This window comes from Hippoglossus hippoglossus, chromosome 3 (assembly GCF_009819705.1).
Source record: "Hippoglossus hippoglossus isolate fHipHip1 chromosome 3, fHipHip1.pri, whole genome shotgun sequence".
NCBI lineage: Eukaryota > Metazoa > Chordata > Actinopteri > Pleuronectiformes > Pleuronectidae > Hippoglossus > Hippoglossus hippoglossus.
Genome location: NC_047153.1, coordinates 1,414 through 71,064, shown reverse-complemented (window position 1 = coordinate 71,064; position 69,651 = coordinate 1,414). Strand labels below are relative to the sequence as shown.

Genomic DNA, 69,651 nt, shown 5'->3' with positions numbered 1-69,651 from the left:
GGAGACAGACGGTCACGAGAGCAGAAAGCCAAACAGGAAAGGTAAGAGCATTCACAGTGAGAAACAAACCTGTTTATTCCTCCTGGATCAACATGCTGACATTTGTAATCTGCAGATTTTTCGTTTCGTACCTTCCTGAAATTACATGTTTGTCTGGTCTTTTTTATACTTTCAGAGAAAAGGAGTTGGCCAAAGTCACCATCAAGAAAGAGGACGTAGAACTAATTGTAAGTCTTTGACTCTGGGAAGTTCTTTGCACGCCTGTTATTTGATGCGTCATAGCCAGAAGTATATGGATACTGGAACATTTCATACCAAAACTCATGGCCGTTCATCTGTTGGTAGTTTCGTGTTTCTTGTAGAACTTCCAGGGCTCCACACTGCAACTGGTGTTTTGTTTTATATCATCGTCACGTGAAATACCAGCAGTGAGTGTGTGCACCCAGTCTGAGGAGTCTGGGAGCACACACGCCTCCAACATGAAACTAATCGGTTGTGCAGATGTCAGTTTGTCGTCGAGCACTGTTTGACCTTGTCTCTCGTTCTGTGGATGTTGCAGATGTCTGAGATGGAGATTCCGAGGGCGGTGGCCGAGCGCAGTCTGAGGGAACACATGGGGAACGTGGTGGAGGCTCTGGTCGCTCTCACTAACTGAACATTTACCAAATGGACTTTCAGTGAACCTGAACTGATCCCAGTGGTTAAACTGCAAATCCTTTTTTTTCTCTTTTTTTAAATAAAAGGTTGATATTTGGCTTTCCTCCTTTACCTGAGATTGAATGTCACACAATTTCAATACGTTTCAACAGATAAAAAGTTTTTAAAATGATGAAACTTCAGATTTTATTTGCAAATAAATCAAGGGTCAAGACCTGTACTTTAACAAAAATAGAAGAAAAGAGTTTAGGAAATCTGCAACATGTTATAAACTGATATTTACATTTTCTTTGCTTTAAAACTGGAGATTTCTGTGATGTAGCTCAGAATTTGTTCTGCACATGCACAACGGAAAACTATCTGCATCTCTAAGTCGGGTTGACAAACCAATGCAGAACTAGGGTTCATTTTAAATGGTGCAGCAGAACCAGTCTGTCTGGTTTCCGTCCACAACAAAGTCCAGGGAAGAGAATCTGTCTATGACGTCACATCTAAGTCTTCCTCTTATTCACCGTGGGCCGGTCGAACACGTCCCTCACACCTGCCGCCTTCTGCTTAAAGAACTTGCTGTTCTGAGCACTCTCCTGGGCCCAGGCCGAGTCGAACGACGTGGTGTCCTGGTCCACCAGGTGGGTGTACTTGGTACGTCCAGACCGACCAAAGTTTTTGACCTTGAGGAGAAATCAAACCGGAAATTGGGTCAAATCTAGGACGCGAAAGAAATCCTTTGTTTGAAAGAGATTCCAAACATCCGACTGGTCAAGTTACCCTCAACATTAAAAAGATCGGTGATCAAACAGGAAAAAGTTTTGGTTCAAGACAGAAGAAAATCTCAAAACTTTTAAAACAGGCCTTTTGAATTTCATGTATATTTAAGTGAAGCCACAGATCACGGTGGATTCAATTCTTTAAAAAAAAAAAAAAAAAATTAAACGTGTCACTGTTGAATGTTACATGTACATAGATTTTTTTTACAGTTTTAGGAAAAGATTCAATTGTGGAAAAAGTTATTGATTATAGGGCAAGATTTAGCACATTGAGTTTAAGCGGCCAACATGGTTTTGCTGTTATAAGTATAATATTTTAAAATAGGGTTAGGGGTTAAAAACTAAGATGTTCATCCATCTCACTGTTATCAGACTCTTTCAATTTCTATCCCCCAAAAAATGTAAAATGTTCAGCAGCAAACTGACTCGTCCGCCATGTTTTCACTTCCTTTCTCATTTTAAAATTAAACCTACTTTACAACTACTGTATCGTAGTGTTCAAACCTCCAGGCCTGTTACACAAAACCAGCAGAGCGAAAGAAAGCAGCATACCTGCATGACTTTAGGTAAGATGGTTTTGTTGAAATGATCCTCCAGAGTGGGAGCGCTGAAATCTCTCTTGTACACGCCTTCCTCCTCGTCCTGCAACACACACCACATGTTAACAGTGATTACTTATTTACTGTCAGTAGAACCACATCAAACCTTAAATACTTCTGTGTTAAAAGAAGTGTTCCGAGTGGACAGCGTTACACAATGTTCATACAGATGAATGATGCAACTTCCCACCGACCACAGCGTTTGTTGCACTTTGGATAAACATTACATTGTTTGGTTACTTTTTGTGCATCAGCGGTAGCGTCACCAGTTTTCTTATGCTGAACTTATAAAGTTGGTATAATAAAAACTAATAAATGAATCATAAAATAAATAAAAAGAACTTCAGCTCGTAAGATCAGATCCGTAGTGAATCCTGACTCACCATGAAGAAGGCTCCTCTGTGATAATACTTCTGGAGAAACTTGTATTTTCCTTTAGACGCTTTGTTAGTGACGAGTTTGCCGCTGTTGCGCAGCTCGGCCCTGCGCTCCTCCTCTGTCAAGTTATGGAATCTCTCGATTTCAGCCTTCTCCTTCTCCATGCTGAAGATAAACACACACATCAACACTCAGTGACAACGAAAACACTGAGCTCATTTACATGTTCCTGTAAAACATCCGTGTTTACTCACACTTCTCTGGCCTCTCTGTCCCTCTTAATGCGTTTCAGCTCTCTGACTTTCCAGGCTTCGTATTCTTCCTCCTCGTTCTCTCCGTCAGTGTCCAGAGCGTCCAGAGCAGCCAGTGTGCGACGGTTCTCCTCAAACTCCTTCTTGGCCTCCTCCTCCACAATCTTGAGCGTGTAGCGCCGTCGGTCTTCCACCTGCTTCTTGGCCTCGACCTCCAGCTCTCTCTGCCTCAGCTCCTCTGCTTCACGCTCTGCCACTGTGATTCGGTCCTTTCTGTGGCACGAACCGACAGAATTGTTACCTCATATCCATGGTTTTAATTCTAGCAGCTAACTTACTGGATGTAAGTTGATCAGTTTGCTCAAATGTTTTAGTCTCTCCAGTTATAAGATCTATTCTCCAATCAACTCATTTTAAAGTGGGAGAACTCCAGACTGAAGGTGGGTTTCTGTGGTTTTCTGTGTCCTGATCTGGTAAAATGCTCTCTAAACAGCTGACTCAGGCCTTTTCTCCACATGATGTAGACAAAGAAAGTTGCCAGAACATTTGTGGTTTGACAGTTTCTGTTTCAGTTCATACTTGCGGATGAAGACGGGTTTGAGTCGCGGCTCTGCCTCATCCTCGCTGTCTGTGTACTCTTCATATTCAGACTCAGATTCAGACTCCTCCCCCGACTTCCCTTCCTCCTCCACCTCCATCACCTCCATCTCCTCATTCTTTCGTTCCTCTGCACGCTGCCGCATCATTGCTCGTCTCCTCTCAATTTCCTAGACAGAACGACAAACTCCAAGTTAAAAACTCCTATTAATATAATGACCTAGAAATTTGTAAAAAAATAAAAATGTTAACAGCAGAGCTAAATAACCTCGTCATCCACTTCTTCCTCTTCCTCCTCTTCCTCCTCACTACTCTCCTCGTGCTCTGGGTGCCACGTGCCTTCATCTGAGTCCTCGCTGCTCTCAGCAACAACCTCAGGCTCTGCAATCTGTCTGTGTCTTGCAAGTCTGTGGAGAAAGAAACTACATTTTTAGCAACACAAACTTCGTGCTCATATTAGTCGACTCAGACCAAATATAAAGAGCGGTGCAATACCTCTCCTCCACGTCTTCAGAAACACGGTTGAGCAGACGTTTTAGACGCGGGTCAGAGACGTCCTCTTCCTCCTGCTCCATCTCTGGCTCCATTTCTTTTCCTTTCTTCACAAACTGGAAGTCCTCGTCTTCTTCATCAGACGACTCCATCGGTGCATAGTCAGGACGTTTACCTGACACGTACCTCTTGACCTTCACCTTCTCCATGGAGAGCTCACCTGGGATATAGAGACACCAGTGATGAGTTTGGTCCTGAGGCTTCGGTCACTAACACAGAACGTTACGATGTTTCTTTGAATCCGTTTTACCTGAAATAATATTCATCTCCTTTTGGAGATGCTTCATTTCAGTTTTTGAAGCTGATGCTAACCATTAGTCAACGAATCAACCATAACAAAATCATACTTCATGATTTTATAATCAATAATTTGTCAAGTATTATATGCCAAGAAATGTACCAGGGTAAATGTAATTAAGTATTTGTATGTGTACTACACGGAAACCACTTTACATGTAGAAACGTTGTATAAACAGCTGATCTAATGATGGAGAATCAGAACAGTCAGAACACAGCTAGCTGCAGCTAGCACGCCGCTAGCCTAGCCGCTAGCCTAGCCGCTAGCCTAGCCGCTAGCCTAGCCGCTAGCCTAGCCGCTAACATCGCACCTTTCTCGTTCCGGACCGGGACGGCTCCGGCCGTGGACTGGATCGGCGGCAGCTTCATGTTGAGCGCGTCGTGGCTGGACATGTTCGCCTGGTGAGAGGAAATGAAATATAACCAAGAAACACGAAGATTAAACCTTGGTAACTTCCGGAGCTGGTCAGAGACAACAAACTACAAACTGCGAATAACGAAGACTAACTTCCGGAACTGGTCAGAGACAACCTACTACAAACTGCTAATAACGAAGACTAACTAACCTGCGGAACTGGTCAGAGTCAACAAACTAAAAAGGTTTTTCACTTCGAGACAAACAACCAGATCAAAGTCGCCTCTGAGCAGCGGAAGTGTTTCCTCGTCAACGGACAGGAAGTGGATTTGTTCCTATAGCATTCTGTCAAAGGTTCCACCCACAGGTTCCACCACAACACATCACACCACAACACAACACAACACATCACACCACAACACATCACACCACAACACATCACAACACATCACACCACAACACATCACACCACAACACATCACAACACATCACACCACAACACACCACAGACTAAAACACAACACATCACAGCACAACACATCACACCACAACACATCACACCACAACACATCACAACACATCACACCACAACACACCACAGACTAAAACACAACACATCACAGCACAACACATCACAACACAACACATCACAACACACCACAGACTAAAACACAACACATCACAGCACAACACAACACATCACAACACAACACAACACAACACATCACAACACACCACAGACTAAAACACAACACATCACACCACAACACAGACTAAAACACAACACATCACACCACAACACAACACAACACATCACACCACAACACACCACAGACTAAAACACAACACATCACACCACAACACAACACAACACACCACAGACTAAAACACAACACATCACAATACACCACAGACTAAAACACAACATATCACAGCACAACACATCACAACACACCACAACACATCACACCACAACACAACACAACACATCACACCACAACACACCACAGACTAAAACACAACACATCACAGCACAACACATCACAACACAACACATCACAACACACCACAGACTAAAACACAACACATCACAGCACAACACAACACATCACAACACATCACAACACATCACAACACATCACAACACACCACAGACTAAAACACAACACATCACACCACAACACAGACTAAAACACAACACATCACAGCACAACACATCACAACACACCACAGACTAAAACACAACACACCACAACACACCACAACACATCACAACACAACACATCACATCACAACACACCACAGACTAAAACACAACACATCACAACACACCACAACACATCACAACACAACACAACACATCACAACACACCACAGACTAAAACACAACACACCACAACACACCACAACACATCACAACACAACACATCACAACACACCACAGACTAAAACACAACACATCACAACACACCACAACACATCACAACACACCACAACACATCACAACACACCACAGACTAAAACACAACACATCACAATACACCACAACACATCACAACACATCACAACACACCACAGCACACCACAGACTAAAACACAACACATCACAACACACCACAACACATCACAACACATCACAACACATCACAACACACCACAGACTAAAACACAACACATCACAATACACCACAACACATCACAACACATCACAACACATCACAACACACCACAGACTAAAACACAACACATCACAACACACCACAGACTAAAACACAACACATCACAATACACCACAACACATCACAACACATCACAACACACCACAGCACACCACAGACTAAAACACAACACATCACAACACACCACAACACATCACAACACATCACAACACATCACAACACACCACAGACTAAAACACAACACATCACAATACACCACAACACATCACAACACATCACAACACATCACAACACACCACAGACTAAAACACAACACATCACAATACACCACAACACATCACAACACATCACAACACATCACAACACACCACAGACTAAAACACAACACATCACAACACACCACAACACATCACAACACATCACAACACACCACAACACATCACAACACATCACAACACACCACAGACTAAAACACAACACATCACAACACACCACAGCACAACACAACACATCACAACATACCACAACACATCACAACACACCACAACACATCACAACACATCACAACACACCACAGACTAAAACACAACACATCACAACACACCACAGACTAAAACACAACACATCACAACACATCACAGCACACCACAACACATCACAACACACCACAACACATCACAACACACCACAACACATCACAACACATCACAACACACCACAGACTAAAACACAACACATCACAACACACCACAACACATCACAACACATCACAACACATCACAACACACCACAACACATCACAACACATCACAACACATCACAACACACCACAACACATCACAACACACCACAACACACCACAACACATCACAACACACCACAACACACCACAGACTAAAACACAACACATCACAACACACCACAACACATCACAACACATCACAACACACCACAACACATCACAACACATCACAACACACCACAGACTAAAACACAACACATCACAACACACCACAGCACAACACAACACATCACAACATACCACAACACATCACAACACACCACAACACATCACAACACATCACAACACACCACAGACTAAAACACAACACATCACAACACACCACAGACTAAAACACAACACATCACAACACATCACAGCACACCACAACACATCACAACACACCACAACACATCACAACACACCACAACACATCACAACACATCACAACACACCACAGACTAAAACACAACACATCACAACACACCACAACACATCACAACACATCACAACACATCACAACACACCACAACACATCACAACACATCACAACACATCACAACACACCACAACACATCACAACACACCACAACACACCACAACACATCACAACACACCACAACACATCACAACACATCACAACACATCACAACACACCACAACACACCACAACACATCACAACACATCACAACACATCACAACACACCACAACACATCACAACACACCACAACACACCACAACACATCACAACACATCACAACACACCACAGACTAAAACACAACACACCACAACACATCACAACACACCACAACACATCACAACACACCACAACACACCACAACACATCACAACACACCACAACACACCACAGACTAAAACACAACACATCACAACACACCACAGACTAAAACACAACACATCACAACACATCACAACACACCACAACACACCACAGACTAAAACACAACAAAACAGAATACAACTCAATACACCAAACCAGCCAGTGGTGTGGGTGTGGATCAGTCTTATATCTATTGAGTTTAAAAACTTCTAAGATTCTTTTAGTTTTTCTAAGATAATCAAATCGTTTTATATAAAACTTGTCTTCTGAGTTGTTTTGTAGGATATCTCTAAAATCTAAATTTACTTGAATCTAAAGTTTGACTTTCTACCTCATATTTCAGACACTGTAATGTAACGTGATGAACTGTTTCCCACAGTTATGATTGTTTCTGCCTCCTTTCCTTTAAAGATGCTCTTAGTCTTTACTGAAGCTGGAGGACACATCAGTGCATCTTATTTATTAAACCCTTTGACACACAACATGGGTCAAAAGTGACCCGGCTCACTTTTTCTTTTCTATATCAATCAATCAATCAATCAGATTTTATTTGTATAGCCCATATATCTTTGCAGAAGATGAATTTCATCTTTCAGTATTTCAGGTATTCCCCAATTAACTTGTTTTTGATCATCACAAATCCTTATTAAAATTGTTCCTTTGTTATCTTTTGAATATAAATCATCTTTGTATTACTGCCCTTCTAATGCACAACATGGGTCAAAAATGACCTGTGTTCCTTTTCCTGTGTTATTTCATGCTTGACTGTTTCTTTGCTATATGTTTGAAATAAATGTATTTTATCATTTAATATTTAAGTATTCATTAAATGTCTTGTTTTTGATTACCACAAGTCATTATTATCCTTCTTCCTTTCTTACTTTATAAACAAACGTAAATTGTGTATTTCTACATCCCTTTTACACCGTGGGTCAAAATGACCAGTACACTTTGTATTCACTACGGAACACCTGCTCATTTCACACAGCTGCTTCTGCACATCTGATGCATGTGGGTCTTATTTTACATCCATTACTAGTGACAAAGACAAATATGTACAATACTAACTAGCTGTTAGCTAGCTAGCTTCTTTTCTGGCTAGCACACCATAGCTAGATCAACAAAATAAAACCTGAAATATAAGAGTACATACTTAATAGACTGATTGATATGCATTTGAAAATATGCTTTTGATTTTCTTTATCCAGTGTTAGTGTGGCTGGTCGCAGTCATTTCAGACTCATGGTTTAATGGTCATTAAGATGCTGGATGAAGAACAGGATGAGGAAGATGAGGAGGCAGTTCTTGATTCTGAGTCTGAAATCTCTGATGCTGAGGACCTACACTTTGTTTTACAGGATCAAGCTGGAGTTGTGGGTGAGTCTTGGAATCCAGCTCTGCTAACTGAAGGAAGAATAAACTATAAAAGAATATAGCAGAGAAACACCCAGCCATGATGACATAACACAGGAAATGAATACGGGTCCTTCTTTGACCCATGTTGGGCATTAGAAGGGTTTGAATAGCTTGCGTATCAAAGGGTTAATCCATTTATATTGTTATTATTTTTCACAGCCTTCTTTAGGTTTATCTGTCATTTCATTTACCTTAACACCAACACCAGTATCCATAAAGAATTACTGTCAGGCCCATCACTTGACTTCTGTATAAGGTTTGCTCTATTTCAATCAAAATGTCTGCAGGCTAATTTAATATAAAATTCTGAATTATAATTGCTACTCCTACCTTATTGAATAAATTCTGTGATGCATCTGTATAAACCTGGATATAACTGCAGTAACTGTCAATACGTACCTGTATTATATTGAAAATAGCTCTATCCTCATTTTTCATAGTGTGACATTTTAGATGGAATTTATTTATTCTAGAAATATGTTTCCTTCAACTATCTAATACTGATTCATTCGTGACGTCACTACAGCAAAGTTTAAACATAAGCTCCCGTATTTAGTGTTTAGATGAGTTTTAGTACCAAGAGATAAAAAATAAAAAGTCCCAGCAAAATAATACAACTAATAAATAAGAAATTAAGATTTATTTCCATTTTTTTAATTAATGAAGTTTGAATGTATTTGGGAGGGAATTGTTCAGTTTTCAGTCAGGTTGTTGAGACTCGTCTGTGTGTGAACAGCTCGTCCAGCTTCTCCTCCAGAACCGAGCTTGTCCCTCTCAGGCCTTTAACCACTTCTGAGGACCAATCAAAATACTCCTGCACCCGCGCCGCTGTCCAACCTACACACACGCACACGCACACACACACACACACACACACAGGGATAGGGTAACTAAGTACACTGTGAAGGACTGGTACTTTTACAGACAGTATATTTTTCAGATGTGTGAAGCTTTTTCTTCTCTTTTTGTTTTATTCACGTTACACTGAATCAATATTTTTGTCGTCATGAATTGTAGTGAAGCTCTTTAAAAACAACAGAACAGCATAGTAGCAGTGACGTGCTGACCGACAGGTGTGCAGCGGTTCAGGTCCCTCAGGTTGTACAGTTTATCAGCCAGTTTGACCAGTTTGGCCTGACGACTGCAATGAGCCGCGTGTTCCACCTGCAGACGCTTCCTCTCCTGTTTGGGTAGACTCTTGTCGTCAGTCACCTCCTGGACGATATGAGCCACGGTCGATCCAAACTTGTTCTCGAGCTCGGCGTGCGTGGTGTCAGTGTCCTCCACGGTGTCATGAAGCAGAGCAGCCTGCGGGCGGGACATGTACAGTACAGTGACTAAGGCCCTATTCACACCTGCTCTTAACATCTGTCCTGAGAGATCTGATCGTGGTCAGCGTGTTCACTTCCTGCTCTTTATGCAAATAATCTTTAATGTTTTTACAAAGTTTAGTTTACAGATGTGTCTAATGACAATGTGTGTGTGTGTGTGTGTGTGTGTCAGCAGTGGGTGAGAGAGGAATGAATGAATTCTTCTACTGAATGAATTCTTCCACATTCTTCTACTGTGTGAACAGTAGAAGAATGTGGCCACATGTTTGTCAGACACCCTCAGGACAGATGTTGTACCAGGTCTGGAGTCCGAGTAACAACATACCTGCAAAACCTCAACGTCTGTGATGCCTCCTTCATGGCTCAGGATTCTTGCTACTCCTTAAAGTACACACACACACACAGTATAGTAAAGTCATCACTACAAACACAGTCTGAATCAAACTCATATTAAAGGTTAAGTTTTCCTTTGATGAAGAACAGTGAGTCTCCTGATTCACAAGGATCATTTCAAATCTGATTTTAACATCTACACATTTTTATATCTGGAGTTTAGTTCAGTCTGAGTTTATCTCACGACTCAATCATAAGATGTAACTTTATACACAGTGTATGGTCAGAACAGTGAACTTAAAGGTTAACGATCATAAGATGTAACTTTATACACAGTGTATGGTCAGAACAGTGAACTTAAAGGTTAACGATCATAAGATGTAACTTTATACACAGTGTATGGTCAGAACAGTGAACTTAAAGGTTAACGATCATAAGATGTAACTTTATACACAGTGTATGGTCAGAACAGTGAACTTAAAGGTTAACTATCATAAGATGTAACTTTATACACAGTGTATGGTCAGAACAGTGAACTTAAAGGTTAACGATCATAAGATGTAACTTTATACACAGTCTATGGTCAGAACAGTGAACTTAAAGGTTAACGATCATAAGATGTAACTTTATACACAGTGTATGGTCAGAACAGTGAACTTAAAGGTTAACGATCATAAGATGTAACTTTATACACAGTCTATGGTCAGAACAGTGAACTTAAAGGTTAACTATCATAAGATGTAACTTTATACACAGTCTATGGTCAGAACAGTGAACTTAAAGGTTAATGATCATAAGATGTAACTTTATACACAGTCTATGGTCAGAACAGTGAACTTAAAGGTTAACGATCATAAGATGTAACTTTATACACAGTGTATGGTCAGAACAGTGAACTTAAAGGTTAACGATCATAAGATGTAACTTTATACACAGTGTATGGTCAGAACAGTGAACTTAAAGGTTAACGATCATAAGATGTAACTTTATACACAGTGTATGGTCAGAACAGTGAACTTAAAGGTTAACGATCATAAGATGTAACTTTATACACAGTGTATGGTCAGAACAGTGAACTTAAAGGTTAACGATCATAAGATGTAACTTTATACACAGTGTATGGTCAGAACAGTGAACTTAAAGGTTAATGATCATAAGATGTAACTTTATACACAGTGTATGGTCAGAACAGTGAACTTAAAGGTTAACGATCATAAGATGTAACTTTATACACAGTGTATGGTCAGAACAGTGAACTTAAAGGTTAACGATCATAAGATGTAACTTTATACACAGTCTATGGTCAGAACAGTGAACTTAAAGGTTAACGATCATAAGATGTAACTTTATACACAGTGTATGGTCAGAACAGTGAACTTAAAGGTTAATGATCATAAGATGTAACTTTATACACAGTGTATGGTCAGAACAGTGAACTTAAAGGTTAACGATCATAAGATGTAACTTTATACACAGTGTATGGTCAGAACAGTGAACTTAAAGGTTAATGATCATAAGATGTAACTTTATACACAGTGTATGGTCAGAACAGTGAACTTAAAGGTTAATGATCATAAGATGTAACTTTATACACAGTGTATGGTCAGAACAGTGAACTTAAAGGTTAACGATCATAAGATGTAACTTTATACACAGTCTATGGTCAGAACAGTGAACTTAAAGGTTAACGATCATAAGATGTAACTTTATACACAGTCTATGGTCAGAACAGTGAACTTAAAGGTTAACGATCATAAGATGTAACTCTATGAAGTCGGTGGATCCAACATGGCAGATGTTGTTTCCGCGGGGACACGGACGGATGACCGAGCCGCACCTGAAGTCACGGCGGTAGAGGACGTACCGATGGGATGGTTGATATACGGAGTTTCATCCGCATCTTTACGTCGCTGGTTGCGATGTTTCTCTGCAGAGAAATGAACCGTCTCCAGCAGCAGGAGCGCGTCTGAACTCATGGTGAAGAATCAACTCACAGGAAGTAACCACTGCGTCAACTGTCGCACCAACGGAAGTAGAGGGTCCATTGGTTTGAAGAGTCCGGGGGGAAACAGCTGTGTTTAGCTCCAGAAGCTGCTAGCTGCCCAGCTGATGTGTCAGATATTCTCTGGGTTGGATTCGGGTCAGATTAGGGTCAGATTAGGGTCAGATTAGTGAGTGAGGTTAGGCTCCAGTCCTTTGTTTTATTAGATATTATCATTTCATGTCGGTGTCAGCACTTTGACACTGATCTGTGAGAATCGCTGTGTTTTTAGCCAACCAGCTAATCGAGCCACCAGGTTTCTGTTGTTTCGAGTCTCTCATGTGACAGTTTCCCTCAGTGGTTCGAGGACTGGAGGACTCGAGGACTGGAGGACTGGAGGACTGGAGGAGTGACCCCCCCCCCGGGTCCCTGCTGTGGCCCAGGATGGCGCACTGTGGCCGGAAAGACTCTCCGGAGCTGCCGGACTTCTCTCTGCTGAAGAGGCTGGCCCGAGATCAGCTGATCTACCTGCTGGAGCAGGTGAGCTCCACTCACACACCTGCTGTAAAACGTCCTCTTTAAATAATAGACATGTTCACACCTCTTTAGATATTATAGACACTCCACCTCTCTGAAGGTGACGTTATCAAGCTGCTCTTTTATTCTGTCAGAAATACATTAGTGTCACAGCTTCAATTTTCAAACATGTAAAGAACCAATTAGCCACAGCTGTTTGTAATGTTCCCTTATGATATGATATGATATGATGTTATATTTAATTATATTATATAGTAAACGTGTCTGTTTGTGATGTTCTGTTCTCATATTATATGATATGATATTATATCATATTATATTATATTATATTATTTTATATGATATGATATTATATTATATGATATGATATGATATTACATTATATTTAATTATATTATATAGTAAACGTGTTCTGTTCTCATATTATATGATATCATATATTGCACATAAATGTTTCTACTCAATAACATTTAAACAGAGAATCGTCTTGCTGTACAATAGATTTCGTCCTCACTGTCTCGTTGTCTCTCAGCTGCCGGGGAAGAAGGACCTGTTCATAGAGTCTGACTTGATGAGCCCACTGGATCGTATTGCTAATGTTTCAACACTGAAGGTGCAAGTCAGCTTTTTCATGTTGACATGAGAGAAACAACTGTGCTGCCTCAGAGGCTTATTCTAACAGTTGGTCTGGTTTTATTTCAGCAACATGAGGTCGACAAACTCTACAAAGTGGAATATAAACCTATTGTCAGCATCTCAGATCAGTGAGTACACACACACACACACACACACACACACACACACACACACACACACACACACACACACGATGATGTGACTGCCTGACAATGTGACGTTTCTCTCTCAGACTCTGTTTTCTGATCCGGCCAAGAATACAAACTGTAAAGTGGATCTGTGGTAAGTTGAGTCAGATGTTTTCTTTTTTAAATGTTTTAGACTTTTTCTAATGTCTGAAAAATGAGATGAAATTGAATGAAATTATAGCAAAAAGGTGGAGAGATGTATATATGGCCAACAAAGAAAACTATCACAGGAGAAAATGTAAAATTCTAACTTGTCAGCTGTAAGTGCAACTTATTACATCAGCATTGTTTTTTATGAATGGTTAGTTTCTTTGTTCAGGTTTAGTTCATCTATGAGGAGTAAAGTTAACATAACCCAGTGTTGAGTTCATCACCAAAACATTCTTAAATGTCATTTTATCAGATCTCAGTGAATCTCAGTAACCTGTTTTAAGTGTCAGCTGAAACGTGACGTGTTGAGTTATTGAACTGTCCTGTTGCCACTGACTCTGTCTTACTCTTATTCTGTTATTCTATGATCTCACGCTTCCTGCTGTAAAGAGTTGTATTTAGGAAACTCTGACACAAACCCACTGCTGCTTCTGCTCCGATCCTGAAGCTGCGATGCTAAGTGTTTATCATTAGGAGTCCGTAGTGGAAACCTTGTGTTCTTTGTTCCAGATGTGGCCAATGCAGACAAAGCTGCAGGAAGATTCAGAAGATACAAGATCATCTTCACCCCTCAGAAGGTATTTCCTGCTCTGCTGCTGTGATTGGTTTTGAATTAGGTTCTTGATATTTATATATGGAGCGACCGTGGCTTAGGTGGTAGAGCGAATCATCCACTAACCAGAAGGTCAGCCGTTCGATACCAATCTCCCCCAGTCCGTGTGCCGAAGTGTCCTTGGGCAAGATATTGAACCGTGAATTGCCTCTGATTGCTGTGCCGGCGTACGATTGATGTATGATAGAGGGAGTGCTGCACATACATGCTCTGATAGAAGATTCACCATATTTACCTGCCAACCATCTTGTGTCATCCAGTTCTTTGCGTGTGAGGCGGTGCTGGAGGAGCAGGGGCTTTTTGGTGGTGAGAACCTTTGTGTCTTCACATTTAGTTTGAGTAGCAATGATCAGTCTTAATGAAAAGTTCAGTAAAGTTGTTAAACTTGTTTTTTTCGTTTTGCAGATGTGACCATTGACGAATGGGCGTTCTACCTTCTTCCACTTGACGATGACATCATCAGTCTGGAGCTGCCAGAATTCTTTCGAGACAACTTCCTGGTAAAGACAGAATCTGAAAAAGAACTGACTTGATTTGTTGATCCTCCTAAAGCTGAAGCTGGAGGTGTTTTCAGTTAGTCCGTTCGTCCATCTATCCGCCCCACTCTTGAGAATGTGTCCGGAACGAAGTGAGGCAATTTCTTCTAATTTTGTGCAAAGGCCACTTTGAATCGAGGATGAACTGATTACATCTTAATGGTCAAAGCTCAAAGGTCACGTTACCTCATAAAACATTGCACCTTTTGGTCTTGCGAACGTAATTATCTCAGGAACACCTTGAGTGAATTTCCTAGATTCTGCAGAAACGTTCACTGAGACTGATTTAGAAGGTCGAGGGTTGCTGTGATTTCACAAAACATTTTTTGGCCTCTTGGACGGGATATCAAGATTTCTCTGTCTTGATGTTCACTTTGACTGAAAGTAAAACTGTATAAAAGTGTCTGTACAAGCAGACTGCAGTGAGACGCAGTCAGACAACAATTTGTGACCATTCAGCAGCTAAAGAGCCACAGATTTGACCTCGGGAGTAAAACAAAAAAAACAAAGCTAAAACAGAGCAACTGCAATTTGTAAAGTAATAGTTTCAACCCAGTACCAGTTAATATGAATGAACAGGTGAATACTGTTCATTCATAGTTAAACTGTTTTTAACTGCTTATTGATATTTTTACCTCCAAAAATATTGGAGGTAAAATTTTTACCTCCAAAAATAACTGTATACTTGTGTTTTTGTAGCGTGTAGTTTGTAAATGATCAAACTTTCCACAGGCAGGGGACCAGCGCTGGGTGAGGACCGCCGCCAGCGCTCTGCACCTCCTTCACTCTGTCTACGGCCCTTTCTCAAAGATCTACGGGATTGGAAGATGTTCCAAGGTGTGGTATGATCACAGACTAACAGGTTATCTAAAGATAATGTTCTGATGAAGGATTGCACCCTCATGGATTGTGTCTCTGGTGCCAGATGACGTACGAGTTGTGGAGGGAGCAGGTAGAAGAGGGAGAAACAAAAGCCTGTCAGGCGGAAATAGGAAAAGTTTTTCTTATCGACAGAGGTAAGAAGCTACGTATCGTTTCCCCAGTGGACATCGTACCGTGTAGTTCTTCATTATCTAACGTCATCATTGTGTTTTGCAGATGTGGACCTTGTCACTCCTCTGTGCTCTCAAGTTGTCTACGAAGGACTCGTGGATGATATATTTAGAATCAAATGTGGTGGGATAAAAATAATTAATAATTTTACTCCTTTAACTTATTTTCAAAAACAGATTTTACAGTCTTTAACCTTTTTTTAACCTCCTTTATTTTGTTGTTTTGTGCTATTTGATTTTATGTCGGTTTAATTTAGTGTCTGTTGTTTTCAACATCTCTCTACAGTGTGTGAGATGTGCTTTATGCATAAAACTGCCTTGCTTTGCAGGATGTGTGGAGTTTGGAGCTGATGTTACTTCCTCTGACAAAAGTTTGAAGGTCATGCTGAACTCTCAGGATAAGGTACGAGCGACACTGGATCACATCTCTGATCATGTTGATCATGATGATTAAAAGTTCTCTGAACCCGCGTAGGTCTTCAATGAAATCAGAAACGAGCATTTCTCCAACGTCTTTGGTTTTCTAAGTCAGAAGGCCAGAAATCTCCAGACTGCATATGATGTGAGTAAATGTTCCTTCCCCTCATCAGACTTTGTGGCTCAACTGAGGTAACTGACTCTTAGTCTTCCTTCTTCTACAGAAGCGTCGGGGGATGGACATAAAGCAGATGAAAACGTTTGTGTCAGAAGAGTTAAAAGGTTTAAAACAGGAGCATCGACTGCTAAGCCTGCGTGAGTATGACTTCTACTGTACATGTGTACTTCTACTGTGTTACATCATTTTACTGTACATGTGTACTTCTACTGTGTTACATCCTTTTACTGTACATGTGTACTTCTACTGTGTTACATCATTTTACTGTACATGTGTACTTCTACTGTGTTACATCATTTTACTGTACATGTGTACCTGTACTGTGTGATGTATTTTAAAGCTGCAGTGCTGAAGTGCACCTTCTCTCTTCCAGACATCGGTGCGAGTGAATCAATCATGAAGAAAAAGACAAAGCAGGATTTCCAGGAGCTGTTGAAAACAGAACACTGTAAGAATACACTCAGAGTTTAGTTAAACGTGTTCATGATCATTATTCTCACAATAAATTATTTGTTCGGTTTTATTTTTGTTTATTCCTTGTTTTCTCTTCCAGCTATACTTGAAGGATTTGAAATCCGTGACTGTATTTCTTTCATAGAGGAGCATATCAACAGACAGGTGCTTTTACTTAAATACAGAGTTGTAAACAGGTCAAAAAATAACTTTAACAATATTTTAGTAAACCTTATTTATTTCATTTTTTAAAGGTCTCCATGATAGAAAGTCTCAGGCTGCTTTGTCTTCTGTCCATCACAGAAAATGGTGAGTTTTCTTTTGATAAACAAAAACCAAATATAAATGTAATTATTTTCATGTTGTGTTGATAACTGTGAGATGTTATTTTCTCTCAGGACTCCTGCCAAAAGATTACCGCTCGTTAAAATCACAGTATCTACAGGTGAGCCTCAATAAGAGAAGCTGCTGCCAAATGTTTGGAAAGTCACTAAAAATGTTTGACTTTCTGATGGCCGCCCTAAATGACATTAGCGTGTGTTGGCCTGCTCCTGAGCAAGTTAAGTAAATACAGGAAAAAAGTTCTCCTTAGAACAAGAAAAGTGAATCAACCCTCAGTTGAAAAATATTTCCCAGCAAATGATTTCTTTCTTTAACATTTGATAAAAACGACAGTGCCCAGCTGTTTTTTCTACCACTTCTGTTTTCAGTCGATGGAATGAGTTTTTTACGGAGAGCCACAGACAGGATAGAGTCAGATGTCAGAGAGGCAGATTAACTCATCGTCTGTTTTGGTCTTTTTATTCATTGACAAAGAGAAAATGATAGAATATGGCCGTATGCTTTAAACCTACCCTCATGTTAACGTGGCCCCCATTTCAGGAGCCTCCTTTGTGTAACGTTGTGTCTGCTTGACATCATCAGAGCTATGGAGTGGACCACCTGCTCACATTTGCCAACCTGAGGCAGTCGGGGCTGCTGGTGGAGCAGCAGCCGGGGGAAACACTGACCGTCATGGAGAGCAAAGTGGGTAAACTGGTCAACGACAAAGCTGCAGGTGAAACGGCTTCTTCCTCATCACAGTCACTGTATCTCTGGCTACTGGATATGACTGAATGATTTTGTGTAAGTCTCCTGATCCTCATCATTATTGCCTTTTTTTTAAATGATTTTTTTTCCCAGGAAAGCTGACTGACGCCTTCTCCTCTCTGGCAAAGAAGAGTAATTTCAGAGCCTTGAGCAAAAAGCTGAACCTGGTAAAGTATTGTCCACTTTACTAGTTTTACTCCCAAGAATCTTAATTCATACCACTGACGTTTTGTGTTGAACATACTGTAAATATACGAGATTAGAAACTGGATTCTCATATTTTGTGTGAAGGTGCCCAAGTCAGATGAAGAATATGACCTGCGTGTTCCACGAGACATGGCTTACATCTTCAGCGGAGCCTACGTCCCTATGAGCTGCAAACTCATTGAGCAGGTGATTGAATCAGCAGAATGATCTGAGCTGTGGCTCAGGAGGTTGAGAGGGTCGTCCACTAACCAGAAGGTCATTGGTTTGAACTCCGGCTCCTCCAGTCTGCTTCAGAATTGTTGTGCTGACAGTGTATGAATGGTGTGTGTGATAGAAAAAGCACTGTGGCCAATAAGACTGGAAAACCCCATTTCACCATGTACTAACTGAGACAATAACATGAGGAAAGTGTGTGTAATGTGTTGTCATATGTATGTCATTGTAATGCTGTCTCCTCATGTGTGTTGTGTAGGTGCTGGAGCGAGATGGATGGACGGGGCTCGAAGAAGTCACCAGGCTGCTGAATGGACATGACTTTTCTGTTACAGGTTCAGTCACTAGGAGAAATGAGTCAAGTTGATGGAGATATTAATAATGAATCATTTTAAAATCTGTTGAAGTTACGATACTGACACAAACCTGCCTCTCGTTGTTACGTTTTCAGCACTTTATGTCAAATTTAGACACATTTGGGCTGTAAAGGAAAAATGAATTAAGAAGAAAATAGTCATAGCTTGCATCACTCGGTGTAGTTACACACATACAAGGATTTAGTCACCAGGTCAGTGCAGAAGGATTTAATGTATTATCTGATATGACCCGATTTCTCTGGGAAACCTCGATGCAAACGAACAGCAGGACTAAAGCTAAGTGTTTGAATTAATGAGTGATGGAGGTTTTCTGTCTCAACAGGTAGCAACGGAGCTGATTTAAGAGCAAAGAATGATGCTCAGCGCATCGTGCTGGTCATGTTCCTCGGAGGCTGCACCTTCTCTGAGATTTCAGCCTTACGCTTCCTCGGCAGAGAGAGAGGTAAACGTGACCCTCTGTTCTTCAAGTGTCAACCGGTCATCTAGATTCCTCTCAGAGTGCGACTAATATATTACTTTTATCAACCTGTCACACATATAGGTATTGATGTATATGATGACCAATATGCAGCCGTATGAAAACTTTTTAAAAGAACATAAAGGAGAGAAAGGAGCATTTAAAGGTTATTTAGTGAAAATACAGCGTCAGGTGAACATAAACCATTAAACTCTCCACTACAAATGGACCAACAACCTACAGTGTGTATGATGATAATAATATAAAAATACAGACTGATATATCCACAAACTTGTGCTGCTCTTGTTGCTTTGGGTGACTCATTTTAAGTAAAAACATTGTTTTCTGGTTTCAGGTTATAAATTCATTGTGGTAACAACGGCGATCACAAACAGTTCGAGGCTAATTGAAGCTTTGCTCGACAACCATGTGTGAGACGTGTCAGCCCATCATGACGAAGAAACCACACACATGTCTGAGTGAACTCATCATGCTTCATTCCCTCCAGCTCTGACATGACAGGAAGTTTCCTCACGGTCTGATTCCGTCGTCAGAACAACTGTAAAGATGTGTCATGTAAATACAGTGAATGTTTTTAACAAATGTTGAAGCTTTTCCTTTTTGTCTCAATTGCTAAATACATATAACAGATTGGCTTGTTGTTGTGTCATATGTTTAGTATAAAAGACAAAATGTCAATTCCAACACATGTATAAAGAAATATCTCATACATGTTACAGCATTTCTGTTTTCTGAGTTTGTGACAGAGGTGAGCTACTTGTCACAATCTGTCAGAGGTACCTTCAGTAAGTGTTATTACATCACATACATGACACACAGGAATTGTTACATCACACACAGGATTTATTACATGACAAATGACACATACATGATTTATGATATCACACGTGATTTATGACATCACATGACACACGATTTATTACATCACATACATGACACACATTATTTATTAAATTACACACATGATTTATTACATCACATACATGACACACATGATTTATGATATCACATGATTTATTACATGACATAAATGACATGATTTATGACATCACATACATAATTTATTACATCACACATGATTTATTACATCACATACATGACACACAGGAATTGTTACATCACACACAGGATTTATTACATGACAAATGACACATACATGATTTATGATATCACACGTGATTTATGACATCACATGACACACGATTTATTACATCACATACATGACACATTATTTATTAAATTACACACATGATTTATTACATCACATACATGACACACATGATTTATGATATCACATGATTTATTACATGACATAAATGACATGATTTATGACATCACATACATAATTTATTACATCACACATGATTTATTACATCACATACATGACACATTATTTATTAAATTACACACATGATTTATTACATCACATACATGACACACATTATTTATTAAATCACACATGATTTATGACATCACATACATGACAAACATAAACAAACATTATTAAAGTGACGCTTTCAGTTTAAAATTGTTAACCCAATTGTTTCACTCAACGAGTCGCTCCGTGGAGGGCGGGTACATGTTGTTACTGTCCGCTGCGGGAGCTCCCCGCCCAGGCGGCACACGGCAGTAGACCCAACGAGCGCTCCCGCAGACGGAGCCAATCGCAGAGCAGAGTGCGCGGGATTTGAACAACAGACCAACGGATGAAGAGGAACTTCGCTGCTCCGAGACTAGTTGGTTAGGGTTATCGGGTTTTAACCGATAAACTCCGAGTTAGAGTTTAACCAGAACTAAACTAGAACCACTCAACTACCCGCGGTTAACCCACAAGTTCAACCACAACACGAGCTGAAGTCCACGATGAGAAAGAGGTAAAATTAACTTTGTTTTCTTACAGTCAGTGTCTGTAACGTCATGATGTTAACTAAACCGTGTTAGCTAAACCATGTTAGCTAAACCGTGTTAGCTAAACCGTGTTAGATAAACCATGTTAACTAAACCGTGTTAGCTAAACCGTGTTAGCTAAACCATGTTAGCTAAACCATGTTAGCTAAACCGTGTTAACTAAACCGTGTTAGATAAACCGTGTTAACTAAACCGTGTTAGCTAAACCGTGTTAACTAAACCGTGTTAGATAAACCATGTTAACTAAACCGTGTTAGCTAAACCATGTTAGCTAAACCATGTTAACTAAACCGTGTTAGCTACCATGTTAACTAACCATGTTAACTAACCATGTTAGCTAAACCGTGTTAGCTAAACCGTGTTAGATAAACCATGTTAGCTAAACCGTGTTAACTAAACCGTGTTAGCTAAACCGTGTTAGATAAACCATGTTAGCTAAACCGTGTTAGCTAAACCGTGTTAGATAAACCATGTTAGCTAAACCGTGTTAACTAAACCGTGTTAGATAAACCATGTTAGCTAAACCGTGTTAGATAAACCGTGTTAGCTACCATGTTAACTAACCATGTTAACTAAACCGTGTTAGATAAACCATGTTAGCTAAACCGTGTTACATAAACCGTGTTAACTAAACCATGCTAGTTAAACCATGCTAGATAAACCGTGTTAGATAAACCGTGTTAGATAAACCATGTTAACTAAACCGTGTTAGATAAACCGTGTTAGCTACCATGTTAACTAAACCATGCTAGTTAAACCATGCTAGATAAACCATGTTAACTAAACCATGCTAGTTAAACCATGTTAGTTAAACCATGCTAGTTAAACCATGTTAGATAAACCATGCTAGTTAAACCATGCTAGATAAACCATGTTAACTAAACCATGCTAGTTAAACCATGCTAGATAAACCATGCTAGTTAAACCATGTTAGATAAACCATGCTAGATAAACCATGTTAGTTAAACCCAGAGAGTTAAACCATGTTAGTTAAACCATGTTAGTTAAACCATATTAGCTAAACTATGTTAGATAAACCATGTTAGTTAAACCATGTTAGTTAAACCATATTAGCTAAACCATGTTAGTTAAACCATGTTAGTTAAACCATATTAGCTAAACCATGTTAGTTAAACCATGTTAGCTAACCCATGCTAGTTAAACCATGTTAGCTAAACCCAGAGAGTTAAACTAACGTTGACGTCTGTCTGCTCAATCAAAAGGATTCTGGTTGATTTGGAACTTCCCAGCTGGTTAGTTGATAATGATGAGTTAGTGACATGTTAATTAGGCCGGTTCAGTGATCGACGTCCCCCCCGACTCACTGGAGGCCACCTTATCAAAGAGGAAAAGGACCAAGCTTTAAACAGTCGTGTACTTTGAAGACCTTCACTGACACAGGGATTTTAACAGTGTTAACTGAACGACTACATTTCATTCCAGCAGCGGTGATTATTTAATAAACTTGTTTAGTTGTGGGCTGGATCCGTGTGTCAGCTGTCAATCAAGTTGTAGGCTGTTTATATTATTTTGATGTGAACTGTGGATGTTGTCTGTCTCCCCAGTGAGGTGCTGGCAGCAGAGGCGGTGTCCTGCCTGAACAAAGCTCTGTGTCACCTGAAGGACATCTGGGAGGAGATTGGCATCCCGGAGGACCAGAGACTACAGAGAACTAATGTGGTTAAGAACCACATCAAGGTAACACACAGACAATATGGTGTCTGTCAAAGATCTGAACCATATCAGCAAACATGTTATCACTGTGAGAATTGTTCATATCAATCGGTACCTATAATTATTATGACAGAAACAACCTGTTAATGTTGCATTGCTGAGTTCAGTGTAAATACAGACGTGAATTCAGCCCAGTGCAGCTGCTCTGCTGTGAGAGACAGTTCAGGAAAAGTCCAAATATTCTCCTTCCCTACAACTATTGCTTGACCCCGATGTACTGATGGTACTAATAAAGCAGACTTTTAGAATTCTACACCTGCACCAAGGACCAGAACTTCTGTACAACTGTATTTCATTGAAACTCGATGCTGTGTATGATTACAAACACATTAAAACATCTGTATCCATGTTGGCCAAAATGATCCCCAGAATGATCATTGACTGGATATTTTGATATCAACACATAATTTTGCTGTATTATATATAATACTTGTATGTATATCCACCAGGGCTTACTGGAAATGATGATCAAAGAAGAGGAGTGTCTGAAGAAGAGGCTCGTCAGCAGCCTTCACACATGCAGGACAGAAATGGAGAAACTCTGCCTGGAACTTCAGCTGCCTGTGTTTGAGGTAACGGCGTTTTCAGTGTTGAAATAGTGTCAGAAAGAATTAAACTTTACTTACACACTCGACTACAGATCGTCCATGACAGAAGGATCATTAAGTATCATATGTCTCAAACAGTATTAACCTGCTTACTGTTCATTTGATTCCGAAAGCATTTGTAACATAAGTTTATATAAAATACTAATTCTGATCCTGAAGATCAGCTTTACTAACTGTAAGGGGGGTTGAGATGGAGAAAACGTCTTAAGAAGTGAATTTGTTCTCTGCATATTCAGGAAGAGGAGGGCGTTAGCATGCTCCAGCAAGAGAAGAACATCCGCACACAGGTGGAGGCCCTGATGAAGCAGAGGACTCGTAGGATGCAGCAGCTGAAGGATCTGCTGGAGCAGGACCAGGAGCTGTGCGACATCTTGTGCTCGATGCCATACGGCATCGCTCCAGAATCTGTGCCGTCACCGGAGCAACTGGAGAACTTCTGCCAGCACATCACCAATCAGAGCGCAGAGAAGGTGGGAGCTCGTTGTTTTACATGTACATCTCCAGAATCAGCTGAGGGACACGATAATCTTCTCTGGGATTCACAACATCATTCCTCGCTTTTCTTATTTCACATACCATCCTTTTCTAAATAGAAACATTTTGACCACCTAGATGATGAGAAAGCTTCCTCATGATAGTTGATACCTCATGATTTTCTGCAGGCCAAGTGATGAGAGGGTAGACTGAACATTATACATACACATACAATCCTGAATGGTAGACACCTGAAAGTTATTTGTTGACATTTCACAGAAACTGAAAAGGTCACAGTTCAATCTGTCCCCCTGTCATGTTTTCAGGCAAAGCGTTATGCTGAGTTCATGGACCTGAAAAAGCAGATCATCTCATACATGGATGAGCTGGACCGCATCCCTGACACCAGTTTTGAGAAAGACGTGGTCTGTGAGGACGAGGACTCGTTTTGTCTTTCCAGAGACAATATTACCGCGCTCAAGCTGCTCCTTTGTCAGGTACTATTATTTTTACAACAGTATTTCTTGTCTTAATATACTTTTACAACCTGCTGTAGGCGATATTTCTTCTATAAAATGTCTTATGTTATTTTATGTAAAATTTGTATTAGTCAGTTAATAATATTCCTAAAGTTAATCCATTTATCCATCCGTTTCCTTCTGTTTATCCAGGTTGGGATATAATATAGTTCTGGGAATCATTGCTTTATACTCCTGAATATTAAATTTTATAGTTTAGTTTTATAGAAATCAGAGAAATCTCTGTCTGTGTCTCTCATATCTGGAGAACTATGAGCTTCACACTTGTAGTGTGTGTTGTGTTGAAAGAGATATGTTCAATATTAATAAAAATGAAATAATTAGATGACCAGTGCTCTGTAGCAGCAGCAGCAGCAGCTGGGACTCATCACTGTAAGTGACAACTAGTTCTCCAGTTGGGGGTTCTACAGCCTTATTACCCCTTGGTTTAAAGGTATAATTCAAAACCAGTGAACATGGTCACTGTCAAAGCTGCAGAGTTACGAACCGATGCCACTTTTCTGCCATTTTGATGCTGCAGCTGGAGGAGCGGAAGGCAGAGAATGAGGCGATGTGTGAGACTCACAGAGAGAAGATCCAGCAGCTGTGGGAGCGACTGCAGGTTCCTCAGGAGGAACGAGGCGCCTTCAGTGAGCATATGGTCACATCCAAGAAGAAGAACCTTGAGGCGGTGAGAGGACTTTTAGTTCATTGGTTTGTCAAACACCAGCTGTGGTCGTCAGTACTGTGGCTGCTCTTTGTCAACACTTTAGTTTTCTGTTTCAGTTACAAGCGGAAGTTCAGCGTCTGGAGGAGCTCAAACTGTTGAACATCCGCAGTGTCACAGATGCCATCCGCTCCGAGATGGCTGTGCTTTGGGAAAAGTGCTTCTTCAGCACTGACCAGCGAGAGGCCTTTGCACCATATTTTAGTGGTGGGTTCACGTCTTGTTTTTAGCCACTATAAATCGAATGATGCTTATGTTTGTATCAGTGTTGATTTAAGGTGAAATCGATTGTTGTAGAGGATTTTACTGAGGAGCTGTTGTATCTGCATGATGCTGAGATCCAGCGCTTGAAGCAGCATTATGAAGACCACAAAGAGCTTTTTGATGGAGTTCAACAATGGGAAGGAAGCTGGAGACTCTTCCAAGAGCTGGAGGTGAGGAGGCCACAACAGTAACGGGAATAATTTAGACGACAAAGTTTATACGGATAAAGAATTTACACACGTAGCAGAACTCCAAATACTCGTGAAAATATATTTTTAATCAGGCTGGAAAATGATCAGATTTTTCAATTATATTTCTGTCAGTCAAAAGCATGAGGAAGAAGAGCCAGATCAATATATTGGCTGCTTTTTGCAGATATGACATTATCTGATACAGAATATTACAATATTCTGTCTCTATAACGGTGTATATGGCTTATGCATAACAATAACCTTTTTATTAATTTTACTTTATTACAATGCAAAACTGTTAAATGTCTCTCAGTATATATTTGATACTATTATCACCTTAAAAAATATTGTTTTGTGTGTATCATGTGATTTTAAACAGCTTTTCACTTTTTACCTTCAAGATCAGCACATTGTTTTTGCATAAAATGTTTTATGATATGATGAAGAATATTTCACCTTCTGCTGGAATACTTTCCCAGGTCTATACACAGCTTCATGTTAGAGAGGATTGTCTCATATTCTGTCTCCTTCATCTGTCTGGTTGTCAGAAAAAAGCCACAGATCCGGCAAGATTCACAAATAGAGGAGGGAATCTTCTCAAAGAGGAGAAGCAGAGGTCTGAGCTGCATAAAAGTCTGCCCAAGGTAAGAAGGACACCTGTTATCATCGTCCAGACTAAAAATATCTACTCACATTTCTTAAGAATTTGACAGTGTGTGTGTTTTGTAGCTTGAAAGGAAATTAAAAGCCCAGATGGATGCGTGGGAGAGTGAACAGGGTCGGGAGTTTCTGGTAAACGGACAGAAGTTTCTGCAGTATGTGGAGGAACAGTGGGAACTGCACCGACTAGAGAAAGAAAGGGAGAAAGAAGAAAGGGTGAACAAGCTATTTTGTATTAAAGATTTCGAACGTAGGTTGCCTTAGAAATTTGTTGACACTTCTTTACGTACTCTAAACAGCATTTTAAGAAGAGCAAACAGACTGAGGAGGATATGCTGTATGGAACAGCTGTGCGAACACCGACCAAACGCAGATTCCTGGGCACCACCACACCAAACAATAAATCACGAAAGGTTATGACCTCTATTTGTTCTTTTTGCTGATTGATCCAATACACATTCATTCTATTCAGTGATGTATGTCTGTCAGCACTGACACCCCCCCTCTGTCTCTGTCAACAGTTTAATGCCACTGCCAGTATTTCTAGTGCCACCTCCAACAGCACCATGCGCTCCGTCTATGGTGGAACTGTCTGTCGCTCACCTGTGCCCCGCCCACCTCTCTCAGCAAACAAGGTGGGTTTCACATTAAAGACAAAACAAAAAGCAGCATGTCCGTCTCCCTCAAATATGTAAAGCGTCCTTGGGTCCCTTGAGAGGCGCTATGAAAATTTAATTTAAAAAAGTGATTATTATTTTGAGGAGGAAGACTGTTTGTGTTGCCACTCAGCATTTAGTTTGAGCAATCATTAGCAGTTATTGTACATAACCCAGGGTTAGAATTCACAACCTCAGAACTGATGCATGCGCGGCTCTGAAGAAAGATTGAACTCATTAAGAAAAGTATCGGCCATCATGTGGTGATCAGTGTTGATATTGTGACGTAACTTCAAACAAATCAACATTTAAATAAGCTACAAAAATCCTTTAATATCTTTAATTTATTATCTAGAGCAGCAGGGCTCCGTCTAAGTGGCCAAATTTATTGACACGCAGATCGTGAATGTAGGGCACATGGAACACCATTTATCGCATTTCGCACATGTGATATCGCGATGACGATACATTTTCCATATGTGGTGCAGCTCTACAGAAAATGTATAGAAGCTATTTTCAGGACATTTTCCGGAGTTAATGTCTGAAAACACCTTTAGTCTTGTGTTGAACCCTAAAAAGACTTTGCTGTATGGTGTTGTTTAGGAGGTCCCACTTGTCTCACCTGTTTTCTCTGCTTTGTGTTGTCTAGTGTCCAGCAGCACGAACACCAGGAGGCAGTAAACCCCCCCATCCCAGACTACAGGGCTGTAACAAGGAAAACGAGGCTCAGTTGAAGGGAATCCCGCTGAGTGGTGCGTTGCTGACCCCCGCTAGTCCACAGCGTAACTTCAGCCTAGCTTCTGTTGCCAGCACTTATTCAGAGTTTGTGGTAATTTACACTTTTGTCTCTAATTTCTTTGCTCTGCTTCTATTTCCTCATTTCTGTGCCAAAACACATTGAAGTCTATGATTGAAGTTTCTGATGATGTAAAATTGCTAATGATATAAATTTATGTTTTAGAGGGACTTGGTCAACATTGAATCTGTTCAGTCAAGGTGTGTTTGGAGTTTTAAAACATGTGTGATGCTCACTAATCTCTCTTATCTTAACTGCATGTCTGTTATCAAAGGACCGATTTCCATTTATGAACAACATTATGTTTTGACTTGAATAGGAACATTACATGACAACTGACACTCCCACTGATTATTGCTTTAGTGTTTGTGTGTGCTTCAGTTCAGTCATTAGAGATGACTACACCAGCTCGACATTTCAGGGAGCCGGGCACAGCTCCACTTAAATGACACTGTGCACTGTCAACCGAGCCAAACTGAGGGCGCCCCCTCATTTCCTCTGGCTCTCCATACATTGTGTTACATTCTGTTGTTTTTACCCAGTGTGAGTTTACACACGTGTCCGATAACACTGGCCCCATCACACCTGATTTTAACATGTGGTTTTTGTGATCCGATCTCAAGTGGACAGCTCTAAGTTCAGGTGTGAACACACTCAGATATAGATCCGATCACACCAGACCACATTCAGAGGTGGTCTGAGCCACATGTGTCCACATTCTGTTATCATTGTAAAAAAACTCGTCCTGGGCCACATGTGAAGGACGTCGTCCTCCGTTGACGTCTCTGAGCAGTTTCACTGGGAATCGGACATAAGAATCGGACATATTTTTTCTCTTCTTGTTGATTTGTTTGTAACCACCGACACAATATCAACACTGATCAACACATAATGATCCACACTTTCCTTAAATTGGTAAAATCTTTCTTCACAGCTGCCCAAGATTCATTGAGACTGTTGACTCGTCTCTACCTATCTTTCACTTGCTCGTTTCAACACACACAGACACACACAGACAGTGACATCGGACACATCTGTAAACTCAGACTTGGTCAAAATAACATTGTTTGGTCTAAATTAACACAAATGACGTACGTGTTAATTTGCATGTAGGGTTAAGGTTGAGCAAGGGAAATCTGATCACAGGAGACATTCAGGATTAAAACCAGGTGCGAGCACACGTACATAACACCGGACGGATGTTAATACCAGGTGTGTGTGTGTGCGTGCGTGTGTGTGTGTGTGCGCGGTGTGCGTGTCTGTGTCAGCATAAGAGCGAGAGAGAAGTGAGCAGCGGAGTCAATGTGTGTGGCGCTGTTACCTTTCTCTCAAGTTCCGGGACTTACAGAAGCTAGCAAGTTATTTTGTAGTGATCAATCAGGACAAACGTGATCACTGAAAGCTGTTTCCACTGTACGAGAATTTTGTTGGGAGACAACACAAAATTTCACAGAGGCGGCCGCCTCACAATTCTCTATTCAGGAAAAACTCTGACTAATCAACAACTAAAACAATCTGTGTCCGCTTGAGCATTTTGGTTCCATATCCATTTTATTCTCCGTTGTACGAACTAACCTGAAAATCGTATCACGTGTCAGTGTAAACATTCTGTAGCATAACATCTGTGTCATTGTCAAATACAGAATTGATCTGAACAGCAGCTGTTAGCAAAGAGAACAGGGTCAGTAACGCTTTGATTCTCCATGTTGTGTCCTGGGAGCTGAGGCTGATGCTGGTTGGTTTCTACCTGAAGGGGTCATGTGACAGGAGTAGGGTTGCAAAATTCCGGGAATATTCAAAGTTGGAAACTTTCCATGGGTATTAACGGGGAATAAACTGGAAATATTGTGGTAATTTATACTAACTGTATTTACCTTGTCATATATAGACATAAATAGAAACATTTTGTTTGGTCATAAGCAGACATGCACGCAAACATTTCTAATACAAATTTTAAAAATGACATTTTTGACTTAATCCATTTGTGAGTAGAACTTTAATGGAATCTTTTAATTGAACAACAAAAAACATGAATGTTGAATAAAATAAATGTATTCCCTATATAAACCAGGCTTTAATAAACCAGGCTTTAATAAACCAGGCTCTAATAAAAGAGCTTAACCATAACAAAAACTTTGTTTCTTTCGAACAACTTGTTTCCACTGATATTGTTTGAGACAGAGCTGAACAGAGCTCGACCGTTATCCTGGTACGGAGCAGGCTAGCTCTAAAGAATAAGTTTCCATTGTTACTGAGCAAGAATTAATTTAAGACAGATTTATGGAATGGATCTCTCACTTAAATAGGCCAGATTTATCAAAGTAAGCCAGGATAAGCGTGAAGCCACTTTGATGGAATTACCCCTCTGGTCTGTTCGTGTGTTCATCTTTTCACTAATTGACACTAACAGCCGTCACAGTTTGATCAGAAACAGATAAAGAGCTTGTTTGTTGATGAGTTGTTTGTTTCTACATGTCGTCTCCTGCTCATATTGTTACGTATAAAACAAGAAACAGATTTAACGGGCGTCTGTTCTGCTTCCACAGCGAGACCTGTCCAAGGCCTCTGACGCCAAGGTCCAGCACAACATCCTGAACTCCACCAGCAGCAACCTTTGACCCCTCCACTCTGATGTGACTGCATCATTCAAATACAGTACAATGAAGTTTTGTTGAAGATGGCTCACTACCTTTCACTGCTATCAGCTATTTTATATGTAAATGAAGGTAATAATATATTTAGTGTTAAGTCAGTGATAGACAAGAGTCACTGTAAGAGGACTAAAGTTTGTATAAGTTAAACTAACACTCATTTCTCTCTGGGGGTTTTCTATTTCCAGATGTAAAATCTGTCGTCTGCACATTTTTTAAAACCTAAAAAAGAAAGTTAAGCTTTCTGAGCTTATGCAATCTGGGGTCACAGGCCAAATGTATTATGAGTACATTGCACTTTTAAAAAATATATATTGCAGCGCATCGTACATTTAAAAACACTAGTCCTTCCAAAACCTTATTTTCTACATGCATGTATCTGTGTGTGTGTATATATATATATATATATATATTTCAGTTCCTGTTGTAATAAATGTTTGTCAAAGATGGTTTCTGTCATTTTAGGTTGTTCTTATCACATTGACGTTCAAATTCATGTTTCTGATCAGTTTAAGCTGCTTTACCAACCACCTAAAAACTCAAAGAACAACTTGTTCTGTTGACCGATGAGGATCAAATCTTCATCCTCACGTGTTTCAAGTATTTCATTAATCTAATTCAACAGCTTTTACAGCTTTTACAGTCAAACGTGAAAGAAGTTCTTTCTAAGAAGTTCTATAAAAAATCCACAATACTGTCTTTAAGAGTTGGCAAATTATTTTTTATTGAGTTGTAAGAGAAAAATAAAACTTGTCGAGATCAACTGATTCCCCTGATGGAAGTCATTGATTTACTCACTGCACTGTGATCGGCCTTGTATGCAAACGGAGGCACAGATAGATTCATCAAGTCAAATCCAATCAGATAGTTTCACAATCTTCACATCATCGTATACAGCCCCTCCAAAAAAATGAGGAATGTGTTTGAACAGAGTGAGAGAAGCGAGTCAACACATTTCTCCCTGTTCCAAGTATTTGTATTTTGAAGGATTTCCACCGGAACTTGCGTCACAAGCCGAAAAGGAAGTGTATCCAGTGACGGACACTTGTTGGTGTGACACCTGGCGGCTCATGTGTGATTCAGAGACTCGGTTACTCAACAAGTCGGAGAAGACGTCATGATAAACTAAGTCTTTACGCACTTCTTCTACACGGAGCTCCGTCATGTCCGCAGCGGTCGCGCGGCTGCTCTTCTACCCGACGTTAGGCTACAATGTGCTGATGGAGAAAGTTTCCAGCCGCCGCTGGTTCGACCGAGTGGATGAGACCGTGATCGTGGGAGCACTTCCGTTCAGATCCATGACATCACAGGTGAGTGTGTCCCGGCCTGAGGGTCCGTGAGCCGCCGCCCGGTGACCGGTGAGCAGCCGCCCGGTGACCGGTGAGCCGCCGCCCGGTGACCGGTGAGCCGCCGCCCGGTGACCGGTGAGCAGCCGCCTGGTGACCGGTGACCGGTGAGCAGCCGCCCGGTGACCGGTGAGCCGCCGCCCGGTGACCGGTGAGCAGCCGCCCGGTGACCGGTGACCGGTGAGCAGCCGCCCGGTGACCGGTGAGCAGCCGCCTGGTGACCGGTGACCGGTGAGCAGCCGCCCGGTGACCGGTGAGCAGCCGCCTGGTGACCGGTGACCGGTGAGCAGCCGCCCGGTGACCGGTGACCGGTGAGCAGCCGCCCGGTGACCGGTGAGCCGCCGCCTGGTGACCGGTGACCGGTGAGCAGCCGCCCGGTGACCGGTGGATGCTTCTCCTGTGTAGTTTGTGAATTATGGAATCTTGTGAATTTTTGTCATATCAATATTTAAAAGTTTGAAGAAATATACAAATATTTGAATGTCACAAATCATGCAGATGATTAAGTACAGTTACCTCAGAAATCCTACTCGAATCGAGTACTCAGTTACTTAAGAAGCAGTGAAGCTGATTCAACAAGAGTCAAAACCTGTTTTATTAATTTTATTTGTAAGAAATGTACAAAGTCTCCGTTTAATATCTTTAAGTATGTTTCATATTGTAAAGTTTTCATATTTTCTTGTCAAGCAGTTTGACCTCAAGACTTTGGGCTTTGGAAAACAACATTTTTCAGTATTTGTATTCTAAATGATAAATTGATGAAAAACAGAAACAATTGAAAATGTTTTGCTCAGGATGATTTAATGAATTCAAGTTGCTGATGTAAACTATTAAAACTATGGTCGGTGTGTGTTGTTGTGTGTTGTTGTGTTGCAGCTCGTAGAAACAGAAAATATCCGAGGAGTCGTCACCATGAATGAGGAGTATGAGACCAAATATTTCTGTAACTCGGCTGAGGTGAGTTCACTCGTCTTCTCGTGTAGACAAAAGTGATACGACTGTTTTTGAAAAAAGTTAATTATAATAATGTGAATTTCACAGTCTATTACTTTTCACATATTTTGTGATTTGTGTTTGTCAGATGATAAAAATCCGGTGGTTCAGTGTGTAGTGCTACTGGCTGATTTCTAACAGTGTACAAATGAATGGCTGTCATCTTTTACATGCTCCCTGATGACGCTGGGTGAAGGAGTGGCGTGAAGCAGGCGTAGAGCAGCTGAGGCTGAGCACCGTCGACCTCACCGGTGTCCCCAGTCTGGAGAACCTGCATCGAGGCGTGGAATTCGCCCTGCAGCACCGAGAGCAGGGAACCAGCGTGTACATCCACTGCAAGGCTGGTCGCTCCCGCAGCGCCACGCTGGCAGCTGCCTACCTCATCAGGGTCAGTACAGAACTGTAGGGGGCGGAGGGCCGGCGGCACTCTGACCTAAACTTCAGTTTGGCAGAGCTGTAGATGGTTCTGTCACTTGTCCTCAAGCAAGAGAAGAAACCTGATGTGGTTTTATGATTTTAGCTGCTTTCTGATATTTCCTGACTAAAAGCTTTGACACTGCAGGGACCCAGTGTTGATGTAAACACTGAAACGTTTCAATCCAACACTTTGAGCTCGTTTCATGATTGTTTTCCTGCTCACAGTTACACTGCTGGACTCCAGAAGAGGCCTGTCGGAAGCTTGCGTCGGTTCGACCCCACGTCCTGGTGCGTGCCGCTCAGCTGCAGATGTTGCGGACGTACTACCAGCAGGTGTGTGAACAGTCCAGCTGAGAGCGCGGGGCAACGTGTGGACGCCATCATGTTCCCAGCAGCTGGACTCAGTGGACCCAGTGGACTCAGTGGACTCAGTGGACCCAGAGACTGAAGACATGAGACGAAGCTGCTGGTGAATGAATTAATCTTTCACATCTTAATGTGAATGATAAAAACACACCCAATGTTTATTTTAAATCAAATATCAAGAGTTTTATTGGTAAATAGCAGATTTCACTTTTTACTTCATGACACATCAGTGAGAAGAAATTATAATTTCAAATTTTTAACCCCCTCATTTCATAAAACGACAAACTTTGAAGTAACTAAAAACATCTGTACTCTCTGGTTTTATCACCTGGAGCTAAAACTGATTATTTACCTTTTAAACAAAGTGAATCACATTAAAAATAACAAAAACCCTTTGTTGTGATTTTTCTTTCCTCCCAACCTGTCGTCCTGTTCCAGTGCCGTTAGTGTCCGACTTTCAGAATAAAATGTTTGTGTTGTAACATTAAAGTGACGTTTTACTGCGTATTTCAGCAGTGATGTGGTTACTGAGAAAACTAAAAACCTTTTCTTTCAAGTCATTATATTTTCATCTGATGCCTCATAACTTAAAAAATAAATGTCAACTAAATATTTGAGATGAATTCATACTAATGGTGTTTCTGCTCCTTTATTTTGAGAATGTAGGTGTTAAAGACCTTTAAATCAATTAAAAATATATTTTCTGAGTCACACCACGAGCAGCGTGTTGTCAACCACCAAAGCAAATTCTATTAAGCCTATGAAATAGGGTTAATAATCGAGTATAGATTAGAATAAGAACACTGACCAGGTATCGAGTCCAGCACTGACACATAACCTTAAAATAAGAGGAACTGTATGAAATGTCTAGCTCAATATGTTGCTGTATATAAAACTAGCAACAGTGTGATTATCTGCTGCCATTTTGTAGAGATGCCAGATTCCTGTAACAGTGGCATCACTTCTCATGGCTCCTTGAGCTTTTTCTTCAAGGTTTTTTGAAGGAAACAACAACATATCAATGTTCTCTTGAAGTGAATACTCTCAGAAGCACAGCTTGATGCAGCAATACACAGATACTTGATAGCTGAGGTACTGGGTTATGATTGATTGATTGATTGATTGATTGATTGATTGATTGAGTACTGGTGGAGTCCCACAGCTGGTTTAAAGATGTATGGGGAACAACTAGAGCAGGTAAACACGTTTCAATATCTGGGGGTTGTATTTGACACAAGCTGCCTTGGAATGAACACATGAATAAGATGAAGAAAAAATGCAAGATGGTGCTTACTGTTATGAGATGTCTCAAAGGGTCTGAATGGGAGCTTTGAAGAATATATATAAAGCTTTAATTAGATCAGTGATTGACTATGGGGGTGGGGTTTACAGATCAGCGGCAAAAACTGCTAAAGAGACTAGAAAAAATAGAAAATCAGACACTGAGACTCGGTTGTGGGGATGTTAAGACTTCTCCAACTACAGATGTTCAAGTGGAGATGGAGAAATGCTGGGAGGCGGGGAGGAGAGCGAGACCAGGAACAGCATCAGGTTCAGCTCTGACTAGTTATAAGGAAAACAATAAGAGTGTAAAGATGTTATTATTGATAGCAACAACACATATAATAATAGTCGTAATAATTGTCTGAGGAAAATAATCATATCAAATAAAGCAAAAAGTGGAAAGTCAGAAATATAAAGAGAAAAGGAAGCAGCTGAGGAAACGAGTTAAACCTAAAGAATGTGTTCAGTGTTGACGAAGGGAAATATGAAGGTTGAGTTTTTAAAAGAAACCGGATCAATGGAGGATTTAAGGTTTTTAATTTGTATATATTTGCACAATCCAGCACAGTAGGTGGCGCTTCAAACGAACATTTGTCCTCCGTCCACCAGGGGGCGACGGAGCGCGTACAGCGACTTGTTCCTGCAGAGACAAACAAACATGGCGGCGTCGCTGATGCGGTTCGTCCGCGGAGGCTTCGGGAGAAGTTTGAACAGTAAGTCGATCAGAAACCGACTTTATTTAATTCGCAATGATCGATGTCGTGATTCGATTTGTTTCGAGTCTGTTTCACGGCATCGAAAAAGAAACAGACTCATTTTCAACCGTCAGATGTTTCCTGTTTGACCTTCGAGCTAATGACAGCTAATGCTAACGCTAGCCTGCAGAAGATTCTTATTCTTTCTAACAAATGAGTTTAAATCCACTTTTGTCTTTTTAACTTTGTTCATATGAAACGTGTCAGAATCAACGCGCCTTTGTTTTTATTCCTGTTTCTCTGCTTCTGTTGCTCAGTAGGTTCAGGTTTGATTGACTTTGATCTGGGTTCAGGTTTGATTGACTTTGATCTGGGTTCAGGTTTGATTGTGAACTGTTGTCTTCTGCTCTTCTCTCAGTTGTGAGGAGCTCGTGTCTCCAGCAGCAGACCAGACCTCAGAGCTCCACCACTGAAACCAGTCGTGAGTACAGAGTCAAACAATATGGCTGAACCACTGATGTGGTGAAGCTCCAGTTCACGCTTCTCATGTATCGTCATCAAGGTCGGACCAACAGACCAAAGTGTTCTTAATTAATAAAATGGAAAAGTTGAGCAGCCGCTGCATTGTTCAATCTTTATAAACCTCTGTGCTTCATGCAGCCACCACCAGGCCCTCGGACGCCATCACTCACAACCAGCTGGCAGCATTTGGAGAGTATGTGGCGGAGATGATGCCCAAATACATCCAGCAGGTCCAGGTAAGAATGTCGGAGACTCTGTTCACACCTGATGTCAACATCCGTCCTGAGTGACCACAAGTGGTTCAGGTCTCTTTATATTCAGTCTATGGTGTGAATGAAAGAGGCCCACACACATTGGGCCTCTTTCACTCACGTGTGCTGAAATGTTCTTACTCTCCGCAGAACATACGTGTCATAAAATAAGAATCATTCTAAATTGACAGGCGCGTGTCCTCTCTGCAATTAGCATACTGCCACGCCTCTATTTGTCCATATAAGGACGTCCGTTTGTCATGAAGTGAGCAGTATGAACAGAGAAGTTGAAGTTATAAGAGAGAAAAAGAATTTCACAGCAGAAATTGAAGGCGTCGGAGGTGGAAGACACATCCTCACTCCGGAGTCATGATCCGACATCATCGATTAATTACTAAATACATGTGATTATCAGTTAGTGTGAAGAGGGACGAACACACACACTCCTGCAGACAGAAGAGTTGCTCCTGCAGATTACGACTTAACGCAGTGTTTTAACTTCAGTGTTGCAGAAGAAGCGTCACCTTGTTTATCCAGAAACATAAATATGAATTCAGCAGGTTTTTATACAGATGATGAGGGCGAAAATGCGTCAATTTCATAGTTATTTAATGCATTTGGTCAATGCATTAGTAAATTAAATTATTGCTGTCTATCTACTATTTTTATTTAAATAAATGGAGGTTTAAAACACTATAGTTTTTTTCGCCTATGTCTCCCTAACCCTGGTGACAGCCATGGAAGGGGAAGATGTGTTCGGGTTGTCCAGACATCCATCGCTCATCCTTCAAGTCAACATGTTTTCTCAGAAATGGCTTCAGGGAACTTGCATTAATGATCTTTTGGAACTTTTTTTAATCATCTGGTGTCTTTACTTGTCAGTAAAAGAACCTGAACAGAAAACATGAACCTCCCCCCGTGAAATTTAGATTTCAGAAACATGTAGATGGCTTGATTATGTATGTGTTTGAGTGACGTGTGTCTTTGTGTGTGTGTGTGTGTAGGTGACCTGTTTTAATGAGCTGGAGGTGATGATTCACCCTGACGGAGTGATCCCCGTGCTCACCTTCCTCAGGGACCACACCAACGCCCAGTACAGGAACATGATTGACCTGACTGCTGTCGACATCCCAACACGGCAGAACCGCTTTGAGGTAGTTTGTCTCAATACACACACACACACACACACACACACACACACACACACACACACACACACACACACACACACACACACACACACACACACACACTACATGAGACAGAAACACACTACATGAGACAGAAACACTCAACTCTCCACGATAATGTAACAGGTCTATTAGTTCATGTTTTTTCCACCAGTTCAAATTATCACAAATGTATTTCTGAGAAATTTAGTTTTGTCTGTATAATTTTTATCTTCTTAACATAGGATTTTTAGGCTCATTGAATGGAAGTCTTCTCTAAATGCACTTTTCATTCTAACAATGTCTCTGCTGGTTTACAGATCGTGTACAACCTGCTGTCGCTGCGCTACAATTCTCGTATCCGTGTGAAGACGTATACGGACGAGTTGTCGGCGGTGGACTCTGCAGTGCCGGTCCACAAGGCCGCCAACTGGTATGAGAGGGAGGTGAGTCGCAACCTGCAGAGGAAGAAATAACATATTCCCATATTTGGAGATAAAGTGTCTTGAGGACATTGATGATGTCGAGTGTAAAAATTAAGTAGCATGAGACAAATGAATTCATTTTTTCATCCAGAAGACAGTGATGAATGGATGTGCCAACATTTTTACTGTGTAGTTTATTTGTGGTCAGAGGTCACAAGGTTTGCTGCTGGTCGTCAGTGTGACAACTGAATGTGTCTTATCCTCATTCTGTATTTAAACGTCTCAGATCTCAGTGTCATATTGGGTTCATACTGACACTGAGCAGAATGAATGAAAAGAGTGTTTGTGTGTCTTCAGGTGTGGGACATGTTCGGTGTGTTCTTTTCCAACCACCCAGACCTGAGGCGTATTCTCACAGACTACGGCTTCGAAGGACATCCCTTCAGAAAGGACTTTCCTCTGTCGGGATACGTTGAGGTGAGTTCAACCTGCGACAGCGATCAGCTTTATTCATCGACGTGTGATTCGTGTGTTTCCTTCAAAAGATAAATGTAGGAGGACGTCAGTGAGACGGATGGAAGCTGTGGACAAACGCGTCAAATCTCCAACTCTGCTGCATCCTGTTATTTTTATAGCTCATTATAATGAATCCAGGGTTTCCACATTCTTTGAAAATCCTTCAGTTTCTGTAGTGGAAGAATATTTTATGTGTTGTTTATTGATTTCATCACAGTATCTTAACGATATTTACTTCTGTCTGAGAACACTTCACGTCGTGATGTTTTAAAATTCATCAAGATATCGACACTAAAATCCTCTCACAGTCTCTTATTTTTACATTTTCCTACAAGACTTCAAACCCCTAACCCTTTGAAATTCACCAACCATGAAAACATTGAAATGACTATAAATTAAATCTGCAGGTGCGCTATGATGACGAGGTGAAGCGGGTGGTGGCCGAGCCCGTGGAGCTGGCGCAGGAGTTCAGAAAGTTTGACCTGAACACGCCCTGGGAGGTGTTCCCCGCCTACCGAGAGCCCAAAGACTCTGCTCCCAAACTGGAGGCTGGTGACGACGCCCCTGAGAAGAAGTGACGTCCTTCTGTAGAAACACACACATTCTCACACACACACACACCATGCTCTGTTTGTGTCATTGTGGGACTCAATACCCTGAACAACCTGAAATATTTATGTAAATAATAATAAAACAATCTTTAAATGAATTTAGTGGAGCCGTGGTTTGTATCAACAAATACCAGTGAGATTTTATGCCAGTTGCTGGAAGCATTATGTTTTGGGGTTTTCCATATGTCCTTCTGTTCTAACCCTTTAAAATTGAAATCACTGATGAAAGACCTAATCATCTGGAACCTATTTTATTGTGAAAGCCCGCTCACAGCTTGCTCAGTCACTGATGCGATGGCGGTGTAGGCCCGCTGCTACCTAGTATGTCAAAATGGATGACATAAAGAAAAAAATAGTCAGTGGTGAATACCTAATTGAGGACAACACATTGTCGAGAGCCAAATTGGACGTTTAATTTGGTATTAAAGACTGAGGACAACATTGTCAACGGCTGAGCTGCTTGTTAACGATGCAGCTGAGGAAGCAGCTGACTGAAGGCGACAGGCCGTCACTTTGACAGAGGACTTCTGTAAAGTAGGTTATCCTTGTGTCACTCTGCATTAACAAGTGGGAGCTGACTGAGCGAGTGCTTTGCACCTCAGAGTGGGACGGCAGAAAACCTCAGACCAGTACCAAGTACTAGGTGAATGAGTTCTTCTCCAAACTGGTGTATGTGACTGACAGGTGTAGACATAGTGGCGGCCCTCGCTCTGTTATAGGCTTAGTTGCACCACACGTTCTGAACACTGCTTCATACCACACCTGCAGAACATGATGTCTTTATCTTCCCACTCTGTGACTTACTTTAAGCAGAGAAACCTACAGAATCGTCCGAAGAAAACACGGAAAGCATCCGGAGACAATCGCTACATACGATGCTGGAATCAGCCAGGATGAGGACATCGGTGCTCTTCTGGAGGAGCGAGGAGAAGAAAACTTTGGTGGCATAACATTTCTATTGTGATTTAAGGTCTTGGAGGCGTCTAAATCCACTTGTTGAAACCTGTTGACATCATCGATAGGTACAGTTATTGTTATAGCTTATTGTTGAAGCAAGAAGAGGTGGGTGGACCAGAAAAGTTCATTTATTTTCAATTCTTCCTTTTCAAGCATCTATTTCCTTATTTTAAATTCTTTCAATGGGATTCAATAAAACTCCTGTTTTGGTTTGTTTCTTTTTTATCTTTTAAATATTTAGTTTTTATTTAATTTTATTGAGGTGTTTTATCAGGTCGGCTCACGATTCAGGAAATAATATAAATCTCTTTGTCCAAAATGGCAAAATTTAATTGAAGCAGATTTCACTGTCAGTTGTACAAATCTACCATACTGGACTCACCCAGCAGATGGCGCTGTAGCACAGAACATAAAATCAAAGAACGATGACGCTCTAAATTCCTCTGAATGTTTTTATCGGTCATTTTTTCAGACTTTTACAAACACAAAAACAGTCCAGGCTGTTTCTACTCTTTTATTCTGTCAAATATTTGTACACGTAAGAAATACTCAAAACATTTCAAAGAGTCAACATGAGCCAGACGACTGAAAAGGTCCAATGTTTTGATTTGTTGAGAAAAAAAAACAGCCACATTTTGACCCACGTCTGCTCGTCAAAGTTTCAAATTTACAATAGTTCATCGTGATCAGAAGAAAGAAGCACAGACCAGAAACATCCGACATATTATCACTGCACAGATATAATTCACTGATCAATACAAACACAGGTAACAGGCTGGGCCTGTGGAAGCTGTTCAGCAATCATCATTTTTACTTTATTGTATTTTCAGTTACATGCATGCATCACACAAGTGCTTCAGAGTCGCTGTGCTTGAGCCATTTCACACACCAGGAGTTTTTCACTGCTTATTAACAGGAATTGATCTTGATTCAAAGAACTGTGTCGGGTCTATTTTTGATTTAAACTGAGACAGTCACACGAAGAACAGATAAAAAACATCTGGATGAATAGTGTCTGATCATGATCTCTTCTCTCTGGTTTCATGCTGAACGTCTGTGAGCAGCCAAACCAAAGAGAGGCTCTGTTCGAAATCACTAACTAAAGTGAGTTTGCCATTTTGTAGAGGAGTCTGAATGTTTAAGTTTTTGTTTTCACTCATTGTTTCCCACAATGCATCAGGAAAAGAAGTGAACAACCGCTGGTCACTAACATATCTACCATCATGCATTGCACTTGGGGTGGAGAGACGAGCGGAGCAACAGGAACATCCCGACCTGTCGTACGAATGTAACTACGTCACTGCACAAAGTTTATTTCTACATTATTTTTTTACCTTAAAGTATTAATACTAAGTGTAACATAAATGTTAAAAAACTACTGTGGGATTTTCCACCTGCCGACATTGTTGTTGTTGTTGTTGTTCGTCATAATCTTGCAACAATGACGTCATTACCAGCGGGGAGAAAATGAGCTGAGTAGTGTTTTTCTTTTCCCGATGAGCTCCTCACTATATTGCGTTCTATAATCATCTAATCTTCAGCAGGTGGTTCAGAAGTAAAAATCATTTTCTTAATAGAGATTTATTTTAGCTATGAGATGAGATTTCTCCTGTAGAAGCCACAAGTTCACATGATATCAACTGTGTTTTATTCACAATGTCAATGAGAAGAACTACACTACCCACGATTCTCAGGTGTAATAGCAACTTCTCTGATTGGTGGAGCTTGCTGTTACCATGGAAATGTAATGATGTCGGCTTCGATTGGATGGTTACATCACGTTGAGAGAAACCAGAGTGTCTCTTTAACATGAGAGACGAGGAAAAGAGACAAAAAAAGTTCAATCCAAGAAGTAGCAGGAAGTCGATAGAAAGGATTCACAATGGATTATGGGATGTGTAGTATGTTTTTGCTCTGAATCAAATGTTTCATAATTCATCTCGTAACCTGGCTTCCAGACTGAAACTCTTTTATAAGGATTTTATGAGATGTCACTATAGTGAAAATGAAAAATAAGAAATTTACTTCCTGAACCAGAGCCGTTCTAAAAGTGGGTCATCACTGTTACTATTACAATATCTTCTGCAAATTACATCATTACCACAAAATGGCAGCGTTTGTATATGAGATATTTTGGTTTTATTTCTAGAGGAAGTGGAAACGCGTCGTCCATCTTTATTTTACAATCTGTGTGATGAACCCAAACACTGAACGATGCTAAAAGATCTGTGGAGTCAGGTGATGATTGTCTGTAAGCAACCGGTCAGTTGGTCCAGCAGAAACTAACCAACCCTTTAAAACTGTGTTCTCTCTCTCTTTAAGTCTCAGTCGGCCTACTTTCAGTACAGTGATGTTTTTAGACCATCAGAGAAGTGTTCAAGTAAAGTATCACTTCACATGGTGCCTCTTCAACAGAGAAGGTCACTTTCATCTCATCACAACTTGAACCACGTCATCTTCTTCCCGGCGCTGTGAAATTAAACAGACATGCATGATACAGATGCCTGGGAGGAGAAATCTCTCCCCCCCCCCGCAGGGCTCGCCATCTGGACAAATGAATTAAACGCTGCTCGGATCAGAAGTTAAATTATGGTCTGGATCCCCTCGGGCTCAGAAGTGGCATGAGGTTAAAAGTTGGATGGAAACTCAGTCTTGACTTTTTGGTCCTGTTGTCCTCTGACTCCTTCGTGAGGGTCGAGACTGGAAAAAGCTCCAAAATGAAGAAAAGAGACTCATTTTGACACAAAACACAGTTAATAATCACAAAGTTTTCACTTGTGTCGAAAGACATAAAGTCAAGTTTTTACATACAAGCAGAAACAACAAGTCTTTGACGAGAACAAATTCACTAAACAGAAAATTTCACTGAAAAACAGTTATCTCCTCATTTCTGTGTCATTTAATATCCACTGATCATATGACGTTATTGAGGATTTTCTACAGTTTAACAATGAGGATAAAATGTGCATGAATCTTCATTAAGCCCTATGAGACTAATTGTGATTTGTGAATATGGGCTATACAAATAAAATTTGATTGATTGATTGATTAATAATCAGACAGAATTAGCATTATGCTCACTCTAATATTATATATTCCCTTATTTTTTATGGAATATTAACCCCTGAGATGAGGGGGGCAGAAGTTTACATTTGCAAATAAAGTACATGTAACTAAAATTTGTCTTTAAGTTCTAGACTTAATTTTCTTTCCATAATTTGATGGTGGTTCGTTTTGGGGGGGGTACGAAGTCTAAAGAGAGTTTAAAGGACACAGAGGTGAGCAGGTAATGACTGAGTTTTCATTATACAGTGAAATATTCACATTACTGTTGGTTCCACATGAGGTGAGATGAAGTCATATCCTGGAAACTCTTCGTTGAAGCTCTGCGCTCAGTCCGAGCTCCCGGTCACTTTGTGAAGGAATTCATATGAAGAGGAATCTCCTGCTTTCTGTGGTGGACGCGCACACTTTTCCATCTTGCATGAATTCCTAACACAATGTTCAGTCCCGAGCCCATGTCCTGCAGCTAAGGTTTCTTATCTGCAGATGATTGGCTGGTAGTGGTGGTGGGGGGGGAGTCTGGGTAAACCAGGAAGCCAGTGAAGGTGATGTACTTGGCATGGTTGCTATAGGCCCCGAATCCATCTCTCTGGTGCGAGTATAGCCAGACCGTGTCCCCTGGTTTCAGCGCCAGCATCAAGCTCTGACTCTGCAGGGCTTTCTCGCCCTGGCTGTCATCGTAAATCATCGCCTGCACCTCCAGACGGTTTTTCATCAGCTTGACGGACAGCGTCTTCTGTGGCAGCTTGCCCACGTTGAAGGAGAAGTAGTACACGCCAGGAACACGGCAGGCGAACACCCCCTCCGACATGTTGAAGTCCTCTCCAATGTTGACGAAGGCTGTGTCGAAGCTAACGGGCTGGTGCTGTGGCAAGCCCACCTGGTCGACTCCCACAATGCTCTGGGTGCGCCCCACCGAGAAGGCAGATCTCTGGTCGTCCTCGTCATCCTCCTGCTCCCCCTCCTCCTCCTCCTCCTCCTCTCTATGTTGCAGCTCCCTCTCCTCCAGCAAACCTCTGGATCCAGACCTGTCATCTGTGGCTTGGTTACTATGCAACAAGGGGATGCTGTCCTGCTGGGGCTGCTGGGAGTTGTAGGTGGGATGCTGTTGGTGGTGGTGCGTCTGGTAGTCGTAGGTGTCCGGGTAGATGAGGTAACCATTGAAGGTGGTGTAATGTCCGGTGTTGCTGTAGAGGGCATAGCGAGGGTCACCGTGGAGACGGAGCCAGACGGTGTCACTGAACTCCAGCTGCAGCATGACGCTCTGGCTCTGCACCTGAGGATGGAGGCAGACTTTGTTATCCGAACATAATCCGATCATCAGCCCCTCGTTCAGGGGAATTCGATGTGTAATCCCTTCTGTTGTGCCTTCATTTCCCAACACAAACACTCTGTGATAGGAGCCACACTGTGTCTGAGACAGCTGAGCTCCGACACGATGGAAGAACCTTTGTAAATGTTTCCTCAGAGGGGAAAAAATCCATCCTTAACAGAACTCAGCAGATTTTTGTAGCAGAGGTTTTAATTGCACAGTTTAAGTCAACACTGCTTTTACAGCATGTGGAGTCAAGGAGAAGAGCCGTGTTTATATTAAACAGTTCACTGGTTAAAATCTGAGTTATAGTCACTTAACCATCTACGTCAAAATCAGCACAGGAGCTGGTGGAGGCCGATTGTTCCTCATGGAGATTCCTCCTAATTAGTCGTTAACATAGTTTCTGTTAATCTGTTCCTCATTGTAGCTTTTATCAAACTAAACTCAAACAGGAGTAAAGTGGAGAATTTATCAGGATCTATTTAAACTCTTGTTGCGATGATAATGAAGTTTGTCTCATCAGTGTGTTTTTAACGGAGCCACAGAGGAATCAGAAGAAAATCGGACAAACCGAAAAGCTTTTTTCACAAACGTTTATTTATGTATGTTGGTTTTGTTTGTTTTCAACAGGCAAAACTTTAGTTTTTTAATCTATATTAATAATATTAATCCCTTCTAATAATACCGTACTATATTATTTTTCTTTTTAAATAATTTTCATTGTAATACTCTATTATATGTATGATCTTTTTTTTTCTTCCTAAAAGCACATTGAGGAAGCGCGCTTCATAAATAAATCAACTTGGTAAAATGTAACTGATGATTCATGTGAATGACTGTTTGGGGTTTCATGATTTGAACAGTACATTTTTTCTGTGTAGACAAACTCGTACCTTCCTTTCCTCCCCGGCGTTCTCCTCGTAGACGATAGCCTGCACCTCGTTTCTGTTCTTCATCAGCATCACTGACAGGTCTTTGTGTGGAAACTTCCCCACCGTGAAGGAGAAGTAATACGCCCCAGGGATACGACAGTGAAACACGCCAGTCTTTGGGTCAAAGTCCCCGCCGATGTTGACATAGACAGTGTCAAAGGTCACCGTCATCTTAGGTCCACCTTCCATGCTGTTGGTGCGTGCAACCGAGAAAGCTGAGCGTATTTCCACGTCGTCCAGGAGACGGGCAAAACACCACACGCCGGCCGCATGGCTGAGGCACAGCAGGACAATCAACGCGTTTCCTGAGAGCAGCATCGTATCTGTAGAAACATTAGAAAATTAGAAATTAACTTTATTATGCCATTTTTCTAATGTTACGATTTTTTTAAATACTGTGGCTGTACTTTTTCGTGGCAGAGTGTGAGATGACACAGGGTTACCCTAACCCTGATTCACTTACATGCAGAAGATACAGTTATATAGATAGATATTATATAGAATTTTATTTCAGCGATTAAAATCAACTTCAGATGTACAAAATAACATTACTGACATTTTCCAGGAAACAAGTACATTCTGTCCAAAAGTTACAATTGTAGTGTGCTCTACCAAAACTTAACTTCAATCAATCAATCAATCAATCCACCATCTTTCAATCACAATTTATTTGTATTGTCTCATATTCCCAGTTTGTCTCATCGATGTTAACAAGGAGCAACTTCCTCTGTTCTTAACTCAACAAGAGTCAAACAGAAACTTAGTGATCAGTGAATAAAGCTCAGTCCCATGTGAGGATCCTCTCCCAGGACACAAGTCCAACAGATGCTGATGGACCTGAACACATCAACACAACAACAGGATTCACTACATGAGAAGAACCAGTTTGTAACTTCATGTTTAAAGTGTTTATACATAATGTCTGATGGAGATGAAGGAGCAGAGGAACTGAGGACTTCCTGTCAGTGATGGTAGAAGATGTGAGGAGACATGTTGTATATGAAGAAGTCTTGTTGTGATCATAGTCCTCGATCAGCTGACACCAGGATCAGGATCCACTTACGTTACATTTTGACCAGGTCTATGAAATAAGTAACTTCCTGGATAAATGAAGCTAAATAAATAAAATAAATAAACCTCTATAACCCTTGTGTTGTCCCTGCTTCCCCCGGCTGTTGGCCCCCTCACATAGCCCACCCCATATTAGGACGCACACATAGGACAATAGACACGTGAGCAGCCCTTGCAGATGTATTTGTTACACCCGCGGCACATGGTGTGAGTTTTACAGTCCTTTTTCCTGGGGCATATCTGACACCTCTTCCTCTTACATGCCCCGAGCGGGGCTGCTGCTAGGGCTATGGAGGAGGCTGGACGCTCGGGTCGAGCATCGTAGTCAAGAGCTCACTGTGCGGCGGCGGCGGCAGCTTTTACAGCCTTCACAACCGCGGCGGACGCGTCCATGCGGGGGATGCGCTCCCTTCGTGCGATAAACGGAGTTACGAGAGCCTTTCCCAGCTGCTCTAAGAACACCCTCCGCTTGTTCCGCTTGCCCGGCATCCAGTCTGGGTTGATCTCTCTCCATATCACGAAGGCGTTGTAGGAAGAGACGTCGAGAATGTTGTGAAAGACGACCAGGGGCCAGCGCGCGGTCATCCTCCTGCAGCTGTACGTTCCGATCACCTTGTCTAGGTTGTCCACGCCACCTTTGTTGCGGTTGTAGTCCAGGACGATGACCGGTTTCCCGTCCTCGCGGTCGCTGATGTCGGCCTCAGGGTGCCGTGTGCTCAGGAGCACCACATTCCTGTTTTTCTTTGGGATGTAGGACACAAGAGTGGTGGTGGGTATGAATGCGAACTTGGATGAGAACACCTCTCTTCCCTTGACCGCGAGCAGCCCGGTCGGGAGCTCGGGCTTGTTCTTCCGAACAGTGCCGACCACGGTGAGCTTCCTCTCCAGGAGCTGCCGCGCGAGTTCGTAGGAGGTGAAGTAATTGTTGCACGTGACGTTACGACCGTGCAGTCCCTCCGTTACATCGAGCACTACCCGCAACCCCTGGTTCCGTTCTGGGCGTCCGCCGCTCGGCTTTCCGGTGTAGACTTGCATCTTCCAAGCGTAGCTGGATTTCGCATCGCAGGCCACCCACGACTTCATCCCGTATTTCGCTGGCTTGCTGGGCATGTACTGACGGAACGGACACCGGCCTAGGGAGAAAAACAGGAGGAGAAGAGATGAGAGGAGATGAGATGAGGACGAGGACTAGCAGCCGCTATCTACATAACATAACATAACATAACATAACTAACATAACAAACATAACATAACATAACATAACATAACATAACATAACTAACATAACATAACATAACATAACATAATAATAATATTTAAAAAAAAGAGACTAACCTCTGAACGGAACCAGTTGCTCGTCCACGGTCACTTCGGGCCCCGGGTTGTAGAGGTGCGGTAGCCGCGACACCCACGCGTCCCAGACCTCTCGCACGGCCGCCAATTTGTCCGTGGCTCGTCTCGTGCGTCTCGTCTCGCGGCCGTCGAAGCGCAGCAGTCTGGAGTACGTGTGGAAGAGTTTTAGGGGCATCGTGGCACGAAATATCACCCGGCCACTCTCGGCCTCCCACAGGCTGGCGGCGGCCTCGCCCCGGGACCTGTACACGCCCGCTAAGATCAGCAGCCCTACGTAGGCGCGCAGGTCGGTCTCGTCCATCCCTTTCCATTCGTCACCGTATTTTCGACGACCCTCCCGATTCGTCATCTCCAGGATGATGTTCTCTACCATCGGTGTGATGAACAGGCGGAACCTCGAGGCTAGGTCACCGGTGCGGGACGTCGCGTGGATCGTGGGGCCCCGGGGGACCCCGCGTGGAGCCGCAGCAGAGGAGGAGGAAGAGGAGGAGGAGGAGGAGGAGGAGGAGGAGGAGGAGGAGGAGCAGTGGCGCTCCTCTCGGCCGTACGCCCTCGAGGACCATGTTATTTCCCCGTTTCTTGACGGGAAGGTCTCTCTTTCCACGAGTCCGGTGGTGGTGGTGGTGTCGCCGTGGTCTTGTCCTCCTTCTTCTTCTTCTTCCAAGGATGAAGAATCTGCAGAAGCATCACCCACTGGGTCGTCGTCTCCGTCTCCGTCTCCGTCCTCTCTGTCTTCTTCTCGTCTGCTTTTCTGTCTGCTTCTCGGTCTGCTTCTCCATCTCCTTGTCCGTCCGCTTCTCGGTCTGGCTCTTTCGCGTCCTCTTCGGGTTCAGAGGATGGTTGCTGGGAGAATAGCTGTTGGAGAACCTGTTCTCTGGTGAAACGCTCCTGACGCGACATCGTGCCATGGTCCGTGAGAGGGTGGCACACTGAGACTTATATGTGGGTCTAATGTACCCCCCTTGATTTCAATTGGAATCAGGTGTGGGTCTAAATGAGCCCACAGAGCACCACAGCGCCCTCTCTGGGTCTAAATGACCCCTCCGATGACAATCGAGAATGACAATCCATTGGTCTCAATTACCCCAGGAGAGTTGGATAATGACAATCCTTGGGTCACCCTAACCCTGACCCTGACTGGCCAGGGCTTGCGTATGATCACACGCACGCACGCACACACACACACACACACAGACACACACACACTCTGGGTCAATCCGACCCAGGAACAACACAAGGGTTAACAATCCCAAAAACACTAAAGTGCTTCAGGGTGTAAAATATTTCACTGTTAAATTCAACAACATGAACAGTGACTTGTCATTTAATCATTTGTATTTGTTGTAATTGTGGTATATAATGTGTATATAGATAGATAGATAGATAGATAGACACTAACCTTACCACTTTGGGATTCAAAACCCTGTTTTTACATTTAATATAAACACAAATGTAAAAAATAAAATAAAAAACAAGCTATTCAAGAATCTGATTCCATTTGATTCCATGGGACTCAAAGACAGGCTTCAGTGCTTGATGCTACATTTACACTTGTTGTAAAAGACACAAACACACACATTTATAATATAATGTATTATAATATAATAGGTTGCAAGATATTTTATTAAAATATAATATAATATAATATAATACAATATAATAATACTATGTTTAAAGTGGGAACTGAACTGGGTCTTTAAATGGAAATAATGCCTTTATAAAATTTCAGTCTGACTTCCAGTGTGGTTGTAAAACTGTAAACATGTTGTGTAAACCACTTATTTTCAAGTAAGCTCAGACTTCGTCCTCTAATTATTATTATCTGCAACATTTCACAGCATCTTATCTAATGTTGTCCACATATTTCAGTCTGGATCAAAGTGGAGCGACGCTGCTTTCCCCAGAGCCGCATCACAAAAAAACAAAGATGTGAGGAAGGAGGTGGTTGAAAGCAACTAACCCTTCATTGACCCTCATCCATGATGCATCAGTGACGCAAAGAGAAAAACAAGACACAACTGATTGAAACTAACCCTGAGAAATCCTGTTTCCATTTCACAACATTTACCCACAACGTTGTGGTGACAGATGTGTTTACCAGAGGAGCTAAAAGTACACTCGTTCTTTACTTCAGTAGAAGTACAGAAACTTGTGTTAAAGTAAAAGTAAATGAACTTATTCAAACTCTTTACTCAAGTAAAAGTATAAAAATTCAGGCTCAGGAAATGTACTAAAAGTATAGAAGTAAAAAGTTCCCCTCATTTCTAACGACTATCTGTGCAAATCAAGCTGACACTCGTGTTACATTAATATAGTTTAAAGACTATTTCACTTTAACCACTCTGGCCTCAAATCAAATGCCTCCATAGGGTTAGGTCCGTGTGGTGTCATCAAGTGCCCACAAGCCCCGACGTTCACATTCCACTGGAAACAAACTAACCCTAACCCTAACCCCCCTAACCCTATTTACACCAAGTTTTTAGCCTAAATGTCCTGAAGTGGAGAAGCTAGGGGACGTGAATGCAGCTTGTCGGAAGATATCAGAGACATTTAGGCTAAAAACTTGGTGTAAATGAGATTGTTTCCAGTGGAATGTGAACGTCGCGGCTTGTGGTTACTTGATGACACCACACGAGCAGATTTGGAGGCATGTTGTGTTTTTCTGTTGTTTTATTACGTCTGAAGTCTTGGTCACCATTGACTTCAATTGTATCGGATTATTCAAATTACTTCTGAAACTCCAGAAGTATTTTGTGGACTCAAACACTTTACCCCCCCCCCCCCCTATCATAGGGGTGAGTAGATGATGAGTGCATTTTCATTTTTCAGTGAACTATCCCTTTAAAGGAAACATATATATTTTTCTGAGCTCATGAAAAGTTGAGACTTTTTAGAGAAACATGCTTCTATATAATGATCTTATAGAATATGATGCTTTAATGTAAATTAGACAACAACAATAATATATAAAGTAATTCAACCTTAAACATATAAATAAACATCCACAGCAGTAAAATGCAAAATACGCATTAATGTAGCAGTAATTCATATTAAAACTAGATGTGATGGTAAAACCTTTTACTGGACCATAAGAACTTTTTACTTTTCATACTTTCAGTACATTTGGCTGATTATACTTATACATACTTTTACTTAAGTGCAGTACTTGTACATTGTAGTGGAGTATTTTGAATGTGTGGAATTACTGTCACTTAAGTAAAGGGTCTAAATACTTTGTCCACCACTGTGTATTTATTGTATAATCATTGCTCATCATGAAGCAGCCTCATCATTAATCATTAGAATCATCTTGTGATATTATTGTTTGTTTTAATTGTGCACTTTATCTTTTTCTATCAATGCTGCAGAGGCTTTGAAGTTATTTACTGTTGAAACTAATTGTTCCTGTATGTTTATTCTGAATCGACCTCTTGAAATGGAATCTAATTAGAGTGGTTAATTGTACTTAAGGCACTGAGGCTCAACTGATGCTTTGTGTCTGAATACGTGTCCAACTGCAGCAGCAGCAGGAAAACCTGTTGCAGTACCAACTTTTCTTCATGAATAAGAACATTCTGTTTTTTAAATATCCTAATATTTAAAAAAGACAAGGCAGCAGTTAGACTTGTTCATGTAATGGCGGCTTTCACTGAGAAACAGTGTTTGTCTGTGCAGCAGTTTGAACGAGTCATGTGGATGGACGGTCCTCCTCAGAGAGTCTGATGCTCGAGGTTCAAACAACGAGTGGACACATCAAACAAGCCTCTTCCATAATGAGCACCTATGGGAGTTAACACAGAACTGAGCACAACAGAGGAGCAGAATCCATGCTCGTGTAAAGTAGTATTCTGGTAAACATTTGTAAACATTTTGACTAACAGACGTTTTTCACAGCAGCATGAGGTAGGCAAACACATGTTAATATAATCACATTGACGAATGTGTTGGAGTCATTTTAGAAAATGATATAAAAATGAGAAATCCAATGCAGTATTTTAAATTTGGTTTTAATTTAGCTATATGTGGAAGTAGCTCATCAGAGAACATCCAGCTGAACCAGGGAGAGTAAATTGGAGTTAAAGTCCATGGATTAAACGGCAGCAGAGAAAGTCATGATGGAGAAATACGTGAGACAGAAAAGAGACAGAGAGACATATGGACAGAGCTGAGCTGCCAAGCAGAAAGTGCTGGTCAATTTATGTTCAATTTTTGAATTTATGTTGCTCTGTTAACAACAAAAAGGATGTCAAAAAGTGAATGGTTTGTCTCTGGCTGCTGTTGGGAGACCCCGCTGGCAAATGTTTGTCAAAGATGGTTTCTGTCATTTTAGGTAGATCTTATCACAATGATGTTCAAGTGTTCCGAGGAAATTGTCCTGCCCTCGTAGTGGGTGTGAGTGTAGTAATAAAACTGTGGAGGGTTGGAGTGAATGAACTGGCTTAAAGTAACCGCCCATACAGGAGTCTTAAATAAGTAAAGCTCATGCACACAGAGTGAGGGCGGGACAATTTCAATGTCATAACTACACCTGACATTTTATTGGATGGAGAATATCCACAGACTTGTTGCAGAAGCAGTGTGAGGAGAAGAGCTGAAGCTGAGAGTAGGAAATCTGTCAAACCAACAAAATGTTTGAGTGCAAGCGAATAGTTTGGGCCCAACTGAGTGAAAGCTTTACAAAATCTGAACGTGAAATCAATAACTCCTGCTCTTAGACTGAAAGAACACACTCTGGAATTAAGAGAGGAAAACAACATACAGGTTTGTGATGCATATCTGTAAGACGTCGAGGACCTACTGCAAATCAGGAATTATTCCTTTTACTTCATGCAACAGTCATCTCTCCCTCCCCAGCAGTAAATTATTTCAGCCATCAAACGCATAATTTTTTTGTGTGACTGATTATTACAGTGTTTGAATTCAGAGTCTGTTGAGGCTCAAACAACTGATGTGTCCTTTTAAGAACAAGACCGAGACAGTGGCACCGTGTCTGAACACTGCGTCAGTTATTTGTGTGTTTTCACAGCTGCAGATAATCTGTCAGCTGAAAGCCTTTGTCTCCAAAAGGTCAAGGATTATCAAGGATGTCAAAACCAGCTGTATTTTTAGATTGACCTTCATGCAGTTTTGAAATCATACAAAGGATTGTGTTTTACAGAGTCGAGGATTTGTCATTTCTGCCTTAAGCCACTACCTCGTTGTTTATTTGAAAGAAAATGTAAAAATACACTATATTCAGCGTTGGCATGTTTCTTGTGTTACCGGTTGGACCAGAGTGAACTAAACATACGGATCATTACTGTGCAGTCTGGATCAAATTAAGCACCAACTGATGGTATCAGCTGCATCTGCGCTCTGACTCCATCTCTCTCTCAGGTTCTCCTTCAGATCTGTTGTGTCTAAAAATAGAGGAGGAGAAGTGTTTTTGTCCCAGGAGACAGATCAGGAACTGATGATGGAGATGTGGACGAAAGGAGGAGATGGAAGGAGAGAGAAGAGAAGGAGTTGATGATAAGAAAGAAAGCTTTTTAGTGAGAGTGGATTTAGATGCAGGAACTAGTTTGGCTGCATGTGAAGGTGTGAGTGGCCTATATAACTTAGCTGTGTGGGTGGTAATGTGTGTGTTTGCGTACTTCTTGCTGCGTGGGTTACTGTTGGTGAGTGTTTTGTGTTGCTGTGTGTATGTCTGTGCTGATTTAAGGAGTGTTTTGTGCATGTGTAAGTTTAGCATGTGTGTTGCTGTGTGTGTCTGTGTAAGTATCTGCTCTATTTTTCCCCCTATGCTCATGTGTGGGTACAGTGTAGATGTGTCTACCCATGTAGAGCAGGACTTATTGATTTCACGTTCCGATTTTGTAAAGCTTTCACTCAAAACTCTCTGCTCCAGATTCTTGTGGTATGATTTGCTCTGTTTATGCTCAAACTGTGCACTTGCACTCAAATATTGTATTGCTTGCACATGCAGCACAGTGCAACACCCATGAGGGCAGGGCAATTACAATCGTCAACACCACACCTGGTATTCTATTGGTTGGAGAATTTTTACATTGTTGCATGAAAAATTCAAGAGCAGATGTTTCATGCAAACAGAAACAGTGTGAGCTCGAGGAGAAGCTGGAGCGCAGGGAATCTGTTCGGTGTGGACATGCATGAAATGCTTGTGTTGTGAGGGAATCTAAATCAACACTTAAATATCTACGTTTTCGCACCACTGGAGTTTTTAATCATCGCCGCTGGTCACATTTCTTTTATACTCCGGGGTTGTCTGGAAGGGGATGGGTGTGGATTACCATAGTGTGATTGACAGCTAGTACTGTCCAATGGGAGCGGGTGGCAGGTGAAGGTGGGCGTGCAGTTTCCTCAAGTTCTCAGTCAGGCTCCACCCGCCACTCCTCCAAATATGGTTGCTTCTGGTTTCAAAAAACAAGATGGCGCTGAACAAAATGTCAAACTGAGGCTTTAAAATGGCAGCTCAAAAACATAGGTGACATCATGGTGACGGTTAAAACTTGGTTATGACCTGAACAGCATCCGCTTCGACGACCAGTAGTTAACGCAACACGGATACGCTGTTGACCTTGTTGTCTTTGTAGCTGTTACAGTTAAATTCTTAATTTTATTTATTTTACTGCCCACATGTACACACAACCTGTGACAATTCCCACGACGAAAGTGTTTTCAGTCATATGAGACAGGATATATATCTATATCTATATATAGATATAGATATATATATATAATTTCTTAAGTATTTATCTGGACAGGGATTGCTTTTGTTTTACAACCCTGTCTTGAAATGTAAATGTATTAATGTGGATGAAGCATAAATCCCTCATCCATGCTAGACCATCTGCTCCAGGTGATAACAAACAACCACTCTCTGAATCTCAGCGGCCCACTGAGGATTATTAGTTTAATATTACCGTACGTCTGAGAACCTGTTAATACGTTTTCATATTTTCCCCTAGTGCAGCAGTGTCATCTACTGAATGTCACAGGAGTCCATTGAACCACCACCAGGGTCTGAATTCATCTCCCAGCTGCTTGAAGGAAGAGAACCATTCTCTGGGGATTTGGACTCTTCTATTCAAACCGAGAGCTTTTATTAGCCTCATTTCCAGCCTTCGCAGGTGTTTGTGTCGATCCAAGATGTACGTGCTCCAACTGGGAGTCGCATAACAGTCAAAAGTTGATGGGATCGATGAATGGGACCTTTACATCCAGGACCAGTGGCATCCAAAATGTCCCCTCACATTTCACAACTCATTTTCAAACTGCATATATTCTCCCTCCCATGAGTTCCTAAATGAATTTTCGTGCACCGGTCCTGAGGCTCTTTACTAAAAGAGATCTGGTCAAATTATCCATCAGGAGAATTGTCCTCTACTTGGCTTCCCCAAAGTTGTTCTGGTCGAAGAACTGCTGAATGATGTATTAACAAATAATACGTCATTATTTACAACCCTTTGTACATAGTGCTTTGTCAGAAAGTGGTGCAGATATTTTTAAGCCAGCTCATGCTCTAATTTAGTTTCAACCAATAACTGTAATTTGCTCTAATATAGTTCAAGTGTTACACTTCAAAAACCCCATGGTTGAATATCTATTGCAAGGGTCTTTGGTCAAGGCAAAACAAAATCAGGTCTCGGAAAAGCTGTTTTATTGTCAGTGTGATGCAAAGTGTAAATCCATCTCTCTTCTATGCTTCACCAAACAATCTCGCTCTCGCTCACAAGATCAAAGCTGCACAGAGAAAACCATTGTTCTGTTGGCTAGTACAAGCCACAATAACAAAGAAACACTCATCACACATATGCATAAATCCACACACACACACACACACACACACACACACACACACACACAATGGATCTACACTCATTTACTTTTTGCTTCAAACTTCGCAATCTCCTGAAATATTAGAAGCTAAAGAGACAATGTAAAGTTGATGTAATTTTCTCTTTGCCAACTAGGTTATTATTATTAACTACTGAACAGATCATCAGTAAACTTGGTAGAAGGTTGTGGAGTGAATCATGGAAGAAGGTGTTACATTTTGCTGCAGATCTGGATCAAGGAGTGGGGTTACACTAACCCCCCGAGATAAAATGTTTAAATGAGATAAAACCATTTTCTTGGATAATAATTCATGGAATCTTGATTTAAAGTAACTATTCATGTTTAAGGGACTGATATTTAATGCAGAGTAAGGGTTAGAGTTAGGGTTAGGGTTACTTTATTTGTACCCGTAGGTAGATTTGTTTTGCAGCATTAAAAAGAGAAGGCATCCATCCAAAACAGTACAAAATTATAACACACAGACAGAAGACAAGACCAAAAAAACCATGAGAAAAAGTGCTCAAATGCATTGCCATCAATAGAAAACTGGATAGGGACAAATGTGCAAATTTGGCTATAACGAGTTCAAGTGAACAATTGAAGATGGAAAACTATTTCTGTAGCGTTTTGTTTTACCCCTCGGGGCTGTAAACCCTCGACCAGAGGGTAGAAGTTGAAATTCCAAATGTAGAGGATGCGAGTCCTCATTGGTAATGGAGCTGGCAGTGCTCTGTAACTGTCTGGTGTACAGCCGACTGGATCATTTCACTATCTGACTCAGTCTGTTTCTGTCCTTTAAAGACAGGTGACCGAACCATGACACCAAAGAAAATTATACAACAGACTCAATAAAAGCATGATAAAATACTGTCAGCCTGCGTTTGTCAATATTAAAATAGGACATTTTCACATCAGACGCTCTTCTTTCAGTTTTTCTCTATCTCTGCATCTTATAGGACGATAGACTCAACCTCAAGCTTATATAGATCAAAAACTAATATGGTCTGTATTTATATAGTGTTTTTTTAGTCTTGATGACCAAGTGCTTTACAATACAGCTTTTCATGCACACATTCATGCAGTGCATTATCTTCCTATGAGGGTCAGTTTGGGGTTCAGTATCTGGCCCAAGGACACTTCAGCATGCAGATGGGGAAGACTGGGATCGAACTGCTCTACCCCCTCAGCCACAGCCCCACAATCTATGACCATATGGTAGGAATGACATCATCATTGTGTCACTGAAGTCAGACGATGACATCATAGTCTATTAACTTTTGCAATCAATAAAATTAGAGACACAATCTGCATTATGTTTAGATCAACCATTCATCCATCATCATATGGTGTAAGGACACAAGTACAACAGATGCTGATGGAACTGAACACATCCTCACAACAGGATTTACTACATTGATGAGAAGAAACATTTTGTAACATCATGTTTAAAGTGTTTATACATAATGTCTGATAGAGATGAAGGAGCAGACACATGAACTGAGGACTTCCTGTCAGCGAGGGTAGAAGATATGAGGAGACATGTTTATCATGAAGTCTTGTTGTGATCATAGTCCAACATCAGGATCCACCATCAGGATCAGGGCCAAGACCTAAACCTGGACCAGCTCTAACTATAACTTTATCATAAAGGAAGGTTTGAATCTTAAACCTACAGATGGTGTCTGCCTCCAGAACTGAAGCTGAGATGATTCCACAAGAGAGGAGCTTGATAGCTGGAAGCTGGCTTATGCATCACCCCTTTAATTTACCACCTGCCATCCAGATGGAGGTACAGAACACTCAAATGGAGAAGGGCACAATTTTCAGCAGGAGCTTTGTCCCCTTTGCCATTGCAGCACTCAAGAAACTGCCTTTGTGAATGCAGCTTGTACAGGAGGGATTAGGATTTATCTTTATGTGTCACGTGAATTCCTGTTTTATCTGTGGGTTGCCTCTGTTGAAAGGTGTCTATCTGTGTTGATTGCACTTGTACTGTGACAATAAAGTCTAAATAAAAATTAAAAAGTAAAACATTTCCTGCTTTTTCTACTCAGATTCAGTCTATCAATTACATATGTTCAGCATGATGTAGCATTTCAGCTATTCGACACTCACACTACATTTTGTATTTAGCATTGTGTCTTATTTGTTAAGTTTGTACACAGACTGAAAAAATACTAGAAGGACCTTTAGAGAGCAGGTAGGGTTTTTTATCACCATGTTGGATAAACATGTATTGAGATCAGATGTATATTTCATCTATAGAGATTTTCTACAAATATTTCTACAATCTGCTTCAATTTCATCTTTTTAAGCATATCAGCACATAGAGTGATTGTTCTCGAACCAGAAGGTCGGCGGACCGATCCCAGTCTTCCCCATCTGTCAGGTTTGGTGAAGCAGATGGACCCAGGAGGCAGAGTTTAAAACAAAAGGTGTCCTTTTAATAGGAAAATGTCTTTAACAGAAAAAACAACAAACAGAGGAAAACAACAAACAGAGGAATCTCACAAAAAGTCTAAACTGAAAAACACAGAGCACACGGGGGAAGCTAACAAGAGACGAGAAGAAGCAGGGGACGCGAGCACCGGGATGAAGTATAACGACAGGGATGAAGACAGGGATGAAGACAGAGCATTAAGACAACGAACCGACAAGGGGAAGCACAGACTTATATACACACAGGGAAGGCAGGGGCAAATTGAACACAGGTGGAACACATGAGGACTGGTGCAGACAATCACAAAGACAGGAAGTGAAGAAAACACACTAGGAACAGAGCCTACAAAATAAAACAGGAAACAGAAAACATGCGACACCGAAACAACTCATATACAAACATAAACACAAGGATGTACAAGAAACGCGAGGTAATAATTAAACAGAAAACACTCTTCATAAAGAGGCGGAAAAATAAACACTCAAAATACAAAACCATGACACCATCTGCATGCCGAAGTGTCCGTGGGCAAAATACTGAGCCGCAAAATGCCCCTCATAGGAAAACAATGCACTGTATGAATGTGTGTGTGAATGGCACAAAAAGTGCTATATAAATACAGGCCATTTACATATACCAGATTTTTTTCTGATATGCAGCTCTTTGCATTATTTTGTTGAGAAATTGCAAAGAGTAGCCATTACTTCAAGGGGGAAATATTAGAGATTTTGAGTATAAAGATGTAATATTACAAAATAAATGGGCGGAAACTTACAAGAATAAAGTCATAATATTAAAAGAACAAATACAGGGGGAAATAAGCTGGAGTTGAAATGTTGTTTATGCATCAGTGAATTATTCACCATGTTCACATAGCAATGTTTTATTTTTATTTATTTATGCCAATATACTGTGTCATATTTGGACCTCCATTAAAGAACTGGCAACCCAAACATTTATGATTTTTATGCTGTCATTGTAGATATGATTACACATTACTACAAGCAGTGTATGTGGTATTGCAGCAGTATATTTTGAGTTCTGGTATTGGGCTTGTTTTGTCTTGAGGTAAAAAAAGTCACTTGTACATTTAAAGTGAACAATTTAGTAAATGGAAAGAGTCTTTGGACAAAGCTGCAGAATAGTTATATGTTGTTATTATAACAGAGAGCAAACAGATAAACCGAAGGGTATTTAATTATTTCTGTTTGGCTACAGATCAAACTAATGAGATTTATTGTGTATATATATATATATGTTTAATGATTTTGAAGCAGACTAAATATTGTAGGTGGGTTTTTGGACAGAAGTGAGAAAAAACCTATGCAGCTGTAAATCAGCCAGTTAGAGGTGAAAACAATGGCTGCTTCAAACTGAGCTCCTCAGTTCTCTGGATCTTCTCTGGAGGATCAGACTCACTTTCTCTTCCTTCTCCTGAGCTCCTGTATAAAGTGTAAATCCAGGAGCAGCCTAACCCTAACCCCACAGCAGAGGATCCTCCACTGATTCACTGAGTGAGTGGGGGGGGTGAGGAGCTTCCCCCTCTCACCTGAACCAGGAGGAGGATGTGATGCTGTTGTGAACGAGTCTGTGCAGAAAACCTGCTGCTGAGTTGTTCAGCTGTGAAACACAAACTCTGGAGAAGCTCTGGAGACGAGTCTCTGGATTTCACCTGGAGCTCAGGTCTGAAAACGGCTAAAGATGATTCTTTCTGTCTGGTTATGAGCAGCTGGTCGACTGGTGACAGAAATATTTCACTCTCTCCTGCTACCACCAGGAAATTTGCTGGACCCTCATCACCATACTATACATGCTAATGTGAAAGCCATCAATAAAGATGTCAATACAATTTTATTTTACATAAAATTAGATAAAAAATCCAGAAAAGTCAGATGACATCTATACCTATAGTTAATTTCTGTTCATAACTGGAACTGAAGACAAAACAGTTCTTATATTTTATTCCTACGTTTTACCTGCTCTCAAAAGATAAAACATCTTTTGAGTTCAGGACAAAATTCATTGTGCAGCTCGAGGCCGACCCCCCCCACCCTCTGCTCACAACAGTAGGTGGCAAGAGGGGGAGGGGCGAAGGCTGCAGCATCTTCCTCTCCCGCTGTCGACGACTGAACGCTCCTTTGAAAAACCACAGAGTCCAAATCCTGATGAGGTAATAATCACAGCATAAGACACGTTGTCAAAAGCAACATGACGTGGAAACTAATTTTCTGCTTATTCATGATAATGATTCTCCTTCTCATTGTCATATCATAAACAAGGATGTTACTGCATTTAAAGCAATTATTCTAGAAGTATTTTGTTATATCTCTTGAAATCCTCTTTATATCCCAATAGCAATGACTATATGAAAAGCTCTAACCCCTAACCCTAATCCAATTATTGTATTTGTCTTTTTGCTTGTACCTGTGAACACTGCATCGCTCATGAGCAGAGCAAATACCTTTTGTGGCCCTCAATGTTTTTAATAATAAATATTTAATGCTTTTGTTTCACACCGCCTGGTTTTCTGAATCCAGGTTTCTGATATATATATAGATATATCTATATAGATATAGATATAGATATATAGATATAGATATAGATATATAGATATAGATATAGATATATATCTTGTAAAACGAGCCCTTGGGATGATTTATCTGGGAGAAACTGCAAAAGGGAGACCTTAAAAACCTCATCCAATCATTTTATTAATCCGGTCTTTTTACCTGACCTGCGCACACTCGTGACCAGAGCGTGTGACAACCCTCCGCGAGGACTCTGTAAAATGCCTTGGCTTCACTCTCCAATACTGGACTCTGTCCATTTTTATATACAGTGTATGGACCAGAGTCAGAGTTAGAGTCAAGTATCTTTGTTAGAATCTGTCGTTCGACAGTCTGCGATGTAGTCAGGCTGAGGTGTAACATGCGTTCATGTGTTTTGGAGGTGTGGCTGCTGCAGTGGACCATGCCACGGGGCTCTCACCACAGCAGCCAGAGACAAACCATTCGGGTTTCAGCATCTTTATTTAGAGACCAGGTGCAAACATAAACTTAAATACAACATAAATCCAGCACTTTCTGATGGCAAATAGCTTTACAGCCTAGTTTCTGTGTCTCTGAGTCTCTGAGTCTGTCTGAGTCTCCGTGAGCCAGCTCAGTCGCTGCCTTTTGAACGTGAGGATCATTCAGCTAACAGCTCTCACCTGAGCTGACTGATCTCCCAGCCCCCTCACCTCCACAGTGGCTTTGGAGGGAGGTCAGAAGGAAAGGACTTTGAATTTTTTCTATATTTTCATAATCTATCTTCTTTTGCTGGTTTCTCCAGCATCGTTAGTTTGTGATGAAGTATCCACATTTTCTTTCCTGAACTCAGGAACTCAGTGTTGTGACAAAACATTAGGACAGTGATGTTTTCCATGTGTTGTGAGGTTGAATTGCTGACTTTCATCCTGTGTTTACATTCACAATGACATGTAAGAAATAAATACATGGATGAGGAATAATTTCCTAAAGCTTAATGAGGATAAAACTTAAAACGGCCCAAAATCCAAAAGAGAAGCGTTGTAAAATAATCTGTCAACTGAATACTTGGATTAAATCAGAGAAGACAAGTCGTTTTATCTCAGACTCTGATCTGAGTTTCACATTAACGAGGAAACCAAACCTCATTTTTCATCTTAGAAACAAAGCAAAGGTTCGATCATTTATCATCAGAAGCTGAAAAGCTGATTCATGCCTTCATTTCTATTGGACTGGATTAATGCACTTTTTACAGCATCCAATAGAAAACACGAGAGATTCATTCAGAACTCTGCAGCTCGTTAACCAAGAGGAGAGAGAGAGCTGCTCTGCTCTGGTTGTTCCACACAGGATTGACTTTAAGGTTCTCCTCCTCACATACAAGGTTCTGAATGGACACAGCTGCCTCTCTGGTGAACTCTGCTCCCTCCAGAACACTGAGAACATCTGCAGCAAATCTATTAGATGTTCCATCCCAAAGACCATCTGACATGCACCTTTCTAAACTACAAGTTGTGGAACAGAGTAGATATCAGAGAAGCTGGTTCAGTAAACGTCTTTAAAAGAAAACTTTCAATATTTACTTCAACCTTTTACTAGATCTTACACTTACTTACACTCCTGCGCTCTTTTATCCTTTTTATCACTTTCTTTCTTTTCTGTTTTTATGAATGTTATTTTTTTTAATTAAATTTGATTATTTTTTTATTTCGTTTCTTTTAAATGTTATTTTAACATGTTCTTATGCTTATCTATATTGTATGTAAAGCACTTTGAGCAGCATTTCTTGTATGAAAGGTGCTATACAAGTTTATTATTATTATTATTATTTTTAAGGGAAAAGTGGTTGTAGTTGATAATTTCACAACAGCTAAATGATAAATGATGAACCCTATAAGGAATTGCTACACCCACTGAAGCCACTAGCATAAGGAATGACACTCAAAGAGGTAACTGAAAAAGCGATTTTATTTTTTACAGAAGTTCAGGGTTATGATTCATATTCTGCCACTTTAACATCCCCAGTATGCTTCCCAGGCTTTGCTAACAGGAGGATTGTTCCACTATGCAGAGGCTGTGGAAAGGGAGGGTCTCAGAGGAGGAAGTGAGGAGAGAAACAGAGCAGCAGGTAACAAAAGAATCAGAACAAGACACTGAGGGGAAAGTGAATGTTGACTTGAAGAAACTAGTCACTTTCATAGCAGCGGTGCTAAATGTAGATTAAATCTAAAACTAATTGTAAAGGCAGCTGTCCATCAACCTGATATCAGCAGGATGACATGGGAGGTGGTGAGGAATGACCTCAGTGTCCAAACAAGTCAAGCAAGCTTTGGTTGAATAGTTTTAATAATGGTCCTCTTACTACAATGGAATGCTGGGAGTTTATTGGCCAATGGATTAGAATTAAAGAAGTTTAAAAGGATTTAAGCATTAAACCAGGTGTTATTTATGTAGAGGAAACAAGGTTGAGACCAAATTTAGATTTCTGAATAGTTGGATATGCTACTGTTAGATGTGATATGAGGGAGGGAGTAGGGGGTGGATGTGCCACATTTATAAAGAAAGACGTGTCATTTATGGAGATAAGTTTGGGAATTAACAAGAATATAGAGCAGTATAGATATGGACAAATGAGGGAGAGTCTGTTATTACTAATTATTACAAGCCTTGAATGAATCTAGAGTTGGACAAGCTAACACAAACTGAAGGGCTGGATGGAGGGTGTTGGTTTGTGGGGACTTTAATGCTCATCACAAATTGTGGGGGGGATAAGAAGAGACACTAATGGGAGGTAATTGAACAACTGCTAGAAGGAAAAGGTCTGGTTTGTCTGGATGATGGAAGAGGGACAAGGTTAGATGTTCAAACAGGGAACACCTCAGCACTATAGACTTAACCTTAGTGTGCATTGGACTTCTGGGATTTCATACTACTGGACTACTTGGATTTAGGCTATTCTAATATATAAGTATATTCTTTAAATAAGCTTCTCTGCTAGAATACTATTGTATCTGCTGTCTTAGGTGAACTAGATGGCTAGTTTGTCTATTGCTGGGCTATTACCACCTGGTGCCTGATTGACTCATGAGCAGGGGGTGTGGTCAGCACAGCTGTAGCCAATCATCGGGAAATCTGGTGTTTAAAAAACAGGATTTGTTTGAAGCGTCAGATGAAGACTCAGAGGACGAAGACTCGGAGGATAAAGACAAAGGTGTCTTTCGTTGGAGTCTTCGGGGGAGGCTGAGTATAACGCTGCTATGTTTCCTTTTATTTGAATATGTGTTTACTTTCCGTCCCTGTGTGCATATATACTCGTAGATACTATAGGCCTCGCACTCGTTCACACCATTACCGTAACCTTTCCTCTCTTATCAACAAAATCTCGAGTGTTTGCCGTCCTGGCTCCTAAACGGTGGAACGAGCTCCCCATTGACATCAGGACAGCAGAAAGTCTACACAGCTTTCGCCGCAAACTAAAAACACATCTCTTCCGACTATACCCCTTGAATAAAACATAAAATAAAATAAAATAAAATAATGTAGTGCTTTAGTAGCACTTATAGGTCACTTACTTATAGCACTTTGTAGTTTGGCTTTCTTGAAAGAAATGGTACTTTCTTGATTCTTGTTGTTCTGGGTTTGTTCCTCATGGTTGATGCACTGATTGTGAGTCGCTTTGGATAAAAGCGTCAGCTCAATGAAATGTAATGTAATAATGTCGAGGAAGGTAGCAAGGATCTGTGAGTGGGATGAATCAGAAGAAACAACCGTAGGCAGTGATCATTGTTCAGTGTTGTGTCATGGGAAGTATTGCGGAAGTAGGTTTTTAGCAGTGCACATTGGGAAGTGTTTTGTATATATGTGAGAAAGAGATGGATAAAATAGACTTAAATTAAGCTGTTGAGGAGATTTATAAAAGTAATTCTCGATGCTGTGACGAGAAAGGTGGTTCCTTGGTGGACAGATGAGTAACTAGTGAAAGAGGAATAAAGCTCTCATGATCTTAAGAAGAGCTCATAATTTGCTTTTTTAATTAAGAATAAACAGGCGCAAGCAATGGTTAGGAAAGTACGAAAAACAAAAAGGCAAAGTATTCAATCTTTTTCTTATAAAATAAGGAGATCAACACCTGTGGGAGATGTTTGGGGCCGGATTAGGAGCATGAGGGGATTCAGAAGGGAATGGAAGTACCCAGTTCTGTAGATGGGGGAGGATGCAGCAGTGTCTGATGAAGAGAAGATGATAGTGAAAGCACCGCAGCAGCACCACCCTTCCAGCCAGCTTCATCACTATGACACATTATATCACCGGACCCCCTTCTGGTAACTGTGTAGATGTAGCGCAGCTTCATCAACCATTGACCATTAACACTTGCCAGCCCAGGGAATGCAGACCACTCTAGGTCTAAGGACTTAACTCCAACCGAATTTGCCCTCGCTTTCTCACACACCGAGACACCATTTGATCAGTTATTCCCACTAGGAGATCTGAGTTAGACGATTACCTCTCTATCGTGCTAGACATGGCCTTAAGTTTCGGAGGTACAGGCTTCTATAGCTACAATGTCCATTTCGCAAACCAGGCAGCTGGCCAGATGCAGCAGTTTAATCAGGCGTATTGTCAGATCACTATTCCAGCTATTCTTTCTGCATTGGTGCAGCATCCACGGCAGCCTGACTGGGCATCTCAGATCAAACTATCCAGGTCCTGGCCACTGGTCTTCAGAAGCATATCGTTCCTACATCCGCAACCACCTCAACGTTATACGTCAAGCCCAAACTCAACTCAGCTCAATTTAAATTAGACTCTTTTTGGGGTCCAACATCAGCTTGGGTGGAAATGTGCCTGAGACAGAACCCTCTCCATCCTCCCAGTCCACAGCATATCCTCCCAGACCAGCCTGACAGAGACATCCTCCATCCATCTTGATCCTCACCCTTCACATCCATCCGCAATATCCAATACAGCCTGAATTTCCGTCAAAAGATTTAAACGATACATTGTTTTGGTGTGGTCCAAGTGAAGCTCATAGTTCATGTACATTTTGGTTCATTAGATTTGGACTGAATTTATATTTGAAAGCCAAAAATGTAACCATGCACCTAGTTATTGTAAATGTAGTAAAAAGAGAAGAAGGATTGGTATCGTTATCTGGATATGAAATTACCTCCATCAGGATATGAGATTTTGGTCTTATTGCACAGCCCTAATTCATAGGAACAAATTAACCTTTAAAGTTAGCATGAAAAAATGGTGGCTGGCATGATTTGTTACGAAATCATCATGAAATAAAACTCTGAGTCTGGTGTTATTCTGCAATAGTACACAGATACTGTGTTTTTAATTCACAGGCTGGATACAAAACTCAATATAGTTCAGTAAACTGTAGGACGCTCATTGTACGCACCACCCCCCTTCAGACTTCAACGACATTTCACATCTATCGAGCGTAGCCCGAGTCGAGTGTTTTACCTGCTTCTTTCAAAGGTGTTAAATGATTGAGTCTGAGTCAAAATCCTCCCAGGACTCATTAGAAAGAGCACAAACCAGGTCCGTCTTAATCAATGTGATGCAAAAACACTAAGATATTAATATTGCTCACATCTACATGCAACTGCATTAACATGCATAGGAATATCACAGCAATATGATATTACTATACTTCTGTTCAGTTTACCGTGAATGCTGGAGGGTGTGACCAAAGCTGTGATGCTGCCTCAGTTGGCGCCCTACCTGCTGGGAGGGTGAAATCAAAGAATTGGCTTGCGAGTGAAGTTGGGTAAATGTGTACTTGGTTTGAGGATGGACATCTTATTGCTCAGTCTGGTGTCGTGATTACGTCCATTACCTGAATATGTAGGTGCCCGAAATCACAAAGGGACCTTGTTCGCTTTGATGGAACAAAGGTTTCTATTGTAGGAAAATATAGTTTTTCTGCAGTGATGTTTGTATCGAGTTAATAAAAATCGGCCATGTGTGCAGACAGAAGCCCAGAAGAGTCTAACAGAGAGGAACTGGAGTTTAAAGTAAAATACCTTTTGTAGCCCTCAATGTTTAATAGTAAATATTTAATGCTTTTCTTTCGCACTGCCTTGGTTTTTGAATCCAGGCTCCTGAGATATATATACGTTTATCTGGGACAGAGCAGGATTAAAATTCGGCTCTGTGTTTCCTGTGCTGACTAACATTGTCACACTTAAGAAGATTTTGAGGAGATGGGTTTTGCATGTTTTCATTGCAGGTTCAGCTTTTGAGGTTCATGTAGTGCAACTCTCTCGATACTCCAGACACAGAAAGGCACCATCAGGACACCGCCTGCCAGCCGAGAAACCAGGAGAGTCTGTTCCTCTGTGATGTGCTGGGTCAGTACTCATCTTTAAAAACAGAGTTAGGCTAAGAACTGCGCTCCAACCAGAAAAATGAGCTACGATGCAGAATGCTGTTTGCACACAGAGCATTTAAAAAATCTGCACATGCAATTTAAGGAAGGTTTACATAGTTTGAGCAGTTTTAAGAATTATCTCCATAGAATGCAATATTTTACATCAGACATGTGTAGAGTGCTAATATCTATGAACAGGTGCAATTTGGTGGAAAATTATCCAGATGTTTCTCATCAACAATATACGTAAATGCATAGAGTGATAAGTTTATTTATTTACAGTTTCTTTTTGCAGAGGTACAATACAAGGAGCTTAACAACGCAGATAAATCCAAACCATGCTCCAATACCACAAGTAATGAAATAAATACATTAAATAAATAAAAATAAAATATAGGATAGGAGAACATAAAATGAAAAAAATAAAACAGGTGGATTCAGAAATGGATTCAGAAAATGCAAAACTAAAAAAAGGTAAGTCTTTAGATTTCTTTTAAAACGTTTACTACTCCTCTGACCATCTGTTCCTGAGGAGATGCCTCCCTGAATATCTGTCTTCAGATGGGGAACAACTAAAAGCCCAGTGCCACAGGATCCGAGGGAAGTGTTTGTTTTAGGGTTTCTGATGATTTCATGGTGAGAGCTACACCAACCTACAGTAATTATGACTCTGTAAAAATCCAAAGATGTAATTGAGGATTTATCCACAGACGATAAACTCTTCAGGTGTCTGTGTTTTATGTGACACAAATCTGTTCTTCTCTTTCTTACTATAGATACAGAATTAATATTATGTTTGAATTTAAAGGATAGTATATTTGAATTAGGTGGATTATATGATTATTCATGTTAGTCATTGGTTTATTGCACCTAATTTTAAACAGCTTTGTGCAGAACAAATTATTACATATTGTATATTCATACACATTGTCAAGAAAATATCGTCAGCTGAACTACATTGTTGATTTATACACAGAGATCTAATATACTTATATGCATTAAGCAAAATATTTAAATTGTTAACTGAATTACTGAAAACAATATCTTTGCTTTAGGGTCAGGCTGAGAAATTCAAAAGACTCAACATTTCAGATGTGATTTACAGATTTTTCACTAATGAAACATTGGACATCTGTAAAATATAATCACATGTAAAACGTGTTTCATACATAAATTCACATGTGAAGATGTGGATGTTGTAAGGAAGTGAATCATTATTAGAATATTACTATAGATGATTATATGTATTTAAATCTATCTATTAATTCCATAAATCTCTGTCTGTATGTGAAATGCATATCTGATCATATCTACGTTCACACGTAAGATGTTAGATATTAATAAACTTTGAATAAACAGCCGACTAGTGTTCTGTAGCAGCAGCGGACGATGAGAACAACTGATTCTCCTCTTTCCTTGAGCGCTCGCAATTACCCAACTCTGGACAAAAGTCGCTCGATAGTCGAGTGGACATTTCAAGACTTTGGAGGTGGAGAGAGTGGCTGATGCTACCTTCCTCTGATTGGTCACTTTGAACACTCCAGCCTCTTTCTGATCTTCAAATCTCCTTCTTCAGCAGAATCAACAAAAACGAGGAAACAACTACAACAAGATGGAAAAAAAGAGGAACGTTGATCCCATGTCTACAAACACAAGTAAAAATCCCTTTATTCAAATATGTATATTTATATGTATTGACTCATTGTTGACAGCTTCCTTTTGTGAGGTAATGGGATCATGTTATCTTGGTGATTTCAACATCTGCAGCCTCATGTACAGTATCCCCCCCATCATTCCTCTTTGGATCTCGATTCTGCTTTTGGCGTTTTGATCCATGTGACACCCCCTTCCTCTGCTTCACCTCCTCCCCCCTTTACAGCTGCACAAATGGGGAAAAAGGAAAAAAAACAGGGGTGGATAATAAGGCCCCTGTTCCCACCTCACTGGTACAAACTGAGGATGGAGCGACCTGGTCACTTGGGACAGATATCAAAGAGAGTCGGGGGGCTGTTATCTGGAGGTGCAGTGTCAGACCCCTGCTGCTGCTGTC

At 40.9% G+C, this 69,651-nt stretch overlaps 8 protein-coding genes and 2 long non-coding RNA genes across 14 annotated transcripts in view; 5 read left to right on the top strand and 5 right to left on the bottom strand.

The window, feature by feature from the left end:
- Positions 1 to 1,003, top strand: part of hypk (huntingtin interacting protein K) — a 3,063-nt gene extending 2,060 nt beyond the window's left edge. The window contains exons 2-4 of the mRNA XM_034572489.1: positions 1 to 41; positions 176 to 227; positions 560 to 1,003. The exon at positions 1 to 41 is cut by the window's left edge and continues 15 nt beyond it. Of these exons, the coding sequence (XP_034428380.1) occupies positions 1 to 41; positions 176 to 227; positions 560 to 655 (189 nt within the window). The 3' untranslated portion in view covers positions 656 to 1,003. The remainder of the gene's footprint in view (positions 42 to 175; positions 228 to 559) is intronic.
- On the bottom strand, positions 818 to 4,768 carry mfap1 (microfibril associated protein 1). Of its 3 annotated transcripts, none has more exons than XM_034572406.1 (9): positions 4,665 to 4,768; positions 4,410 to 4,497; positions 3,745 to 3,961; positions 3,518 to 3,656; positions 3,232 to 3,419; positions 2,656 to 2,925; positions 2,407 to 2,566; positions 1,977 to 2,066; positions 818 to 1,328 (listed from the first exon to the last, which is right to left on the bottom strand). In XM_034572406.1, the coding sequence occupies exons 2-9, from the start codon at positions 4,489 to 4,491 to the stop codon at positions 1,149 to 1,151; spliced, it is 1,326 nt and encodes a 441-aa protein (XP_034428297.1). In that variant the 5' UTR covers positions 4,492 to 4,497; positions 4,665 to 4,768; the 3' UTR covers positions 818 to 1,148. The 3 variants fall into 3 exon arrangements, with proteins under 3 accessions (XP_034428297.1, XP_034428308.1, XP_034428317.1); XM_034572417.1 differs by lacking the exon at positions 4,665 to 4,768 and adding an exon at positions 4,607 to 4,642; XM_034572426.1 differs by lacking the exon at positions 4,665 to 4,768 and adding an exon at positions 4,553 to 4,592.
- Positions 4,769 to 9,784: 5,016 nt separating this feature from the next.
- Positions 9,785 to 12,847, bottom strand: hddc3 (HD domain containing 3). The gene is made up of 4 exons (XM_034572476.1): positions 12,702 to 12,847; positions 10,830 to 10,885; positions 10,241 to 10,481; positions 9,785 to 10,010 (listed from the first exon to the last, which is right to left on the bottom strand). The coding sequence occupies exons 1-4, from the start codon at positions 12,811 to 12,813 to the stop codon at positions 9,877 to 9,879; spliced, it is 543 nt and encodes a 180-aa protein (XP_034428367.1). The 5' UTR covers positions 12,814 to 12,847; the 3' UTR covers positions 9,785 to 9,876.
- Positions 12,848 to 13,026: 179 nt separating this feature from the next.
- Positions 13,027 to 20,626, top strand: vps33b (VPS33B late endosome and lysosome associated). Its single transcript, XM_034572365.1, has 24 exons — positions 13,027 to 13,177; positions 13,211 to 13,358; positions 13,888 to 13,968; positions 14,058 to 14,119; positions 14,224 to 14,273; positions 14,840 to 14,907; positions 15,203 to 15,248; positions 15,348 to 15,442; positions 16,211 to 16,315; positions 16,404 to 16,494; positions 16,577 to 16,654; positions 16,860 to 16,933; positions 17,006 to 17,092; positions 17,172 to 17,262; positions 17,499 to 17,573; positions 17,679 to 17,743; positions 17,833 to 17,887; positions 17,977 to 18,023; positions 18,503 to 18,635; positions 18,761 to 18,834; positions 18,959 to 19,060; positions 19,347 to 19,422; positions 19,787 to 19,906; positions 20,277 to 20,626. The coding sequence occupies exons 2-24, from the start codon at positions 13,263 to 13,265 to the stop codon at positions 20,354 to 20,356; spliced, it is 1,851 nt and encodes a 616-aa protein (XP_034428256.1). The 5' UTR covers positions 13,027 to 13,177; positions 13,211 to 13,262; the 3' UTR covers positions 20,357 to 20,626.
- A 1,005-nt stretch (positions 20,627 to 21,631) lies between these two features.
- On the top strand, positions 21,632 to 31,455 carry prc1b (protein regulator of cytokinesis 1b). Of its 3 annotated transcripts, XM_034572377.1 has the most exons (15): positions 21,632 to 21,816; positions 23,416 to 23,548; positions 24,034 to 24,156; positions 24,429 to 24,662; positions 24,993 to 25,163; positions 25,726 to 25,875; positions 25,971 to 26,118; positions 26,209 to 26,345; positions 26,915 to 27,010; positions 27,096 to 27,242; positions 27,326 to 27,439; positions 27,548 to 27,661; positions 28,332 to 28,511; positions 28,644 to 28,678; positions 31,025 to 31,455. In XM_034572377.1, exons 1-15 carry the CDS (start codon positions 21,806 to 21,808, stop codon positions 31,071 to 31,073), a joined length of 1,842 nt encoding a protein of 613 aa, XP_034428268.1. In that variant the 5' UTR covers positions 21,632 to 21,805; the 3' UTR covers positions 31,074 to 31,455. The 3 variants fall into 3 exon arrangements, with proteins under 3 accessions (XP_034428268.1, XP_034428276.1, XP_034428285.1); XM_034572385.1 differs by lacking the exon at positions 28,644 to 28,678; XM_034572394.1 differs by lacking the exon at positions 28,644 to 28,678 and having other exon boundaries at positions 21,806 to 21,816; positions 28,332 to 28,434.
- Positions 24,335 to 37,360, bottom strand: LOC117753940. Its single transcript, XR_004612330.1, has 3 exons — positions 37,121 to 37,360; positions 27,303 to 27,306; positions 24,335 to 24,345 (listed from the first exon to the last, which is right to left on the bottom strand). It is a non-coding gene; the product is annotated as an uncharacterized LOC117753940 (long non-coding RNA).
- On the top strand, positions 32,144 to 34,538 carry ptpmt1 (protein tyrosine phosphatase mitochondrial 1). Its single transcript, XM_034572460.1, has 5 exons — positions 32,144 to 32,439; positions 33,352 to 33,432; positions 33,665 to 33,856; positions 34,111 to 34,299; positions 34,334 to 34,538. The coding sequence occupies exons 1-4, from the start codon at positions 32,293 to 32,295 to the stop codon at positions 34,237 to 34,239; spliced, it is 549 nt and encodes a 182-aa protein (XP_034428351.1). The 5' UTR covers positions 32,144 to 32,292; the 3' UTR covers positions 34,240 to 34,299; positions 34,334 to 34,538.
- ndufs3 (NADH:ubiquinone oxidoreductase core subunit S3) lies at positions 36,142 to 39,822 on the top strand. The gene is made up of 7 exons (XM_034572449.1): positions 36,142 to 36,248; positions 36,649 to 36,711; positions 36,891 to 36,988; positions 38,008 to 38,157; positions 38,493 to 38,618; positions 38,955 to 39,074; positions 39,521 to 39,822. Exons 1-7 carry the CDS (start codon positions 36,194 to 36,196, stop codon positions 39,689 to 39,691), a joined length of 783 nt encoding a protein of 260 aa, XP_034428340.1. The 5' UTR covers positions 36,142 to 36,193; the 3' UTR covers positions 39,692 to 39,822.
- Positions 39,823 to 43,842: 4,020 nt separating this feature from the next.
- Positions 43,843 to 54,100, bottom strand: c1qtnf4 (C1q and TNF related 4). The gene is made up of 3 exons (XM_034572438.1): positions 54,090 to 54,100; positions 45,953 to 46,314; positions 43,843 to 45,020 (listed from the first exon to the last, which is right to left on the bottom strand). Exons 2-3 carry the CDS (start codon positions 46,307 to 46,309, stop codon positions 44,211 to 44,213), a joined length of 1,167 nt encoding a protein of 388 aa, XP_034428329.1. The 5' UTR covers positions 46,310 to 46,314; positions 54,090 to 54,100; the 3' UTR covers positions 43,843 to 44,210.
- Positions 54,101 to 64,269: 10,169 nt separating this feature from the next.
- LOC117757687 lies at positions 64,270 to 67,020 on the bottom strand. Its single transcript, XR_004613186.1, has 3 exons — positions 67,011 to 67,020; positions 64,703 to 64,706; positions 64,270 to 64,410 (listed from the first exon to the last, which is right to left on the bottom strand). It is a non-coding gene; the product is annotated as an uncharacterized LOC117757687 (long non-coding RNA).
- Between the last annotated feature and the right edge of the window lie 2,631 nt (positions 67,021 to 69,651).

Bases quoted from the DNA above. Each gene is read 5' to 3' on its own strand.
- prc1b (XM_034572377.1), top strand. The intron at 25,164-25,725 runs GTACTATTATTT...TTGATGCTGCAG, and splicing joins TCAAGCTGCTCCTTTGTCAG to CTGGAGGAGCGGAAGGCAGA. The intron at 27,662-28,331 runs GTGGGTTTCACA...TGTGTTGTCTAG, and splicing joins CACCTCTCTCAGCAAACAAG to TGTCCAGCAGCACGAACACC.
- c1qtnf4 (XM_034572438.1), bottom strand. From the start codon at position 46,309: ATGCTGCTCTCAGGAAACGCGTTGATTGTCCTGCTGTGCCTCAGCCAT. The intron at 45,021-45,952 runs GTACGAGTTTGT...CTCCATCCTCAG, and splicing joins ACGCCGGGGAGGAAAGGAAG to GTGCAGAGCCAGAGCGTCAT.
- vps33b (XM_034572365.1), top strand. From the start codon at position 13,263: ATGGCGCACTGTGGCCGGAAAGACTCTCCGGAGCTGCCGGACTTCTCT. The intron at 15,249-15,347 runs GTGAGAACCTTT...TTCGTTTTGCAG, and splicing joins GGAGCAGGGGCTTTTTGGTG to ATGTGACCATTGACGAATGG. The intron at 19,061-19,346 runs GTGATTGAATCA...TGTGTTGTGTAG, and splicing joins GCTGCAAACTCATTGAGCAG to GTGCTGGAGCGAGATGGATG.
- ndufs3 (XM_034572449.1), top strand. From the start codon at position 36,194: ATGGCGGCGTCGCTGATGCGGTTCGTCCGCGGAGGCTTCGGGAGAAGT. The intron at 36,712-36,890 runs GTGAGTACAGAG...TGCTTCATGCAG, and splicing joins CTCCACCACTGAAACCAGTC to CCACCACCAGGCCCTCGGAC. The intron at 39,075-39,520 runs GTGAGTTCAACC...TTAAATCTGCAG, and splicing joins CTCTGTCGGGATACGTTGAG to GTGCGCTATGATGACGAGGT.
- mfap1 (XM_034572406.1), bottom strand. From the start codon at position 4,491: ATGTCCAGCCACGACGCGCTCAACATGAAGCTGCCGCCGATCCAGTCC. The intron at 3,962-4,409 runs GTGCGATGTTAG...TCTATATCCCAG, and splicing joins CCCGGTCCGGAACGAGAAAG to GTGAGCTCTCCATGGAGAAG. The intron at 1,329-1,976 runs GTATGCTGCTTT...TTTCTCCTCAAG, and splicing joins TCTTACCTAAAGTCATGCAG to GTCAAAAACTTTGGTCGGTC.
- hddc3 (XM_034572476.1), bottom strand. From the start codon at position 12,813: ATGAGTTCAGACGCGCTCCTGCTGCTGGAGACGGTTCATTTCTCTGCA. The intron at 10,886-12,701 runs GTACGTCCTCTA...GTGTACTTTAAG, and splicing joins GTATATCAACCATCCCATCG to GAGTAGCAAGAATCCTGAGC. The intron at 10,011-10,240 runs GTCAGCACGTCA...GCGTGTGTGTAG, and splicing joins GAACCGCTGCACACCTGTCG to GTTGGACAGCGGCGCGGGTG.
- ptpmt1 (XM_034572460.1), top strand. From the start codon at position 32,293: ATGTCCGCAGCGGTCGCGCGGCTGCTCTTCTACCCGACGTTAGGCTAC. The intron at 33,433-33,664 runs GTGAGTTCACTC...CGCTGGGTGAAG, and splicing joins ATTTCTGTAACTCGGCTGAG to GAGTGGCGTGAAGCAGGCGT. The intron at 33,857-34,110 runs GTCAGTACAGAA...TCCTGCTCACAG, and splicing joins CAGCTGCCTACCTCATCAGG to TTACACTGCTGGACTCCAGA.